General features: G+C 31.8%; 6 protein-coding genes and 1 pseudogene across 8 annotated transcripts; 6 read left to right on the forward strand and 1 right to left on the reverse strand.

Annotated features, from left to right (window-relative positions):
- The first annotated feature begins 10,702 nt into the window (after positions 1-10,702).
- Positions 10,703-30,375, forward strand: LOC120153091 (thioredoxin domain-containing protein PLP3B-like). 3 transcript variants are annotated; one of them, XM_039165095.1, is made up of 9 exons: positions 10,703-10,730; positions 28,099-28,195; positions 28,741-28,815; positions 28,915-28,962; positions 29,071-29,213; positions 29,348-29,420; positions 29,536-29,597; positions 29,731-29,828; positions 29,902-30,375. In XM_039165095.1, exons 2-9 carry the CDS (start codon positions 28,112-28,114, stop codon positions 30,003-30,005), a joined length of 687 nt encoding a protein of 228 aa, XP_039021026.1. In that variant the 5' UTR covers positions 10,703-10,730; positions 28,099-28,111; the 3' UTR covers positions 30,006-30,375. The 3 variants fall into 3 exon arrangements, with proteins under 3 accessions (XP_039021026.1, XP_039021027.1, XP_039021028.1); XM_039165096.1 differs by lacking the exon at positions 10,703-10,730 and adding an exon at positions 27,906-27,984 and having other exon boundaries at positions 28,102-28,195; XM_039165097.1 differs by lacking the exon at positions 10,703-10,730 and adding an exon at positions 27,966-27,989 and having other exon boundaries at positions 28,102-28,195.
- LOC120153036 (heavy metal-associated isoprenylated plant protein 43-like) lies at positions 20,159-27,295 on the forward strand. Its single transcript, XM_039165062.1, has 4 exons — positions 20,159-20,166; positions 20,287-20,390; positions 20,476-20,582; positions 27,065-27,295. The coding sequence occupies exons 1-4, from the start codon at positions 20,159-20,161 to the stop codon at positions 27,293-27,295; spliced, it is 450 nt and encodes a 149-aa protein (XP_039020993.1).
- Positions 30,376-30,740: 365 nt separating the features above from the next.
- LOC120153037 lies at positions 30,741-36,490 on the reverse strand (annotated as a pseudogene).
- Positions 36,491-40,253: 3,763 nt separating this feature from the next.
- On the forward strand, positions 40,254-42,504 carry LOC120153074 (mitogen-activated protein kinase 7-like). Its single transcript, XM_039165085.1, has 3 exons — positions 40,254-40,754; positions 40,837-41,261; positions 41,636-42,504. The coding sequence occupies exons 2-3, from the start codon at positions 40,839-40,841 to the stop codon at positions 42,335-42,337; spliced, it is 1,125 nt and encodes a 374-aa protein (XP_039021016.1). The 5' UTR covers positions 40,254-40,754; positions 40,837-40,838; the 3' UTR covers positions 42,338-42,504.
- Positions 42,505-43,534: 1,030 nt separating this feature from the next.
- On the forward strand, positions 43,535-44,632 carry LOC120153148 (bZIP transcription factor 11-like). Its single transcript, XM_039165147.1, has one exon. It carries the CDS (start codon positions 44,077-44,079, stop codon positions 44,569-44,571), a length of 495 nt encoding a protein of 164 aa, XP_039021078.1. The 5' UTR covers positions 43,535-44,076; the 3' UTR covers positions 44,572-44,632.
- A 4,046-nt stretch (positions 44,633-48,678) lies between these two features.
- Positions 48,679-50,441, forward strand: LOC120153146 (AAA-ATPase At1g43910-like). The gene is made up of 2 exons (XM_039165145.1): positions 48,679-49,824; positions 49,902-50,441. The coding sequence occupies exons 1-2, from the start codon at positions 48,823-48,825 to the stop codon at positions 50,385-50,387; spliced, it is 1,488 nt and encodes a 495-aa protein (XP_039021076.1). The 5' UTR covers positions 48,679-48,822; the 3' UTR covers positions 50,388-50,441.
- A 7,253-nt stretch (positions 50,442-57,694) lies between these two features.
- On the forward strand, positions 57,695-60,073 carry LOC120153147 (protein SHI RELATED SEQUENCE 1-like). Its single transcript, XM_039165146.1, has 2 exons — positions 57,695-58,786; positions 59,190-60,073. The coding sequence occupies exons 1-2, from the start codon at positions 58,234-58,236 to the stop codon at positions 59,576-59,578; spliced, it is 942 nt and encodes a 313-aa protein (XP_039021077.1). The 5' UTR covers positions 57,695-58,233; the 3' UTR covers positions 59,579-60,073.
- Positions 60,074-72,089: the final 12,016 nt, after the last annotated feature.

Here is a 72,089-nt window from a genome sequence, read left to right on the forward strand (position 1 = left end):
AATATTGACTTTATAAGTCGTGTAGTTTTTCAAATTGTATGATCGAGAGCACATTAGTATTACTAATAGGCAACAACAAAAGTTTACTCGCACAACTAAATCAAAGAGCTTTGTTTGTATAGCTCATTAAAAGGTATTCTTTTTAATTATTGACTATTCACATAGTGATTTTAGCTGGTAGCACATAGAAACGAACATTTTTATGTTATTAATGATTTTTTTATAAATATTAATTTATATTCTACATTATAGAAAATTACATCTGACGATAAAATTGGATGTGTACAGCTCTTCAAAATGACACATACCAAAAAGATGGCTTTATGATGACTACTGAAGCTGCATAAATTATGGTATATTTACTGGGCATAAAATTTGTATTATGTTATATGTATCTTTATAGTAGTTATATTTTCATTTTAAATACTGAATATTTTGAATTCGTTCTAGATTTTTTATTTATTATTAGGAAAAATGGAGTGATAAAAGGGTAGAGTATGAAGCTACGACTTCATCTCATGGTTCTGTTAATGTGGAGGAGATTAAAAACCAAGTTATTGTTGAAGTTTTAGGCCCTGGAAGATATGATTGATTTCGTGGTCAGGGATCATTCGGTACCCCTACAAAATATTTTAGATCAAGCTCGTCTCAGTACATGCCATCAAACAGTCAGTCTTCTCACTGAGAAGTTAATCGATTAAAACAATAGTTGACTGAAATGATTGCTCAAATGAGAGCCAAAGCTGAAGTGAGAGAAGCAGAACATCAAAAAACGTATGAAGAACTTCAAAATCAACTTGAAGCTATGAAGCAGATGATGCAACAGAATCAAGCGAATAACTCTTCATCCTAGGTGATTTCTTAGGTTAATGTTTTGTTTATTCTAGCGAACAATGTTAAACTTCTTTATCCTGGGTCGTTTCTTAATACTTGTTTATTCTAGCGAACAATATTGAACTACATTACATTTTAGTTGGATGTTTGCAAACTTTAACTTATTTATATTTTATGTATTTTTACTTAATTTGAAACATAATTACATTTCAAGTTTGTTATTTCATATTGTTACAAGTTAATTTTGGGTCTACAAAGTAAGACAAAAATAATTCAAAAAATAGTTGCGATTATCAACATTTTAGGATGAAAAAACCACTAATTGGGTAAAAAAAATAAGTAGCTTTATGAAAAACAAGGCCACTATATACATGATTATTAGCGGCATTTTCATAAAAATGCCACTAAAGAACATGACTTTTTACGATGTATGTACAAACAATGCCACTATATACATCATTATTAGCGTCATTTCCATAAAAATCGCCTCAATAGAACGTGCCTTTTTGCGGCGTTTGTGTAAAAACACCGCTAAATAATAAGACTTTTTGCAGAGTTTTTTTTAAATGTAATTAAAGAACATGACTTTTTACGACGTTTGTTAACGGAAAATGCCGCTAACCATTGTGGAATTTGTATAGGAGGTGTTTCTTGTAGCGTTTTTTGTTACGTCAGGAATGCTTTTAGCGGCACTTTAAAATGTCGCTGTAGACCTTTTTTGCTGTAGTGATATTTGTACTCATCTTTCTTTTCCTAAGATTTATTTTCCACAAACTCACTCAAAATTGATGAAAATTCAATTAAAAGTTTGATGTGCTAATACTTCAATCTCTTCCAATGACCATTCGATAAGGCTAATTTTGAGATATGTTATTCGTCTTCTTGAAATAATAATTCTCATCGCTCAGGTTTTTGAATAAACATCTCAAAGCTCTCAAATCTAAGAAAATCCTCAAACTCTTAAAAATGATACTCCCTCCATCCCATTATTTGTGTCTGATATTGACTACGCACATAGTTTTAGGGGATGTATTTGACCAAGAGAAATGACAAAACTATCCCTAAAAGGTGATTGATAGATTTGACAGATTTGTTTTGATAGGTATAAAATAGTGAGATATGAGGGTAAAAAAAATAAGTGTTGTTGTTTGTTGACTTTTCTAATAAGATACTTTGAATGAGACAATTTAAAAAACCAAAAGAGTCATATATAATGGGGGCAGAAGGAGTATAACTTTTTTTGTTTAATTTCGTTGATTTTGAGTGGGTTTTGTAGAAAACTAACCATATGGGAATGAATAAGAGCAAAATGTGAATTTTTTAGTACTGATATCACGAAATATGAATGGTGAATGACAGCAATTGGTTTTCAACGACAACTGAAAAAGTACAATTCCAAAAATAGAATTGTTTAAAAATTTAATGGTAAAATAGACACACTCTAAAGTTAAATGTTTAAAATGATATTGTCTTAGCAACCAATACCTACACCAAAATAATATCATTTTGTCTATGTCATCATACTGTTTAAATTTTAACTATCCAATAACATAATTGAAATTGAAATTAAAGTTCAGTATTATAGTTGAAAAGTAGAAATATAAGGCTTAAGGGTCACCTTTTGTACATCCCCACCCCGTACCTGACCTGGATACGAGTCTGAGATGTCACATTGACTTTTCAAACTTTGACTCTGGACAAAATTCAAAGAAAATTTAAAACTTCCATTAAAATAAAAGCGATTTATTTACATAAATTGACCAAAATAACCAAAATCGATCAGAGCATATTCAACTCAATCACTTAGTACATGCCAACTATATTCAAATTAACCAAACACATTTAAATCATCTATTTTCTGATCTGAAATTTAGTAAGGGAGATTCTGAACTGTTTTGCTCTTCTTCGCTTCTCTTCTCGCTTCTGTAACCTACGTGTGAAACAATCACACGCTGACTTAGTGAGGCAATTAAACATATAATGTAAACTATAACTTGTAATCATGCATGAACTATTACGGCTATCACTCATACCCTTATTTATGTAGCAAATCCCTATAACACATATGCAATATATCATTACATGTAAGAACATATATACACACATATACTCATCATTTCCATCATTAGCCTCATTTCATTGTCAATATCATTATTATTTATCTCACTTCATACATATCCTCTTATACCTAGTATTTTAACCCACATTTGACTCATTTAATCATACAATCCACATATCATCATATAAATCATATAATACAATTCATAACACAAAAGAATACAAGTCACATTTAATATGTTTGTTATTATTTGTTTATTAGCCCATGTACACATGTGAGAACTATAGATATGTGAGTCTATAGAGGTTGTGCACAAATGCTGTCACCACAGCTCGTATAAATGCACCTAAGTGCCACGTAGAATTGCACCAAAGTGTCACGTAGAATTGCACCGAAGTGCCATATTAAATGTCCCTAAAGACCACGTAGAAAATTCCTTAAGAATCATATACATATACAAAGGATCAAGTATGTGTCTCAAAAGACATCACACATGTTCCAAGGAATACATATATGTCTCGAAGGACCGCGTAGACCCTCGACTCTTGGCATGCCAACTATACCCCTAGCTCTCTTGACACATAACATGGGCATTATTATCTATGTCATTTCATATTCACACATTCATAACACTCATCTCTTATCACATGTCTGATCTCTTATAATCATATAATCACATAGCTCATGTCATTTCTTGTGAAATCATACATATCATATAAGACATATCAGACATGTACACACAAATCACTTCCATATAATTCACATGATTTATTATCTCGTATATCATATCACATTTTCATACAATTTCACAAATCATTGTCATATATGGATATCACATTTGTACTTAATCACATAGATAATGTTATATAGCACTAAAATCCCACAGTTCCTATTTCGTAGCTTATATATATTATTCTTATATCTTTTATAGACATATAAACACCTAGATCATAATTCCCTAATTTATTGAACATAATTATATCATCATTTATATTCATAACCCCTAGCTCATATTTTGTTCTCTTATGCTTACATAGATCCTATAACATATATTGTAGCATACTAACATATATCACTTATATAAATTCATTCATATACAATTTCTTATATTCTCTTAATTCAAGTTTACGCTACTCTTATAACATTTTCCTATGACTTCATAGATCTTTACCATGTAATTTCTAGATCATAGCTCATATAAGCACATCAATATTTCTCATACAACTTATCTCTCATATGATTATCATTATTTATGTACAGATCTCCTAATTGATATTCTATTTTCATATTGTCATACAAATCAATGCTAGTTAGTTTATCTCACTTTCATTTAATACTATAAGTAAATTATAATAGTTTTCCATAAACTTGACTCATGTAATTTATGTTTTGCTATTATATCTTCATCTAAACATATATTTACATGTTCATGATCACTTAACTTATTTTCTTTCTATGGTTATCACATTCTACATTTACTTTTATATATGATTCGTGCCCTTATAACTTATTTCACATATTCATACAGCTCATAAGGTTCACATATAGTTACATATTTTGTTCTCATATAACCAATATCATATAAATTCACACCTCATAACATATAATATGAACAAACATATACACATAATACAAACTTAATCATGCTTCTATTCATGCAAACATAAAATATTGGAAACATACTTATCACAAGTCTAATTTCTATATAATAATATGCACAACCTAATAATATGCACTCACCTTGGCCTCACTAAGTTTCAATCCACTTTTATGATTTCCTCTATTTCGATCGAATCTTAACTTGATAATCGTTCTGGAACTTGTTCATGTTCGATATCTACATAATCATACATTGATACATATCAGTATTTAATAGATATACTCTAATCTATCATTTCTTAGACAAAGAGAAATGTTTATTTCAATTTCCCCTTGAAGTGTATCGATGCATTCTACAGTGTATCGATGCATCCCTTAATATGTGCATCGATGCACTCTTTATACATCGATGCATTAATTGCATTACTTCCTGTGCATCGATACACACTGAACAATTTCTGAAAATTTACCCTTGATGCATCGGTACATGATGAATGTGTACCGATGCACACTAGCCCAGAAATCCAATTTATGCCTGAAAATCCACTCTTTTCAGCTTAATTACTTCATACATCCTCCCCTTTCTTATTCTTAACTTACATACTCATATTCAAACTCATTTTTATTCATTAATCACCTCTTTAACATCAAAATCCTATTCTCCATATGTAATTCAAGAATCATACTGAATTTCTAACATGTTCCAAATCAAATTTTATTACTTCATATCTCTTAATTAGATTGATGACAAGTTAAATTTAACTTCCAATTCTAGTTAAGAACTCTATTATAAGATTTCATCCAAGAACCTCAAATATTTAATCCCTCCTAACTCCATCATACTTTGATTTTAAGATAACGTAAACTTTCCTTAAGCTTAGTTATCATCTAATAATCAAAACTCAATCTTAAATTTAACCAAAAACTCAATAATCAGAAAACCCAATCATTTGATCTCTTAACATCCTTATGGTGACGCTTGTTCACCATATTCTATCTTATTCACTTATAACAAAACTTCTCCATATCACTTTTTCAATTCGAAACAGTGAAAACCTTTTATCACTATTCAGATATGATTTCAATTTTCTGAAATCAACCTTTAATCTTATAAGACACTTTCTGAGGTTTATGCTCTTCATCCTGCCTGGCCAGGGTAGGTGAATTGCTATCACCATCAGATTTGTCAGCTATCGATTCACTTTGTCATTTCTTATAATCACATTTCTATCGTATTCTATTAAACTTATTCTATCAGCAAGACAATATAGTCCTTACAATTTCAGATCAGAAATTTTTTTTGTTGGCATGTATACATTATACGACACTCTAGACTCCGATTTATGTCAAGAATCAACTAAATCGTAGCTCTGATATCATTAAATGTAACATCCCAACCCCGTACCCGACCCGGATACGAGTCTGAGGTGTCACATTGACTTTTCAAACTTTGACTCTGGATAAAATTCAAAGAAATTTAAAACTTCCATTAAAATAAAAGCGATTTATTTACATAAATTGACCAAAATAACCAAAATCGATCAGTGCATATTCAACTCAATCACTTAGTATATGCCAACTATATTCAAATTAACCAAACACATTTAAATCATCTATTTTCTGATCTGAAATTTTGTAAGGGAGATGCTGACCTATTTTGCTCTTCTTCGCTTCTCTTCTCGCTTCTGTAACTTACGTGTGAAACAATTACACGATAAGTCTATGACTTAGTGAGGCAATTAAACATATAATGTAAACAATAACTTGTAATCATGCATGAACTATTACGACTATCACTCATACCCTTATTCATGTAACAAATCTCTATAACACATATGAAATATATCATTACATGTAAGAACATATATACACACATATACTCATCATTTCCATCATTAGCCTCATTTCATTGTCAATATCATTATTATTTATCTCACTTCGTACATATCCTCTTATACCTAGTATTTTAACCCGCATTTGACTCATTTAATCATACAATCCACATATCATCATATAAATCATATAATACAATTCATAACACAAAAGCATACAAGTCACATTTAATATGTTTGTTATTATTTCTTTATTAGCCCATGTACATATGTGAGAACTATAGATATGTGAGTCTATAGAGGTTGTGCACAAATGCTGTCACCACAGCTCATATAAATGCACCTAAGTACCACAAAGAATTACACCGAAGTACCGCGTAGAATTGCACCAAAGTGCCATATAAAATGTCCCTAATGACCACATAGAAAATTCCTTAAGAATCATATACATATATAAAGGATCAAGTATGTGTCTCAAAAGACATCACACGTGTTCCAAGGAATACATATATGTCCCGAATGACCGCGTAGACCCTCGACTCTTGGCATGCCAACTATACCCCTAGATCTCATGACACATAACATGGGCATTATTATCTATGTCATTTCATATTCACACATTCATAACACTCATCTCTTATCGCATATCTGATCTCTTATAATCATTTAATCACATAGCTCATGTCATTTCTTGTGAAATCATACATATCATGTAAGACATATCAAACATGTACACACAAATATCTTCCATATAATTCACATGATTTATTATCTCGTAGATCATATCATATTTTCATACAATTTCACAAATCATTGTCATATATGGATATCACATTTGTACTTAATCACATAAATAATGTTATATAGCACTAAAATCTCACAGTTTCTATTTCGTAGCTTATATATATTGTTCTTATATCTTTTATAGACATATAAACACCTAGATCATAATTCCCTAATTTATTGTACATAATCATATCATCATTTATATTCATAACCCCTAGCTCATATTTTGTTCTCTTATGCTTACATAGATCCTATAACATATATTGTAGCATACTAACATATATCACTTATATAAATTCATTCATATACAAATTTCTTATATTCTCTTAATTCAAGTTTACGTTACTCTTATAACCTTTTCCTATGACTTCATAGATCTTTACCATGTAAATTCTATATCATAGCTCATATAAGCACATCAATCTTTCTCATACAACTTATCTCTCATATGATTATCATTATTTATGTATAGATCTCCTAATTGATATTCTATTTTCATATTGTCCTATAAATCAATGCTAGTTAGTTTATCTAACTTTTCATTTAATACTATAAGTAAATTATAATAGTTTCCATAAACTTGACTCATGTAATTTATGTTTTGCTATTATATCTTCATCTAAACATATATTTACATGTTCATGATCACTTAACTTATTTTCTTTCTATGGTTATCACATACAACATTTACTATTATACATGATTCGTGCCCTTATAACTTATTTCACATATTCACACAGCTCATAAGGTTCACATATAGTTACATATTTTGTTCCCATATAACCCATATCATATAAATTCACACCTGATAACATATAATATGAACAAAGCATATACACATAATACAAACTTAATCACGCTTCTATTCATGCAAACATAAAATATTGGAAACAGACTTATCACAAGTCTAATTTCCATATAATAATATGCACAACCTAATAATATGCACTCACATTGGCCTCACTAAGTTCCAATCCACTTTTATGATTTCCTCTCTTTCGATCGAATCTTAACTTGACAATCGTTCTGGAACTTGTTCATGTTCGATATCTACATAATCATACATTGATACATATCAGTATTTAATTGATATACTATAATCTATCATTTCTTAGACCAAAAGAAATGTTTATTTCAATTTCCCCTTAAAGTGCATCGATGCATTCTACAGTGTATCGATGCATCCCTTAACATGTGCATCGATGCATCCCTTAACATGTGCATCGATGAACTCCTTATGCATCGATGCATTAATTGCATTCGATGTTTCCATTTTTAAGGGGTGCATCGATGCACTTTCTGTGCATCGATGCACACTGAACAATTTCTGGAAATTTACCCTTGATGCATCGGTACATGATGAATGTGTACCGATGCACACTAGCCCAGAAATCCAATTTATGCCCGAAAATCCACTCTTTTCAGCTTAATTACTTCATACATCCTCCCCTTTCTTATTCTTAACTTACATACTCATATTCAAACTCATTTTTATTCTTTAATCACCTCTTTAACATCAAAATCTTATTCTCCATATGTAATTCAAGAATCATACTCAATTTCTAACATGTTCCAAATCAAATTTTACTACTTCATATCTCTTAATTAGATTGATGACAAGTTAAATTTAACTTCCAATTCTAGTTAAGAACTCTATTCTAAAATTTCATCCAAGAACCTCAAATCTTTAATCCCTCCTAACTCCATCATACTTTGATTTTATGATAACGTAACCTTTCCTTAAGCTTAGTTATCATCTAATAATCAAAACCCAATCTTAAATTTAACCAAAAACTCAATAATCACAAAACTTACCTTTGGCTTTTAGTTTTTACGCGTGAAGGAAGAAGAAAGATGAAGAGAATTCTGGAAACCACTTTATTTCCTCTTCCCTTCCACGTGTTAATTATATAATCATATTTAAATATTTTCCTTGTAAATGACCCTTTTGCCCTTCAATTCACCTTATAATTACTAACATCTTTTAGGCATTCTTCTACTTTAGTCACCAAATTCTGAAACTTTACAATTTAGTCACTAACTCGGTATTGAGGATGTTACACCTTTGCCCTTGTAGTAGACTCAATTTATTATTTTTTGCCCTTATCGTATTTTCACATCAATTTAACCCTCAATCTTGTTTAATTGTGCCATTTTATACTCTATTCCTAATTTAAACCCTAAATTATAAATCCTAAGTTAGGGTTAAGAGTTTATGATTTATAGTTTAGATGTTATGGGGTTTTATTTGGGTTTAGGTTTATAATTTAGGTGTAAAGGTATAAAATGATACAATTAAGCAATTTGTTAATATTTTGTTACTATTATATTCAATTTTGTTTCTTTAAAAAAATTATAAGGTTTTTTTAACAATGACAACTGGATTTTATTAATAATGGAAGGAATCAAAATTACAACGCATCAAAATAAAGAGATAAATTTGGAGACAATAGTCACCAAAATACTCAAACAAAAGTAAATAATAAACCTAAAAATACGAAGAAAATTAAAACCTTCCATTGAGAATGACGACCAATATCAAAACCCAATAACCTCCATACAAACTTTTTGTCTCTGTCTTGATGAAGTGATAAATGAGTGGAGAGTGTAACCCCCTCAGACCGATACAGATAACCTGATCCGATCTGGATTGTCATATTAGGGCCACCGGAGCGACCCACCATAAAAATAGCAGAAAATTTAAATTTTTTATCAAAACGTGTAAACTCATAAAATAATTTATCAATATTCAGAAATAAAACATATTTTTAGACTCATATATATATATATATATATATATATATATATATATATATATATATATATATATATAACAAAATACACCCTACATGCCCCTAATCACATGTGACATACTCTGCAAGCAACACCGGAAGACTCCCTTACTGATGTCGATAAGTGCACTGATTCGATTCTTGTAACCTGAAAAGGTGAGTAACAGAGTGAGCTTTGGGAAGCTCAGTAATACAATACTACTAGTTTATGCTACATGACAAGCAGATAAATGGGAAGCCATATAATTTCCTTATTGAATTAGACGTTTACCAGTTTTCGGAATAATCTAGGGTTCTACTGGTAGTCCATCGAGTAAAAGCCATGAAGATCTCAGTTCATAAGAAGTATTTATAGTATCACGTTTTCAAGAGGTCGAATAGAATACATAGTGTATTCCAATCAAAAACGGTGAAAATATATAAATCTTTTAAAATCATAGTGGAAACTCCCAACCAAACTCCATTATACAGTTTCAAAGAACTGCGTCCGTAGGGCTTACCCTAAGCACACAACAAAAAAGAGCCAACCTAAGGATATTCCTTAGGGCCTATGGCCTACCCAAGGGTATCCTTAGGTCTGTAGGGTTACCCTAAGGACATAACAAAGGGAACCAACCTAAGGATATGCCTTGGGGCCTATAGGCCTACCCAAGGGTATCCTTAGATCCGTAGGGTTACCTTAAGCACATAGCAAAGGAAACCAACCTAAGAATATGTCTTGGGGCCTATGGGCCTACCCAAGGATATCTTAGATCCGTATGGTTTTACCAGCTAGATCAGAGTTGTGCCTCCATACTTCAGAATCCTATCCATATAAAAATCTAGTAGAAATCAGTTTAGCTGTAAATTTTAATATCTGGATCGTGATCCAATAATATGTCATAACAGTGATAATGAAATAAATTGTATATAACAATTTTTTACTTGTACACCATAAGTAGTCAAATGATTAACCCAATGGAGTACCTTGGGGCCTGAGAGCCTACCCAAGTATTCCCTTAGGTCCGTAAGAAATTTACAGCTTGATCAGAGTTGTACCTCCAGTCTGCTCATATAATATCCCAATAAAACAGTTCGAGTATAACCAGTGAAACATAAAACCATGGTTCATAAATCAATAGTTTCCTTGATTCCATAAATCAGAAACAATTCATATTTTTTGATAAAAATCATAATCATAGATCACATACCATGTCACCATAGTTCATAAGCCAGTAAATCAATACTTGCGTTAAAACTCATTTTAAAACATATAAAGTCGTCATGTAGTACATATGGAACACACTAGAGGATCCAAGTATTTTTTAGATGCGGTTTATAGTTATCAGTATGGATAACATGAAACTTATGCAATTTGATCAGATTCCAGGAACGAGGTTTTATTGAATAGAATTGATTACTAATCAATCTAGTTAGACATTTAAGGTTGATACTTCAGAATCCCTCTATGATTCAGATGCATCAGGAAAGTGTTCAGGTATGACCAGAGTAATTTGAGTTGATAAAGGAGAAACGAAGATTCAGGGCACTTATCATCCATGTCAATCGATCAGACTATTGAACAACTCTCAAAACTGATGTATATCAACTGGTCAATTCATTGCCCTTCTAGGGTATTCACTTTTAATACCAACAATTCTTGTCTATAGATCATCTTTAGAATCATCGATGAATACATCTTAAAGAAGCGATAGAGGATCCAAATAATCTTTATTTCTATCCACATGGTAATAATATCACGAATTGTCAACGTATTAAATTCTTGGTTCATAACCCATAGGAATCATACATCATGCAAGATCATTAGAGTTCTCAGACTCATCCAATCACTTACTAAATTCTCAGTCATTAAAGTTACTTGGTTCATTTAGTAGTCAAATCTATCTCATTTACTTCAGAGTCTTCCCGAGTAATTCAAACATTTTTGAGTTTCGGATACATGTACTTCCGTTTAGTTCACTTTGGTCATATACTAAAATTATTTTTTGTATTCGAGGTTAATTTATCTCACGAATATCCACATCTTAATATCGAATGTGCTCTAGCGTTGAGCTGAGCTGAATACTTCTATAATTATCATCAATCCAAACTTGAGGAGACGAACAACCATTCAAGTGGTACATATGCCATTCAAGTACTGATATAGCACTAGCATTGGTTGACCGGCTTAAGTTGCGTTCCATAACTTTTAAGAGCAGTACAACCTCCATGTTTATTAGAATTTCTTAATTAATCCAAGATATTTACTTAGTTTAGGACATAAGGGTATTTTGGTTATTTTGGTGCTCAGTTTTATTCCAATCATTTCATAGCTTGATGGTATCCAATCATTTACTTAGTCTAGGACATAAGGGTATTTTGGTTATTTTGGTGCTCAGTTTTATTCCAATCATTTCATAGCTTGATGGTATCCAATCATTTATGTGCTTGGTGATATTCTTGGGTCATTTCCATTCCAGAGGTATTTTAGTCATTTTATAGATCTAGGGTATTTCAATCATTTCCTTCCGTCCGGTCTTATTATTTAATTCAAACATATCATTTACTTCAGTCCTTTCAAACAATTATGACAAAAGAACACCATCTATAAAATATTCTTCATGTACTAACTCAACTCAGAGATTTCCAGATTAAATGCCCTTTCAGATGTTACTAGCGAGTTATCAGGAATTTTGCATACAAAAATAGGATCTCATCAATTAAATCAGTAATTTATCAATTCAAGTACAAATTCTCAGGTTACTCTCTAATTCAGAGTCAACTCAGACTATTTTTACCTCTCAAGGGCATTTTTGTAATTTTGTAACCAGATAATTTCGGTGTTAAACTCTTAACAAAGATAGTAGAATTTGAAGATCCTAAGGTTAATTGTTTTCTCGAATAATCTCTGAACTTGAAATTATTTCTTATCAAACATCTAGAGTCAATTCTTTTCCTTTTTACAACATAAGGGTATTATTGTAATTTTACCTAATCAAAGTATTCTCATAATTTATTGCTTAAACCGTATTCGGTTCGAATCCATCCATAATCAAACAGGCATCAAAGTCCAATCATATACATCCATGCATTTTTACCATTAATAACATGTTCTATAAAGCATAAAAAGGCGGTAATATATTACCTTGATTTTCGTGCCATACTATTCGACCATTTAAATTCCATTCGAACGCCCTTAATCTTTAATTCAACTTCTAATAATTCCTCAAATACATAACAATATAAATTTCATAAAAAACAGAGATTAATTCCGAAAAACGGATAGAATTAGGTGATAAACCAGTGAAAAACAACTTATCAGGTTTGAATTTGGTGAAACAGACCCCAAAAACAGACTCAGAACATCGTAAAGTGTCAGATTGGTATACCTAGAAAAAGTAAACGGTCAATCAACTCCCGGTCAACGCCGGTCAAAGGTTCGGTCAATGGTCGGTCAACGGGTCGGGTCGAGCAGTTGGGTCGGGTCAGGTCAAACTGGTTCAAAATCTACCCCAACTGTTTTCAAACCTCCCCCACGCATAGGGGTGGCACGTGCGACGTCCCCGAAGCCCCTAAAAATCTCAAAAAAAAAATCTAAAAATATTTTAATGCATTTTGAGACACTTACCAAGATCGGTTCAAAATTTTGAAAGGTGGAGAGCTCAATTTCAAAACTTCAAAAACTTTGACTTCCTTACCCCTTCACGCGCCGGCGACGATGAAGATGCGAAGGTCACCGGTGGACTCGGAACGATGCAAAGAACATGATAGTGTGGGAGGTGTCAAAAACGGGTGGCTAGATCGACGTGAATCGACGAAAAACCAATAGAAATTGAGTTAAAACTGACGATACTTCCGATTGAAATTTACGACGAACGATGTCAATTCACGACGAGAGGTTTGAGGGGTTTTGTTCATCGGTCGACAACGAACACGATGGTAGTTTCGGTTCGTCGAACGGTGGTCGGACGGTGCATAGATCGGAGTTCAAGGAAAGGTTGAGGGATAGAGAAAATAGGGAAAAAATCTAAAAATAATCAGATTGCTACGGAGAAAGAGAGTTTATAATTCTCTCCTAAAGAAAACTGGTTAAATTATGAGTTTAGTCACTGAATTTCCCGCACTTTATAAAATGATCTGCCAATTTTGCAATTTTACAATTTAATCCTCATTTTCTTCCAAAATACCAATTAAATTCAACACTTTATAATTTCTAAGATTTAGCCCATAAATTGGGGTGTTATAGGGAGTGAACCAAATAATTTGGCAGGTTGCTTAGCTACATAATTCTTATTATATCGGTAAACAACGTTTTACCAAAAGAGGGGATCTGACTATACCTGATCACCGACTAACCAATCAGAAACTAAACATCGTGATAGTTTTTATGCGATAACCAAAACGACTGCAAAGGTATGCGAAAAAACATACTGAAAATATGAGGATCGTGCCACAAGAGAATAAGGAACACGTGCCACAAGAGCAGAGGAAAAATCATGTCACAAGGACAGAGATGCTTATTGAAAATTAAAAATTTGGATTATGAAATATATATATGTATGATGCTAATGTTATGGATTATGAAATATATATTTGGAATAAAATTTATATTTGATTTGAGTTGACTTTGATTTTTAATTATATGTTAATGTGTTAAATTCGAATTGTCTTTGATAATTTAGAAGTTATGAACTAAATGCATGTTTAATAAATTATTCATAAATCTTTTATATATCATATCTTTATTTTCTTTTATTTTTTATTTTCGATAAGTCTGTCTGTTTTGCACGTTTTCATCTGCCTTTATGGCACATTTTATTATGCTTTTTGGCATATTTTTCGGTTATTTGGTCGTTTTCATTTATCTCTTTTCTAAGGGTTGATTTGAGATCACCACGATTGATTAAGATGGCACTTATCTGATATATTGTTGATGTTCCCTGCTTTGGACCCTCGGATTGGATTTGGATACCCGATTTGCATTTGTGGATAGCTTTTCACGTCGATCGAGTCTGATTTGCGATTTGTCAGTGGTCTTTCAATAGCTTGATCCCCTAATGTTGTTCATTTACCGATGCGATCAAATCTATTTGTATTTATCTTTTTTCGAGTTTCTTAGTTAGACTTAATATTTCCTTGTATAGTCCTAATGTGATCTTAAGTTGCTAGTTTTGTTTCAAAGATTATAGGAAATTTGGGATATTTCATGTTCTGAATAAAATTAGTTGCTTTATCTTTTAAAAGAATTTTAGGAAAATATCATTTTAAAAAATAAACAAGTCTATGTGTAACCAGAAATTCATTTTTTGTATAAAATAAAAAAAGTTACGGGGTCGATTATGCGTGGGGAGGGATAAATAACCCCACAATGCCCAAAATTGGTATCCCATCGATTATAAATTGTGTCTAATAGTGGAAATCTAAGAATTCAAATATAAATTTAAGTTACGATCCTATTATTCCAAATTCAACCATACAATTTTTATTTAATGAAAAATTATGAGGAGAAATATAAAATATTCCAATATTTCCAATTGAAGAGAAAATAATCCCTAAAATACTTTAGGATGAATCTTTCTCTTTCCAACTGAAATAAAAAGAATATAATAATTTCTACCAAGAATTTGAGATTAAATAATTTGATTCGACCAAAAATAAAAAAGTAAATTAATCCAAATTACATATTTAATTATAAAAGATAAGGGGTGTTCAATTATTTAAAAAGATCGAGACCAAAAAATAAGTATCACACAAATATGAGTGCTTAAATAAAATAAAATCATAAATAAACATAAGGACCAAAATGCAATAAAAAAATAAGGCATTCAATGTGATAAAATTATGAAACATGCATATATATTCATGAGACTAAAATAAAATAAAAATTAAATATAATATAATAAATTCAAGTATATTAAATTGCAAGATCTTAATTATCCAATTTTATCTGTATTTTCGCAATGTTATTTATGAATATTTGATTTATGTTTTTTATTTTGATATTTATTAGAATTGTATATATTTTATTTTATATTTGTAAAATCAATATTATAATAATTAAATATTGTGAATAAAATAGAATTGATGATAATGTAGAGATAATACTTGAGATGAATTATTATATCATCTTTAAAGTATAGATTAGAATATTGTAAAGTAAAGACGAGAGTTAGAGATGGCCTATCTTGAATTTCATTACAAAAATCATATTCCACCGACTTAAAGAGTGGGGATTTTGCTCGTGCTATTAATGTTCTTGTTCAACCAACTGTGGTTTAAATGTATTGGCAGGTCAAATCAAGAATGGAATTGTTCATCATATTCCTATGAATCTGGAGGCAGTGCCGCGGGGAGGGGGATATCTCGGGCAAGTGCGTGCTAAAAAAATTAATTTAATTTGTTATGTGCTGTAAAAATATGATATATTTTTCTATCTATTTACTTACTTTTTAATAAATTATATTTGAAATGATTGATAAAAATTAAGGTAAATTATAAGTTTAATTTTTAACTATTTACTTTGATTGGTAGATGGTGACACTAATTTTAATGTTTGATCTTATAAATCATTTTTGCAGGAGATCCAGACTTAATTTTTTATCCTTCGATAAAAGATTTATTTTCTTTATAAATAATAGAAGGTAGAACCGATAAAAATCTTTTTCGGTTCATCCTTGGAGTTGAATACCTCATTCAAGAATTATTTTTGATTCAATCTATATGAATCAATAAAAAAAGGTAAATCACTTATGTTGGTTGTCGTTTGTCGATCTTCATTGTTTTTCTTTTATTTTTTCTTTTATTATTATTTTATGTTTAACAATTATGCATTTATATCATGTTTTTGTGTACCTTTATTGTATGTTTTTATTGACTTTTGGTGCATTTTATTTTTGTCGTTTGACTGTTATTTTTATTTGTTTTTCTCAAGGTTAGATTTAAACGTCGTTATAACTGATCAAGATGACGCTTATTATTTATCATAATGATCTTCTCTGGTCTATTCCCTCATATTGTTTGGATACGGGATTTGTAATCGTAGATAGCGTTCCCACTATGCTTGGTTCTGATTTACGTTTTTTAGTAGTCTAATTACTTGTTGTGGTTCATTTGTCGATGTAGTCAGACAAATTTGTATGTATAATTTGTTCAAGTTTTTTGGATGGGGCTTTTACATTTTTTTCCTTATATGGTCTTTGTTTAATCTTTAAATGTCTAGTTTCTTGTGTTAATGTTATAGAAAATATTATAATTAGTTTACAATCATGACTGTAAACATTCGCTGTAATTTTAATATTTCCACTTCTTAATAAAACTAGTTTTTATTTCAAAAAGAATATTTTAACTATCACTTTTGTTTTATTTGGTTACTTCAATTATTTTTGAAAATTATACATAATATTACGTTTTGGTTTATTTTGGTCACTCATTATTAAATAAAATAGAATTGTCAATGTAATTTTTTTAAAAGAATTTCAATAATGATATGACATTACCTTACAATGACACGTCGAGTAAGAAAAAAAATCAAAACTAAATGTTTAAAAGAAATAATTAACTAAAATAAAACAGAAGTCGTAATTGGGTACTAAACGTGTAGTTTACCAAAAAAAACTAAATAGAGGTGGGGCAAGGCGGTTGTGGAGGTGGACACTCCAAGACGTTTCGAAGAAGTTGTTTTCCTGAAAATACGAATGCTTTGCATGAATAAATCGTTTTTTTTCCTCATAAGGAAATGCGTTTTTTCATGATTAACGTCATCCAAAAATACGTACCCAGATTTTGAAAATCGTGCACCATTTGAACATCTCGGTTCATTTTTATCATTTTATAATATATTTCACATTTCAAGTATAATTTAATTTATGTATATAAATATTAAAATATATATATATATATATATATATAATTGTATTGTATTGTATAATTATAAATTATCTAATAAAAGTTTTATATTAAAAATTTGATAAATTTTAAAATATTATGAATATTTATTTATGCGGACTTTTATTTTTATAAGAATTTTATGTATTAAATAGGGCTTTAAAGTACTCTAATATCATAGTTTATGTTTATAAATATAGACTTCAGATAAATTTTTGCTTACAACTAATATTTTTTTTGTCTTCTATTTCTAAGTTTTACCCTGATTAATCTGGATCAATTCGGGTCACACGCCTAGCTTTGGTAGGTGAGTCTCCCAACGAAAATTTTCTGCAACTACAATGACTTGAACCTGGAAGTTTACTTAAGCGATATCAATGTGTTTACCACTTAAATCAATCTCGTTGATTGCATACAACTAATATTGAGAATACAATACAATTACTTTTCATGTTGTCACGTGTTTTATTCTTATTTCTCATCTTGTTTCGTTCATTTTATTTTATAACATAAAACAATCATTTATAAGGGTAAAGTACATAAATGGTCCGTTGACTATAAGATATTATTTTATTGAGTTCATTAATTATTAAAAGTTATAAAATAGTCCTCTAATTATAGGGAGTTTGCTTTGTTAAGTCCCTCAACTATTCAAAATTACAAAACGATCACTTGACTATTAAAAGTTACAAAATGATCACTCGACTATTCAGAATTACAAAATGATCACTAGACTATTAAAAGGTGCAAAATGATCACTCGACTATTCATTATGTTCCAAAATCTTTATTTTTCGTTAAAAAAATTAAAGATCGCCTGAGATAAACGTTAACATGTTGACTGATATATGATAGTCATTTGAAATTATGAGATCAGATTTTATCATATCTTAGTCAATAGGTTAATATATAACTCAGATTCTCATCAAACTTTTATTGGAAAATGACGAGTTTGGAACGTAATGAACAGTCATGTGACATTTTATAATATTTGATAGTTAAGGGACTTAGCAAAGTAACTTCCTATAGTTAGAGGATCATGTTGTAACTTTTAATAGTTGGAAAACTTAATAAACAATATCTTATAGTCGAAAGACAATGTGTATAACTTTACCATATTTACAAATACGATCTGATTTTAGTAAAATTTTAAACATAATTCAACCTGATTTGAAAATATGACTAGTCAATAAAAATATTATTATTTTTTATATAGAAAGTCACTAGTTTTATTAAAATAGAAAATATCTCAAATTACAATGAAGATTTACAAGCATAACCATGAACCTAAAATATAATTATGGCGTTTCCTATTACAATTGAGACAAAAACTAGCCACCTAGATCACATAAGGACCAAAGAAGGAAAGGTTAAAGAACTTAAAAAATAACTAGAATAAATAACGATACGGACAAATCTAACTGCATCGGTAAACAAACCATAAAAAGGGATGAAGCTAATGAAAGATCACCGACAAATCGTAAAACAGAGTCAATCGACATAAGAAAAATATCCATGAACGCGAAACACGTATTCAAATCAAATCGAGGGTCCAAAGCAGGGAAGATCATCATGATAACAAATAAGTGTCATCTTGATCAGTCGTGACGATGTCAAATCCAACCCTGAAGAAAAAGATAAATAAAAACAATGATAAAAAACCGTAAGGTACCAAAAGGCAGATAAAAACATGCCACAAAGACAGATATAAACATGTTATAAAAGCAAGAACATGTCACAAAGACATAATTATTCTTATTAAAAAAAGATAACCAGTGGGAGGAAACCAGCATTAAAACTGGTGCAGTCGCCGGTTAAACAAAATTAAAGAAAAATTAGATTGATCAATAAAATTGACACAAATTGTAAAGAAGAAAAAAATAAATAAAAAATTTATTTAACGGATAACAACCGAATCTTAATTAATACTTTAATATTTTACTTGATTGAGTAAAAAATTGAAAGGATGGAAGTAGGAAATAGAAAGTGGGAAAATCATATTTTAAATGTGATTGATGAGAGAAGAAAGTAAAAAGAAAAATAATGAATGATTGATCATTTTAGATTAGCTAACATTTCAATTTAAATGCAGTACTTCGAATTATTTTACACTTCCTTAATACAAAATCCAAGCATAATTGATTTTGGATTTGGTTAGAGATGATTCTTGCAATGAATTTTGATTCTAGGCCTGTCAAGTGCTAGTGCACCAGATGGTGCAATCTGGTGATTGCTGAAAGCCGAAGGCACCCTAAGCTAATAGGTCCAAATATAAACAATAAACACAGATAGATCAAATGCAAAAGACCCCATAACTCTGAAACATGTTGCGATTGTATATAATTTGATGGATTCAAGGAAAACAGGCAATAGGACAAGCCTCCCCTAGCTACAATGACCAGGTGAACAATCCAAAGATTCGGATTCTTTTATATTTCTCCATCTTCCTAGTTAAATAAGATCAATGCTGCAATTAATACACTTAACCTAAAACCTGTTTTTGATTTTGATTTTTGAAGTAGCCTTTCTTTTGTTGGTCCCATGGTGAAGAAGACTGTTTTGAAAGTTGATATCTCATGCCATAAAAGCAGGAAGAAGCTTCTTAAGGCAATCTCCGGACTACAAGGTAAAAACACACAAGGCTCCATATTCGAGTCTCTTTGTATTTAAGTACATAAGCATAACTGAATCTTAACGATGTACATGAGTAGACAAGATAGAGGTGGATGGTGGTAAGAGAACCACATCAGTAACCGGTGATGCCGACCCGTATGAGATTATTGTTCGAACAAGCAAAGTAGGCAAACATGTAGATCTGGTGAGTGTATTGTAATACCCAAAAATTTGTCTAGTGACTAAAGTGCAATTTTTAAAAGTTTAGTAGCCAAAGTAAAAACTTGAAAAATTTTAGGGACCAAAAATTTAATTTTCAAAATTTATATATTTTGACCCGTAAATAAATAGTCCATCCTTAAGAATGGATCCTATATGGAATTTAGATTATAATCCGAAATTTGTGTAAAGAGCTATTAAGCGATAAATTTCAGTAAAGTATTCGGATAACCAGATCGAATCGAAAATTTACAAAAATTAGAAGGATCAAGGAAAAAGGTTAGAACTATTATTTCTATATTTTATAATGGCGAAATTTGACATGGATCCTTGGAATTTAGATGAGTTTTCCATGATAAGTTGAAATTGTAAATTTTAGTGACTAAATTATAATTTTTGAAAATTATAGCGGGAAAAGGTGGAAAGTGAATTATGTTTGTTCATATTTGACTTTTTGATTATTAAAATGGAAGATATTATGGTGTTAAATGGTCATTATCATGATTTTTAAAGGGCAAAATGATAATTTATCATTAAATTAAATGATATTTTTATTCATGAAAATGAAGAAAAATCTAGAAAAAGTTGTAATCTTCCTTTAGTTTATATATATAGACGTGGGCCTTAAGAAGAGAAGGCAAAGGTAAGTTTTCTTTCATTATTTTTATTTTAAAACTATTGATTTTTTAAAGCTAAAATTATGGTTTCTTTAATATATTTTTATTATGTCATATTGGTAAGCTAAATCTAATGTTTCTTAAATATATATATATATATATTAGTTCTTTGGTTTTGATTTGGAAACTGAGAAGCTGGGCATATGCCATTCTTATTGCATCTTAAATAAAGAAATGGATCGTGTAAATTGAAAAATAATTCAATTTTCTTCCTTCTTCGAACTCTCTCTTCGTCTAGTTGTTGACGCTTGGCAGAAACGAAACCCACATCCTAAGCTTAGATGACTTTTGAGTTTTCTTTACGGTGAATTAAATTTGAATGGTATGAGTTCATTTGATAAGCTAATAAAAATAGTGAATAAGCTAAGAAATGCAAATTAGGAAAATTTGTTTAAATTAGTAATATGAATAGTAAGTTTATAAATTCACCATACATTCTACAAGAATGATTAGAATATGATTTTTATACCGTTGAATTCATATATCAGTCTAGTTTTATTTAAAATAAATATATACTAATTTCGATATGAAATTTTAACAGATGAAAGGTCAGAAATTTAAGCTGCAGATTCTGTTTAAAACAGATTTTGTAAGCTGGATTTAAAAAATTTCCATAAATTATACAAGTTGAACTAGAAAAAGTGCCTTTATATGTTTAGATTCCTATTTGAGTCTAGTTTTTAATGGTACAAACGAAATAATTTTTAAGTGTCTATATTAATACACAATAATATTTCTTTGAGGGTACTGCAAACTGACAGAATATGAAATCGAGGTAAAGTGTGCATACTTTTATGTTATATGCTATCTTATTTGTTTGAAATGAGCCAACTCTATTATCTTAGAATTATAATTATGACATTTATCATATGATGAAATTATGAGAATTTCATGGAAATGTTGTTTAGAGAATGAATTCATGCTTGAATCAAAATGTAATGCATGCTAGGAAAACTTTAAAGTACTCAGCAAAAAGAGAAAGCGATAAGGAAAATTTGTGGTAAAATTTTACAAGGGTTAGAAAAAATGTATGAGTGATTTTATATGCTTTGAATGTGATTTGGACCAATTTGAAAAATTATGAAAGTATAGGGACCTATTAGCATAAATTAAGAAATATAGGAAATAATGTGTAATTGTTCAATAAATTATTATTATGTTGGAATCTATTATTAAAATATTGAATTCGATATTAGAATGTGAAGTTGGACTAGTTTGGAAATTTGGTAAAGTTTTGGGATTAAATCATAAATTATGAAAATAGGTAGGGACTTAAGTGAAAATTTTTGTAATTATTAAGGTATTATGTTTTTAATTAAAAGGCTGGAAATTTGTGTTATATTAATTGAAGCTTGAATTAAAGTTTAATTTGTGAAATTGTTAAGATTGATGACTAAATTATAAATTATAAGTTGTGGGTTTTGAAATAGAAATTGGTATAAATTAATGAATATAAATGAACATGCGTTGGAATATTTGAATTTGTTTTAGGATGTTTGAATATAAGATTAGAAGGAAAAAAGAACTATATTAAATAAAAAAGAAAAGTTGATATGAAAATTTAAAAGAATTTAACTTATGGTTAAAATTATGATATTATGGATTTAGAATCGAATTGGGAAGAATGTATAAGTTAAAGAAATAAATTATAAATATAGAGAAATTAGGGATTAAAGTAGGAGTTGAGTATGAGAGGATGTGTAAAGTCTAAATAATTATTAGAGAGAATTGAATAGTTAAATTAGAATTTGTCTCGATGTGGAAAGTTGTATAAGATAGAGATCCAATTCGCAAGTTTTAGGAAAGTTGGTGGTGAAATGAAAATTAGGTAAAGTTAATGTATTAGATTTGATATAATGAGAAAATAAATGATATTGATTTAAATTGAATATTAAGGAATTAATTTGGATATATTCGAAATATTGGGTTTATAATTGAAAGAAAAGTTTATTAGTAGTTAAATGTGAAATGTTGAAAAGTGAAATGAATGGTTGTAATAATAATGATTATTTAAGGGACTTAGAAGGACAATTTAATAGAATCACAGTTAGTTTCTATTTGGTAAAAGAAATTAGTATTGCATATACGTTAATAATATTTTTAGAATATTTATTAGAACATGAATTATTAAGTTAATTAAAGTATTGATATATGTTAAAATAATATATGAAGTTTATCATTACTCTATAAATGTTTTATATTAAAATTAATATTAAATTTAAATAAAAGCCCAGTGTATAAGACATGAGAGTCAATAATGTACGATGTGGAGTAATTGTTGAATATAATACAGATCACTTATATGACTCATGTACCTTTATGGTGCATAAGGTGAAGTGATAATTGAATACTGTACAAATCACACATATGACTCATGTACCTTTGTGGTGCATGAAATGGAGTGATAATTGAATACCGTACATAACACTCATTGTGACTCATGTACTTTTATGGTGCATGAGGTGGAGTGATAATTGAATATCGTACATATCACTTATGTGACTCATGTGACTTATGTAAATTTATGGTACATGAGGTGGACTGATAATTGAATATTGTTTTGATCACTCAATGGGACTTATGTACCTTTGTGGTGCATAAGGTGGAGTGACTATATGATGCATGATTCTATGGTACCCATGGTGCAATTCTGCGAGACACTTTTAAGTGCATACAAGTCCACACTCAATGAAACTCGGATATTATACATTCTCATGATTTCGTACTAGGCTATAAAATGAAATTAAAGAAATAATACAGTAAATGATATAGTATATGAAACAATACAATATAAGATATAAAACAATAAGAGAAAATAATAAGACAAGAAAGTTAAATTAGAATTTGTCTCAATGTGGAAAGTTGTATAAAATAGAGATTCAATTCGCAAGTTTTAGGAAAGTTGGTGGTGAAATGACAATTAGGTAATTTAATTTATTATATTTGATATAATATGAAAATAATTTATATGGATTTAAATTGAATATTAAGGAATTAATTTGGATATAATCGAAATATTGGGTTTATAATTGAAAGAAAAGTTTATTAGTAGTTAAATGTGAAATGTTGAAAAGTCAAATGAATGGTTGTAAAAATAATAATAATGATTATTTAAGGGACTTAGAAGGACAATTTTATAGAATCAAAGTTAGTTTCGATCTGGTAAAAGAAATTAGTATCGCATATACGTTAATAATATTTTTAGAATATTTATTAGAACATGAATTATTAAGTTAATTAAAGTATTGATATATGTTAAAATAATAAATGAAGTTTATCATTACTCTATAAATGTTTTATATTAAAAATAATATTAAATTTAAATAAAAGCCCAGTGTATAAGACATGAGAGTCAATAATGTACGAGGTGGAGTAATTGCTGAATATAATACAGATCACTCATATGACTCATGTACTTTTGTGGTGCATGAGGTGGAGTTATAATTGAATATTGTACAAATCACTCATATGACTCATGTACCTTTGTGGCGCATGAAATAGAATGATAATTGAATACCGTACAAAACACTCATGTGACTCATGTACCTTTATGGTGCATGAGGTGGACTGATAATTGAATATTGTTTTGATCACTCAATGAGACTTGTGTACCTTTGTGGTGCATAAGGTGGAGTGACTATATGATGCATGATTCTATGGTACCCATGGTGCAATTCTGCGAGGCACTTTTAAGTGCATACAAGTGTACACTCAATGAAACTCGGATATTATACATTCTCATGATTTTATACTAGGCTATAAAATGAAATTAAAGAAATAATACAGTAAATGATATAGTATATGAAACAGTACAATATAAGATATAAAACAATATAAGAGAAAATAATAAGACAAGAAAGTTAAATTAGAATTTGTCTCAATGTGGAAAGTTGTATAAAATAGAGATTCAATTCGCAAGTTTTAGGAAAGTTGGTGGTGAAATGACAATTAGGTAATTTAATTTATTATATTTGATATAATATGAAAATAATTTATATGGATTTAAATTGAATATTAAGGAATTAATTTGGATATAATCGAAATATTGGGTTTATAATTGAAAGAAAAGTTTATTAGTAGTTAAATGTGAAATGTTGAAAAGTCAAATGAATGGTTGTAAAATATAATAATGATTATTTAAGGGACTTAGAAGGACAATTTTATAGAATCAAAGTTAGTTTCGATTTGGTAAAAGAAATTAGTATCGCATATACGTTAATAATATTATTAGAATATTTATTAGAACATGAATTATTAAGTTAATTAAAGTATTGATATATGTTAAAATAATAAATGAAGTTTATCATTACTCTATAAATGTTTTATATTAAAAATAATATTAAATTTAAATAAAAGCCCAGTGTATAAGACATGAGAGTCAATAATGTACGAGGTGGAGTAATTGCTGAATATAATACAGATCACTCATATGACTCATGTACCTTTGTGGTGCATGAGGTGGAGTTATAATTGAATATTGTACAAATCACTCATATGACTCATGTACTTTTGTGGCGCATGAAATGGAGTGATAATTGAATACCGTACAAAACACTCATGTGACTCATGTACCTTTATGGTGCATGAGGTGGACTGATAATTGAATATTGTTTTGATCACTCAATGAGATTTGTGTAACTTAGTGGTGCATAAGGTGGAGTGACTATATGATGCATGATTCTATGGTACCCATGGTGTAATTCTGCGAGGCACTTTTAAGTGTATACAAGTGTACACTCAATGAAACTCGGATATTATACATTCTCATGATTTTGTACTAGGCTATAAAATGAAATTAAAGAAATAATACAGTAAATGATATAGTATATGAAACAGTACAATATAAGATATAAAACAATATAAGAGAAAATAATAAGACAAGAAAGAGAAACAATATAAGAAAAGGAACAGTATAGGAAGAATAAACAATATTGGTTTGATGTTCGATTTAACATGGAACGATTATAGACAAAAAGTTATATTATAAATTAATTCGTATATGAAATGAGTTGGACAAATCTTAACTAAATCGATTTATATTATATGGTTATACGATGTTTTGTAATAATATATAAGTTGCATACTATCGTTATGTGATTTAATAGGTATGAGTTTAATATGTTGAATACGAAAGTAAATTTTACGATTAACAATAGTTTCTTTATATATATGTCAGTCTTGAACAAAAAAGAAAGTGACAACTCTCATAGTAGAATAAATTTTATATTAATTAGTATTTCTCATAATTATATAATAGATGCTTACTCTAAATTGTAGATAACTAAGGTTAAAAGATAATTATTTATCTTATGGGAGTTGATATGTAGGACGTGGAGTTATGATACCAGTTGTTGTTAATGGGTGGTCGTGTGGAGGTAGATAACAACTAAAGGAAATATTTTATTAAATAAATCGATTATAGACATTTTAGATGTTCATATACGAATACGAGAGTTATATTAAAATGCAAATAAAGTAATATGAGAAAAATATAATAAAAAGAGACGTAAATATAACAAGATGATAATAATACATTATGTTATAAAGGCTAATCGATTAAATATTTGAATTAGGCAGTTAATGGTAATATGAAATAATATTAAACTGCTTATTGACTGCACGGAATCGAATATAAATTGGAAATTTAAAACATATCGTTACAAATTTATGCGATTAAATAGTATGATAATAAATTTTAAATTAGGAGATTTAAAAAAAAAATGAAATTTTACTAGTTTTGAACCGGAAATTTTACTCATAATCTTTGTGACATTCTTAACTTGTATTTAAGCACGAAGGTGGATTAAGGGTATTACACGTAAGGCCTCCTCCACAACCTCCAAAGGAACCCCAAAAGAAGCCTGAAGAGAAGAAGGCTGAACCCAAGAAAGATGATAAGAAGACCGACCCTTTGATAATGCCTCACTTCCACAACCCATTAACTTGTCCCGTCTGTCACCGAATGCATGTCGTCTATACAGAACCAACACAGGATGCTCTATCATGTAATAATAAGCCTTAATTGAACAGAAAACCTTTAATCTATATGTCTTCTTTTTATTATGTTTTAATATCTATGAATTAGAACAATGAACATAAAAATGAACAATTCACTATGTTAGTTTTCAAAAAAGATACATAACATAATGTATCAGATACTCTCAAATATCAAATTTTCTCATAATCAATTCTAAACATACATTTCTATTCTGTCACACTATACAGTTATTATATTTTTTCCTTTTTTATCTGTCATGTTACTGGTAACATTTGATTCGATTTAAATTATATAAATTTTGACATATATGTTGTATCATATTCAAAATTATTGTATATAAATTATACACGGAACCTCTATATTCATGGACACTGTAAATATGAGAGATTGCTTACCTTTAAGGGCCTTGGGACGAACAGCCCAAAGTTCAGCTTCGGGTGGGAACAATCTGTATAATTTGCCTTCGGTCCTTTAGCCTGCAAAGACTATCAAGTCAGCCCATTATTTGTGCTTGAAATAGACACATCGAACTATAAAGTATCAAATTTAGGCCTTCAAGAGAGCAAGGTTAGCCTGCTGTCTGCCGGATACGACAGTGTGCCCGTCTTAGAAAACGGTGCGTTTCGCATGTGCCCTTTCTCTTCAAATTTTCAAGATCCAATTTTTCTTTTCATCTGTTTTTTGAACCCTTTTACCAAAATAATTGGAAGCAGGTAAGGTTAATACATGGATCTGCTACCTGCTTGCTTCTATGTAATTTCCATAAAAGCTTCGGTTTTTTCTCTCTCTAAATCTACTGTTCTTTATTTTTGTTTGTTTTGATCTTTCAGAGAAAGAGAAATGGATCCGGATTCAGTTAAATCAACGTTGTCTAATTTAGCATTCGGGAATGTTATGGCAGCAGCTGCTCGTGATTATCAAAAGGTTGTCTTTTTACCTTATTTTCTTTCTTTTTTATACGCCGACTTGACCCTTCCTATTTGTGTCCACAAAGTTTATATTGAAGAGTATGTAATGCTCTGAAATTTTGTTAAAAGTTAAAACAGAAGTAGATGGTTGCCATATTGTATGTTATGTTTTCCTCCCCAAAGGTGATAAATAGTTGCTCATCGATGTTAGATGGGCTATACTAATTGGGTTTTTAGATACTTGCATTTGAGGCATATTTTAATTTTACTGTTAAGCGACTGAAGTTACTGTAATTTGTTGGAGAACTGGAAGACAATAACTTGTAGATGATAGTCAGAGAATTTTAAGATTCTGTTTTGGTCTAATAGAATGGTTTCTCAATGATGGATTGGGAAGTGGGAACTGTAAATTTATGGTGATTTTTAATTGGCTAAGCCAGGTTGACTTGAGTTGCTGTAAAAATTTGATGTCTGGTTATCCAAGTTATCTGGTAAGAAAATGGGTATGCTCAGTGGTATGTGTTTAATGTGTGTGAATTTGTGAATTTGATGATCTTACAGGAGCTGCTTGCCCAAGAGAAGGCACAATCATCAGCTTCGGCCAACGATGAGGTTGACCTGGATGAGCTGATGGATGTAAGTCTTATGAAGCTTTTTCAATTTAATGATGGAGCATCTTTCGTCCATTCCACATTACTCTTCTTTTCTGTAGGCTCATGTGCTTCTTGTATCCAGGATCCTGAGCTGGAAAAATTGCATGCAGATAGGATTGCTGCTCTCAAGGTTAGAAATTTAATGACATTTCTGAATTCAAATTGATGCAAAGTGGTCTATAGATCTGGGCATTATTTGTTCTGAAGTCCCTAATGATACTAAGATTTATTTGAACAGAAAGAAGCTGAGAAGCGAGAAGCGATGAAGAGGCAAGGGCATGGAGAGTACAGGGAGATTACTGAAGGAGATTTCTTGGGTGAAGTCACCGGAAGTGAGAAAGTGATTTGCCACTTCTACCATAAGGAATTCTATCGATGCAAGTAAAGTTTTTTACTTTTCTCTGTCTACTATGTATGCACATACACATTAAGTGACATACAGTTTGGAGACACATACTGTGCATGCTCAATCATAAATGTGCGAGACTTATTGTGTATTATGCATGGACATCCAGGATAATAGATAAGCATTTAAAAGCCCTTGCACCAAAGCATCTGGATACAAAGTTCATCAAGCTGGATGCTGAGGTGAACATCGACAAGCTTACTATAATTCTAAAGCTTGTTCGAGACATATCATATTTCATTCCATTTGTGGTATTGGTTTCATTGTGACCTTAAGATTCTGATTTTTTTTTGGCAGAATGCTCCTTTCTTTGTTACCAAACTTGCAGTCAAAACTTTGCCTTGTGTTATAATTTTCAGGTCAGCCATCGCTTAGTTTCTTTTTCCTTGGCACAAATATTGATAAGTTTTGGCATCATGTGTTAAAGTTAGAAAACAATTCTCTCTTTTTTATCATAGCTGTCTAACCTGAATATTTGCAACGTTTGGTCAGAAAAGGGGTTGCTGTAGATAGGTTAGTTGGGTTTCAAGATCTTGGGGGGAAAGATGATTTTGCTACAAGGACACTTGAGGTTTTTCTGATAAAGAAAGGTAATGACTTACCTAGAACAAACATGCAATTTATAGCATTTAGCAGAGATGAAAACCATGTATCATTTTACAGGTATAATTAGTGAGAAGAAAAAAGATGATGAGGATGACGTTTATGACGAGAGTAGGCGCAGATCAGTGAGATCTTCTGTGAATCATAATTCTGATTCCGACTGAAAAAGAAAAGGAAAACGAAAGAAATTTACTGTCTTCTATCAGGTTCCTTATCTCAAGAAGTGCAGTTTGAATTCTCAAATCAATAGCAACATGTTCATAACGGATGCTAAGAACTATTATTTACGGGCGCCGGCCTTCATTGCGTGATTCTATGAGTTTGAAGTTTTAATTGTATCGAAAAGAGAGGAAGTTTGACTGGCAGACTATTCTCTATGTGACATTTTTTAGTTATGATTTATTGCCGTAAAGGTCATCGATGTATGGCTGTACTATTTGCCTGGTTATGTATCAAGTCATACATCTTTGTTGACGTTCAATTGCTGTAGTAATTTGCCGCAAGTTTTTAGCATTTCATACTTATGAATGATTTGCTTGGGAGGCAATTTGATTGAACTTGCATCTAGCTCATAAATTTGCTGTATTCTATTGCCAGATGAGGTGACAACCTTCTCTGTTTTTTTCTGTTTCTTTCCTTCTTCCTGCAGACCACCTCCCTTATCTGAAATATTGTTGATTATGCATTCAAATGGGGGAAGCTTTATGACAAGTTGATTATTGCCTAATAAGGATTTTATAAATGGATGTTTTCAAGTAATACATGAGCTAGCCAAAGCTCCATATCTATAAACCAGACCTTGAACCTAAGTCATAAACCTGTAGTTTATAAATCTTCATAATCCCAAAGACCAAAATTACTAATGTACAAGTACAACCTTAAGTCCAATTGGGAGACGTCTAAATACCACTCTTGCAACTGTTAAGAAAATATGATGCTAATGACTGGGGCACAAGGCTTGGTCCTCTACTTCTGAGGTCACACTTCTGCTCTTCTTTTCCTTCTTCCTCTCTTGAACCCTGCAGCCAATAAGAGAGAAGAAACTTATAATTTTCTCTCGCCAATAATGGATTCTCCTATTAATGATGGTTAATATGAAGTTTTAAAATCATTTAGTTTGCAACTATTTGGATTATTGAGATAGCTAAGGAATTTTGTACCCCTTGCTTTGACCTATAAAGCTTGCTTTGTGATGACTGCATAAATGGCACGCTCAGTGTCTGCAAAGGGAAATTGAAGAAGAAACTTGTTCAAGATCCCAAACCAACTACATGCATGCAATAGTGAAAGGAACGAGAATTACCTGAACTTGATCCTGTAGGAACTGGATGTACCCAATGACTTCTGTTAGCACAGTAGATGTATCTGTCTGGCCATCATTCAATATAGAAAATTTAGATATATGCTAGTATGGCCCTATTAATATATTAACTTCTTTAATTGCAAGACTCTCTCATCTCAGACTTAGTGGACGGCGATCCTGTCTCCTAGTTTCTCTTTCCTAACCTGCAGCCAAAAAAATAAAAGATCAAGCAATTGAAGAGTCTGACAAAGTAAAATAGAAACTACAACTTACGGAGTTTGTGAGTGGAATATCAGTTTCACCTTCAATGTGGGACATGAGGACCTATGCTTTTTAGCATACGTATGGGTCAATTCCTTTGTATCAGAAAAGCTACCAGGCCGCTTTGTGCTTGTATTAGATCCACTAACAGAGGCTGATACCTTTTGACGGTAGACAGAAAAGCTATTCAGTTTATGGATCTTGACATGTTAAAAGTGAGCAATGATAAAAGAACTCTTTCATTGTTGGTGAAATTGAATTGAAGATTCGTTTGTAAAACTGAAAAATGGAAAGTGCAGCCTTTTTCCTGTATCTTTCCAACTGAGCCTACCTTTTCCACTATTAAGTTGTTTTGTTTGGTGGTAAGGAGTTTCTAAATGCATGAAAATTCAAAGTGGCATGAATGAGAATGAGAATAAGAGAATAAGAGAAAAAGATACCCACTTTGGAACTGGTGGACGTACTACCACTTCGTTCTCTTGTTTGATCACTGGATTCATGGCTTATAAACACGCTTCTGCTTAATTTCTCGGGAATCATATCAAGTACAGATTGATTATAACTTCCACCATCATACGTTGAGGTCAAAAGATCCAGGGATTTCAAGTTCAAGTCGAAAGAGCTTGACAACAATGTGGAACAAAAATCCGAGGTGGAAATGTTTGTGCTTGGAAAGACATGATTGAAATCATATCTGCTAGTTGCTGATGTAGTTCCCGGACATGGGGAATGATGAACATTACTGTAGAACTCCCCTGAGGAAAGTTGGTCATGCTGTTAGCAAAGGAAAAATTGCTGCGCAATAGATTCCCTCCAAGATCATAATCACTAGGATACTGTGGACAGTAGTGCTTTTTAGAGGGTAGATATGAGTGCTATATAGAGTGACAGTAAATCATCTCACTCAATTTGGGGAAGGAAACTGACATATCATCTTTGATATTTGCAAGGAGAAATTAACTTGCAGACTGTTGGTTGAAGCTATCTTGGTTCGTGGAAGTCCTTATCAATGGTGACGCTTGCCATGAATCCTTTGCTGAGATGGTTTCATTCAGCCTGAAAACATTACCAACATACCATTATACTGAAAACCAAACAAACCCCAGAGAAATATACATGTTGCATGAACAAATCCTGATTGTACACGTAATATAATCAACAAATAAGTAAATTCACGTATCCAACCCCCCGAACACGAGTCAAAGATATCACAAAACATTAGGAGACAATCTACATTTGAAAACTGATAAAATTTTGTTTCTTTCAAAAGTTTACAATTCTTAACTTTTATTGTAAAATAAATTTTCATATAAAATCAAAATATAATAATATTTTAACCTCTATTTGAAATCGGGTTTTAGGCATCAACTAGACAATTCTATTCTTTTTCATATCATAAATAAAACTATCTAAAATCATCTAATTTAAAATCCAATTACTTAATATTTAATACTTATAATTTGCAGACATTTCTTACTCGTATACATGCTAGCTAGAAACTTTAGAAAACGATACGATATCATCACTGTTACCTGAAAATATTCCTCAGTGGTTGATGCCAAACACAACTCCTTACTCCTCTCGCATTCCTTTACCTACGCGTGAAAATATCACACACCGAGTATACACTTAGTAAGACAATTATAGAAATATTCAAAGCAATGCAACACATCAATGAAATAAGTAACAATATTCGATGCATTATGATCATTTTACCTGCATTCCAACCATGTTACCATATATCAACATGATATAAACTGGATATAAAAATTTCTTACCAATATACTTGTCATTTATTCTATAACCTCATAAGTTTATTCACATGTTTATCATTTATTAACCAATAAACCATAGCCCAAACGTAAACCTATGAAGACCCTGGGTACTCGAATCAAATACATACACTCAGTGTCCTTGTACAATAGAGTGTTGAATTAATTATGACACATAAGGTCGTGCCCACCACCTACACTAAGTATCATTGCACACTATAGTGTTGCACTAAGTGTCCTTCCACACTATAGTGTTGAAACCTGCAGCTGTTGGACTCTATGGTATGCCAACTATACATTGTTCTCCAATGACTCACTTGGGCATATAATCTAATTTTGTTTCATCCATGGCAATGTGTATCCATTTTATTTAACAATGTTGCAGTTCATACCCGAAATAACATTCATAATAAACATCGTGTATATATACATTCATGATAATTATCATAAACAATAAACAGTAATCAATGCATTCTATATCCAGCCTTTGACATATTTAGAATATGTCAATTATATGATAAATGACATAAATATCATGTCAATATAAATAAGGTAGACTTATCGCAAGTCATTCCCAATGATGTATAAAACATCCATGTATAGTGTTATGCATGCATTGCACTCACTTTGACATTATATACAAGTCAAATCATAAGACTCACTAAGCTTTAACTTGATCCTTTGCTTGGTTAAATCCAGAAATTTATCATAATTTCATATCATGATTGTTTGCACTACCTTCAAAGAAATATTATTTTGTATTAATATACATACTCAAAAATTATTTCATTTATATCACTGGAAACTAGTCTCGAATATAAATCTATCCATATAAGATAATCCTTCTAGTTCAATTTATACTATTTATAATGAATTTTCAAAGTTGACCGACAGAATCTGTTTTGAGCAGAACATGTTGTCTTGTTTACTGACCCATCCTCGACTAAAAATTCATATCTTTTTGTATACACCTCAATATCAGTTTCCGATTGTTTTTCATAAAACTAGACTAATATACAAATCCAACGGAATAAAATGCATTTCTAATTATTTCTTTAGAAATTATGGTGATTTTCTAAACTTATTGTTCGGAACATAACTCTAAGCAGATTTCACCATTTTGAAATTTCATATTATTCACTTATTCTCTTTAACTCACCAAATGAACAAATATGCATGGACCACAATGCACATAACAATTAAGAGTCACTTCTTACCACAGTAACTCCGTCACTGGCTCATTGCAAGTCAATGTTTGTTCAATAACATAAGTACAAATTAAATTTGCACTCACTTGGTGTCCTTAGCTTGTAAACCTTCCTTAGAGATTCACATTTCATCCTTAAGCTTCACCTCAGCTTTAATAATGTTTGATCTTGATTTCAAGCACACAATCTAAATGAGCATCATTACAAAACATATACAAATTCAAACCATATGTTAGAATCTTACTAACATAGGTACACATTAGAAAATAAATTCCTAAAAATCATCCGATGCTCATTCTATACAAATTCCATGTCACAACATAAATTTTGACCTTAACACTTCTAATTGACCAATCAAATTCTTTTTTATATTCAAATTTCACATAACATTTTCACTTAAAATATCAACCTTTCCATATTTTTGATTTGAACCTCAACTTTTACCAACTTCCCAAAATAATCGAATTTCACATCCTAACTTCAATTTCAACACTCAAACTTTAATTTACAGCATAGTACATCAACTAGGTGCACATTTACACAGTAACCCACAACTTTTCCATAATTACTGAATAGGTCACCTAACTTTCATAAAATTATAAAAGGGTCCCTATAACTTTCTAAGGCTTGAAGAATCCTTCCTACTTCATTTCCAACCCTTACATAATTTTTCTATAATTTTTCTCACTTCTTAAAGCTTAGGATGAATATCAAAAGTGTAGGTTTCATGATTTCACTTGATTCAATTCGATTCGAGCATGAAATCAACCTCTATTCAACATTTCAAAACCTCTACAATTAAACCCTCAAATCACATCTTTCTCCCCAAATTTAAGGTTAGGCCGAAACTTATGTACACATGTATATGTGATTTTAATCATCAATCAAACTTGAAAATGAATCTACAACCTCAATAACCTCAAAATTTATCATCAATTCTTAAAACCCTAACATGAACATAAACCCTAGAATTTGGGATCTTTGAACTCAAGCAAAATTAGCATGCAATAATGGTACCAAATGATAGCATTTTTCGAATAGAATAATTTTCTATTTCACATCTCGATCAAAAGGAAATTGCTTAAAAATGAAAAATAAAATTTTTCTTATCTAGTTCATGGGGAGCACGAAATGGAGGCTTGAAGATGAGCTTGTCTCATGAAATTTCTAAGTAATTTCATGTTAATTTGTCATTTATTAAGCTTAAATGAATTTAAAATTCATTTAATGTGAAATGACAATTTTAACATCAATGAATCCTTATATTTACATTCATACCAAGTCACATAACCCTTATCATCTTTCCAAATTCAAAGATGTACAAAATATTATACCCTTTACCATTTTATCCATGCAACTTTCCAAAAATTTTAATCTTGCCACTTTAATCCAACGGTCCAAATTGAACATGGAAATTAATTCTCAAATCCAATGATCCATATTATTTTTCATCATTTTAAAATGTGAAAATATATTTTTAATCTTAATTTAATATCCTTCAATTTTATAAAAATTTCTATTCGATCCGATTTATCGAATTTTATCGAACTTTAACATTTTCTAGCTTTTAACATAAATTTCAGATAAAAAATCTGATTCGCACGAAAACGTCATTTTTTTGGGGGTGAACTATTCATTTATGGGGTCAAAACACCTAACTTTTGGAAATTGCACTTTTGGTCCCCAAACTTTTGAAAATTACCCTTTTGGTACCTAAACTTTTCCAAACTTTATACTTAAGCTTTTAAACTTTTAAAATTTACATTTGATCAATAACCAAAATTCTGGGGTGTTACAATTAAGGAAAAAGGAAAGCAAGAATGATAAGGAAACTGATTTAGGTACTTACGGAAAGACGTTCGGACCCCATTCATCTATGGTTGAAACTTGATGGCTTGTTGGAGGTACCAGAGAGGAAGATTTGACATACTGCTCTTGAACCTTATGGTCATGAGGATGAAGATTTGCAGACTCCATGACGATTCCAGTAAGTATTATATATTATATATTAATCCTTGAAAATATAAACCAAATAAGCTATCATTTCCCTTCGGTTCAAGGAAGAAGCAATATATATTGTAAACCACTTCAGCCTTTAACTAGTTTTCTCCCTTGATTTCAACTGCATGCAAAAGCCTCAGCTTGAAGCAAGATTCTGAAGCAAAGAAAAAATAATATCCTATCTGTTGGAGTTACCAAGATCACATAGATGGATGAGACATGATTGACACCCTGATTCTGGAATTCAAAGGCTTATGTTTTAAGCAATTATATATATACACAAATATATGCATACTAGGGGCTAGGGTTTCATCCTAAAGTTAAAATTATCAAGTAATACCACTGTTTAACGAAACATAATTCATATAAATTTTTTAAAAGGTGATAAATCCAGATTCTAATCTTAACATTTTCAAATATATTTCTATTAGATAGTAATTGTCTAGGTGATTGAAAACCAGCTAGGGTTTGCTGGGGCTCCACTTTTGGAATTGTTGGATTAAACAACACTAAGGGTTTGTTTGTTTACTTCAGAATGATTAAGCGCTGAATGATTCAAATGCTGAATGATTCAGAGGCTCTGTATAAATTAGCTCTGAATATGACATGATGTTTGATAATGACTCTGAATCATTCAGAATGTACTTAGATGCTGAATCATTCAGCACTGTTTTACTGAATCAGTCAACACTGTTTTGCTGAATCAGTCAGCACTGAATCATTCAGATGTGAGAAATAAACACGCTGAATGCTGAATGGTTCAGCGTTCAGCGCTGAATGATTCCATTCTGAGCCAAACAAACAACCCCTAAATATCTTTTCAAAGAAAAAGAAGCTGCATATGGTAAGTAAATGATAAACCCAGAAAAGTTAGCTGAGAGAGAGGAAAAAGATGATAAAAATATGGAGATTAAGGGCCATATGCTCATATTGCAAACTTGTCGTTCGTCTATTCTCCTCTACTTTCTCCCATTACTTTTTCAGGCTTTAATTCTCAGTCCCCATGTTTCAACATTGGGTCGGTTCCTACAATACATTATTTGGAACACAACACCAAATATTTCTACCAAACTTATCTGCCAAGTGGTTTTAAAAGAATAATTAATTAGAATTTGATTTATATAATTATTTATAAAATTATATACGTAATATGTAATAAACTTCAAATTTTGAATTAAATTATAATCTTTATCTGTATTATTACTAGGGGTGAGCAAAACTAGATTCGACTTGAAAAATTATTTTTCGACTCGACTCGAGAAAACTCAACTAGAATTGACTTCGAGTTGTAATTTAATAAACTCGACTCGATTCTAAAAATTTTTAAGTTCAAATCGAGTTTTAAAATACAACTCAAATAACTCGAATGACTCAAAACTTTTAATAATTAGTGTATTTATTTTTAATTTTAAGTCAAATCTCTCGACCCTGAATGGTATGTGTATATCAAATATGAAGAAATATATATGTATTGTACATGATTATAAAAATCATTTAAACTGGAATTAAACAATATCATATTATTATAAATATTTACAATTAAATTTAAAAAAACTTAAAATTAAACTCGACTCGACTCGAAAAATTTCAAGTCAACTTCGAGTTGTAAAATATGAGAGAATTATTGGAATAGCATTAGGGTTCCAAGATGCAATTTTTTGTATGTTTATAATTAATTAGGAGAGAATTTCAAAGTGAGAGGTCACTTATCCATTGGTTTAAATAAGCATCCCAATTGGAATCCACGTTGGGATGCATTAAGTTTTGATATATATATATATATATACATACATAGATCTCATTATTCAAAATTAAATTTAAATAACCAATTATGCTCAATAAGATAATCTCTCCACGGTTATTGTACATAACCAATTATGCTCAATAATTTACTAGTGTTGATTTAACAAGATGTTAAGTTTTTAAAATAAGATTATAAATTTTAATTTTAATATCATGAATAAAAATTAAATTAAAAAATTATATTTATAATAAAATTTATCTAAATTATTTTATTAATGAATTTAAATTAAAAAGTTGTTAGGTCTTCTCTACTTTGTTAAATAATTAGTATTACCAATAAGAATATGTTTATTAAACTTATGAATGAAAACAAAAAATGGTGGTGAAATAGAAAAGTAATAGCATAGTCTATAAAAGTGGAAAATTAGAGCATAAAAACGAGGTGTAAGCTTGTCTGAATTGTTAAAATCGAAGAAAAAGATGAGGCATTAGAATCCTACAAGTAAATCTCTCTTTCGTTAATATATAATATATACGTAAACTGTAATTTTCATCATAGTTTGATTATTAAATTTAAAATAATAATTTGATCACTGAATTTTTTTAATTGTTTTATTTTGATCATTCTACTGTTAAATAATTAACGATGTTATCAATGAATACTTATTTTTTAATATTTGTGAAAAAAACCCAAAACTTTCTTTTTGTGTGTGTGAAATAACATTTAATTTTGAATTTCTTTTGATTTTTCGATGATAGAAGATTTTTTTTCAAATCCCAATAATAGAGAGGTGGAGAAAGAGGAGACGAGTTATATATATCCTAATTTTATGTTGATCGAACAATGGAAATGGTAGGTCTGAGTCATTTTTTTTCTAGATTTTTTTATTGAGATTTGTGAGTTCTAAAGAGATTTAGGAAAATCTAAATTGATAGAGTCGTAAAAAATGATAAGATAGTTCATCAATGTCTTGTGTGGTCATAAAAAATATTAAAGAACGACAGAGTCAACATCAGTTTAATATGAATAAAACTTTAAATTTTTTATCTTTATAAAGAAGAAAAAAGAAAGCAAAGAATGATGTGGAAAACATGTGGCTTTTGTTAGAACCAACCCATAATAAATTTGAAAATAAATTAGGATATAGTTTGATAGGTTGAAATTCTTGAATCTTTATTTGGTTGTGATCTTCTAAGAAGCTATAATTCTTTTGAAAAAAATACAAGATTATTTATTTCTTGGGAACCATACCCCTTTATATAACTAATTTAAGAATCAGTTATTGTCTGTACTTATAACTTTGGCCCTCATCAAATTATAAATACAACTTTAATAGTATATGCACTTTTATTTCTATTACACTTCTAATACCTTATGACTTTATGATATAATTGATCTATTAACTTATGTCATATTTTATTATAACAATATACATTAAAAATATGTCATCATGATTTTTAATTTTAATCCAACAGTTTTCACGTCAGCAAAATACAATCCAATTGTCATTAAACTGACCACATCACACAATGTTTCAGATTCAACGTAAAGTGATAAAAAATAGAATAATGTAAAAGTTTAATAATTAATTTAATTGTTTAAAAATTTAATAATTAAAACAGAAACACAATTAAAACTAAATGATAAAATTTATAATTTACCCATAATTAATAACAGATAAATACTGGTGTCGAGGACCACCCTACCCTTTTATTAATAAAATTATTTTAATACAAGAACAAGGAGAATTCGTACTTCGTTCTTTGAACAAGAGGTACATGAAATGTTGAAAACCCAGACCGAATTTAGTAGCCGATTTGTTACGACAAAACAATACTCGTTTCGCAATCTATCTTCAATCATTGCGTGTGCATGGTAAGTATCGTGAGGAATGTGATATCGGCAAACGAAAGCAAGCCAGGCGGCCAAAAGGGGTGAGCACACGTGGGCGGCACCTTTGCTTGGAACTAATTGAGATTGATTGATTGAAGGAAAAGCAATGGATAATGCTCGATGAGCTCAATGCAAGAGGCATCCCTTCCACGTGTTTTATTTGGTGATGCAAAGCAAGGTTTAGCCATTGGGGTGGCAAAGTTTTCGGCTTCGAGCTGACTATCATGTCCTACTAATAGAAATTATTGATTGGAAAAACAATGCTTGAATCAATTTTAGTTAATTCTTTTCCTTGGAGTCTTGTATTTGTTAACACCATTTAAAGGCTTTACCACATTCTTTTTAATTTTCCCTTCTTTATACATGTCTTCTCTGTCTCTATTGTCTCTCTGGTCTGATCGGGAATTTCGATTCGGATAAGACCGATGTCTTTGTTTTTGGATAAGAATTTGGCATAAAGATCCAACTTTTGTTTCTGGGAAAATTCAAATGAAGAGGCTTTCTGGTTTTATTTACAAGGGGATGGTTTCAGATTTGTGAATTTGGAGTTGGTTTAGAGGTAGAACAAAAAGGTGGGACATTTTTTTCCTTTTGAAAGAAACTGTGGTGAAAGTTTGAAATTTTACAAATTGGTGAATTTGGGGTTTGGTGATTGATTGAAGGAAAAGGTAGCAAAAAAGTGAGAAAAAAAGCTGATAACAAAGATCAAAGCAAAGAAGTAGAAGCGGCAAGTAAGAACTGATTCTAATCCTTATCCCCCCCCCCCTTCCATTTTTGGTTAAATCTAAGTTTCTCCCCCCGGGAATTTCAGAGGAATGGCGACGCCTGTGGAGCCACCGAATGGGGTGAAGCCAATAGGGAAGCATTACTATTCAATATGGCAAATCCTTTTCGAGATTGACACAAAGTATGTTCCGATTAAGCCTATAGGGAGAGGATCATACGGTGTTGTTTGCTCGTCGATCAACAGGGAAACCAACGAGAAAGTGGCCATAAAGAAGATCAGCAACGTGTTCGGGAACCGAGTTGATGGGTTGAGAACTCTGAGGGAGTTGAAACTTCTCAGACACATTCGACACGAGAACGTGATTGCCTTGAAAGACATTATGATACCTGCTTCCAGAACCAGTTTTAAGGATGTTTATTTGGTTTACGAGCTTATGGACACCGATTTGCTCCAGATTATCAAGTCTCCTCAGCCACTTTCTAATGATCATTGCAAGTATTTTGTTTTTCAGGTACTGGGAAATAACCCCTTTCTTTTTCTTTCCCGATTACTGTTTTGAATTGCTGCATTTTAATACGTGACATTCTGGTCCCGAATTGCATTTTAGTTCAGCTGCAAAAGTAGGTTGATGAGTTATTAGGCTTGGTGTGAGAAAAGCTTGTACCACTAGAAGCTTATTGGTTGTTCATTGTTGTTCATGCCGATGTCAATCGAACGGTTTAAGGAACATATGCATATGTATATTCATTAGAGGAGAGTTATTCGGTTAGCATCACTGTGTTCGTTTCGTTTGGCAAGGGTCTTTTCCGTGTCCGTTTCGTTCAGTTACGAATAAAATGCAGCTTGTACCATATGCTAACATAATGCTTTCTATTTGGTTATCAGCTTCTACGAGGGCTGAAGTACCTGCACTCAGCAAACATCCTTCATCGAGACTTAAAGCCAGGGAACCTTCTCATCAATGCTAATTGTGATCTGAAAATATGTGATTTCGGGCTGGCCCGAACCAGCATAGGCAATGAACAATTCATGACAGAGTATGTTGTCACCCGGTGGTACCGTTCACCTGAGCTCTTACTGTGTTGTGACAATTATGGGACCTCCATTGATGTTTGGTCTGTAGGATGCATCTTCGCTGAGATTCTTGGCCGGCAACCTATCTTTCCCGGGACAGAATGCCTCAACCAGCTTAAGTTAATTATCGATGTTCTTGGTAGTCCGCAAGAGGCTGATCTTGAGTTTATAGATAATCCCAAAGCCAGAAGATACATCAAGTCACTTCCTTACACTAGGGGCATCCATTTTTCGCGTTTATATCCTCAAGCCGATCCATCAGCCATAGATTTGTTGCAAAAGATGCTAATTTTTGACCCATCTAAGAGAATCACTGTCACAGAAGCTCTCCAACATCCTTACATGTCAGCGCTATACGATCCAAGCTGCAATCCGCCAGCCCAAGTCCCAATTAATCTCGACATTGATGAAAAAAACATGGGAGAACAGATGATTAGGGAAATGATGCTGAGTGAGATGCTTCACTACCACCCAGAGGCTGCATCTACCAAAGGTTACATGAAATTGTATTAGCTTTGCTTGGTTCAGATACTTTGCCATGATCTGCTTTCGACATAGACATTGTTATCGGGAATTCTCCTTTGGACCTCACCATTTTTGCCAAGATTTTGTCTTAACAGCTTGTTTATTAGTTCAGCTTCATCGTCGTGTAACTTGTAAATAATATGGTATTGTTTTTAATCTAGAGCTCTTCTCCATTTTCCATGCTTTTGCTTTGCATTAGTATTACATTTTCCATGCAATTAGGCTTTAATCAAGGTTAAACAAGGTTTGACCCTGGTTAATTAAGGTTTCCTTCAAGATATCAACTGCGCCCCCATTTTACTTTAAAAAGGTGAATGAACAATGTGTGCAATTTGCAGCAAGCAACTAGGAATCTTCCATGGCATATGCATGTGCTTGAAAAAGGCTTATAATTGTTTATTATTTTCCCTCTGGAAAATCAAAGATAAATTTGGTCAGTCCATAGACCAAAACCAACCAGCCAACAATTTTCAGACATTGTTAAAAGAAACCAACTAGTTCTACGTGCATGAATGTCTGGATACTGTCGGATTCTTAAAATAAATAAAGCTAATTGGGAGATGAAGAATCATAGAAACTTCACAACCCACCGTTTAGAATGGATGAATAATGAATTTACATTAATTTAATACTGTTAAATTTAACAGAAAGAGACCGATTCCTGGAGATTTACAAGAGCCACAGCCCACATGCATTAAACCAAACCAGGGACCCATCTACATAAAATCTGGCATGGAATACATGTGATTTGTACGGATTATATATATCACCGTAGATTCCGTGAAGAATACTGGCCTTTTTCCCATGAAAAAACATTATTGGTTTGCTTTACCATTTTTTTTTCTTGAATGAAACTTAGCTTGGTTCGAAAACAGAACATGCAATCATGAAATGGAGATTTACTGCAATCTCCCCGGCTAGCAAGAAAAGGACTGACTGAAGCCGACAAACGTACAAACTAACCCAACATTACATTGTTGCAGTTGCAGCAGATAGATATAAACGTGTGAATTTTTACCTGAATCAAATTCTAAATTGATCTAATTTGATTTGATCGTAAAAGCTTAACAATTCGAAATCAATGTCTAGTAACAGTTAACTAATTCTACAGTTGATAACTAACTATTACACCACTGCAAGCTTGCCAACATCAATTTTGCAACTGCGGCTTCTTTTTACAGAGACCGTGATTTCAACTTTCTAATTCCTTTTATTTGTTTCCAAATTCCAATGGGCATGTGGCCATTTCCTGTCTATAAAGTTCACAATGAAAATCTTTCATCCACCTCTTTACTTTCTCACCTTGATATTTCCCTTTAGTTTTTAACAAGATGGTTTCTCTACATCTCTCTTCCATTTCTGGTTCTTTCATCAATTGCTAAAGGCAAATTCATCTTTTTCTTTTCTAATGCTTGTAAACATAGTGTTCCTGATGTTTGAGACTAATGTCTCCTGTAATCAGTGAAATCCTCCTTTCTGGTTTTATGATCAACTCTACACTTAGGCGCAGGACCCATCTTGTTCAATCTTTCTCTGTTGTTTTCCTTTACTGGTTCTACGTGTTTTCATGAACTATCAATCCCTTTTGTGATTGAAACCCCATAACCAGCCCTTGTTTTCTTTAGCTTTTCTTTCCCATGTCTGAGTTTTTTTATCAATAGTAAAATTTCTGGGTCCTGAAGCCAGTTATTGTTTCTTCTGTTTTTGTTATATTTGTTGTTGTTGTTATGGCTAGTTCAAGCACTGAAGCATCCTCAGCTTCAAGCACTCTGGGAAGCTCGAGCTCATCGGAGGATTTTCAGAAGATTATGGATGAAAGGAAGCGCAAGAGAATGGTGTCCAACAGGGAATCTGCACGTCGGTCACGGATGCGTAAACAGAATCACCTGGATGAACTGATGGGCCAAGCTTCGGAGCTCACCAAGCACAACAACCAGATCCTGGCAAGCATCGATGTCACCTCCCAACTTTACTTGAAGGTTGAGGCTGAGAACTCCGTCCTTAGAGCTCAAATGAGTGAGCTCACTACCAGGTTGCAATCTCTCAATGAAATCACTGATTTCATAAACTCGAGCGATGGGGTTCTTGAAAGTGACAACTTTGACCAGTCTGCCCATTATCATCCTCATCGTCAGATCAATGATGATGCTTTCATGAATCCATGGAATTCATTCGCTGTTAATCAACTATTCATTGCTTCTGCTGATATGATTATGTATTGATTAATGAGTTGTTTGTTGTGTACCGTAGCTTTCTTGTTGCTATTAATGTTACCCTTGTATCTTTTACCGGTGTTTTCAGATGCCCAGAGTTCTATTTTAGACATAATAAAAGGCATAGTAAAAGCAATAAGATCAGGGGAAAGGCTAACTTCTTCAAGTTAAAAACCTAGCTAGCATTTCATATTAACAGCCAGTGAAAGAAATTTAGACAGAAATTAATTCAGTATATCTAAAAGCACATGCCACCTTGCATACAGTTGGGCCAGATGCCAAATGAACAGCTTCTATCCCTTTTGGTTTACTATTGATGATACTAGTTTTCTCAATAATGGCTGTTGAATGCCTCCATTTCCGGCTGCTTCAGCTCATGCAATGGTATAGGAAAAATAAGCACGTTAAGCAGTAACTGCGCATCACACTACTAGGAACCCTCCCAACATGAACTTCCTAATTTCCCCAGGTCAAAACGACAAAAGGATTTCTGTTGAAATCAAATATTGATTTACATCCAGCCTTAAAATATTCTTTCCCCTTTTCTTGTCAAATAAATAAATGAATACGAATCTCCTTACTTTTCTCTGTGCATTAGTCTTGGAATCCGATTCAGTCATTTGCTCCAAGTTCCTATTTACATAAGCCTTTCTTCAATGTTCAGACAACCGGATTGTCCTTCCTGTTGTATCCAAAAACTTTGAAAAGGAACAAATTGTTGCAACACTGGAATATGCTTCAATCTTTATTTCCCTCGAAACTATATTGTTTTTCAGTTATAAGTACGATATATAATTATATATAAATATATTTAAAAATATTTTATATATAATATGATTTAAATTAAGTTTATCTATAATTTAAATAAAATAAGAATTAAATTCTAAAACTCAAAAATCCAAAATTTTATACCTAATCTGATTAAAGTAAAACGAATTTCAATTTTCAACATTACTATAAATTTAAAGGTTTGATATATCAGTTAGTCCTTGATAATCTTTTAAAGTGACATTTAATTTCTTTTAATTATTTTTATACGTAAACTTGATGACTTTTATTAAAACGATTCTTAAACTCTATAATGTTTTTATAACTTTTTGTATATTAATTAGATTCTTTAAATAATATTAGATATTCGGATCTTGATAATTATAAGTGAGATAAATTGAATTGAAAATATCGTCTCTATAACAAACCTTTGCAAAACTCGATTTAAATTAATCAATGAATAGATTGGGTATAATAAATAATTAAAAAAATTATTTAGTTTAAGATTTTTCTTAAAAATAATTTAAAGGGAAAAAAATGAAGACCGGTATACTTGTGGACTAGGTCTCGAATTTAAACGTGACCAATCCTTCCCTTCACAAGTGAATTTTCTATAAATAAGAAGTTTCAAATTCTTCTGAGAAAACCGAGGTCTTAGACAAAGCAAACGGCGCCGTATGATCTGCCGTAAAAACAATTGACTAGGAGGACTTTTTGATTTTTATTCTAAACCCCCTTTTTTAGTATTCTTTTCTTTTGAATTCCTCTTAATGATTTTGCTGTTTTGGGTTATTGTTGGCAGGTGATATTTCTTCAACCAGCACCTATCCATCCACATATTTATAGCAATGGCCATATTTGTTTGGGTATAAATTTATATTAGTTTGCGATAAATATGATCTGTTTCTGGCGATATTTGTTTGCCCGTGTTTGCTCATAGATTTTTATCTTTTCATATAAATATATATGCATTGCAGTAGACATGTCATGATCTGATTCTCACTTTGCTTTCATTTTAATTTTTATCTATTCATCCTTTGAAAATGATGGGGTTTCTGGGATCCTGTTGTTACCTTTAAAAATGTTTTCCTTTACGTTGTTAAAAGATTCGTTGATGCTCATGTGAGATTATGTTAGCTAATATTTGAATATTATTGTATCATTTTTCTACCATCCTATCCTTTTCACCAAAAAGATATATAATGTATGGAAAATAAAAGGTAGAAGTCCAATTTCCAAGTACCCAAATGCTCCTTACAACTGGTAACCGACAACGGTAAATAGCTTCGTTTCTATTACTATACAGTCATGGAATAAAGGGGGAAATAATGTTAAAGATGGTTGCTTTGAGCGGTATAGGTATTCCTTCCTCTGAGAAGGAGCTTTGCAGGATTTAAACAAAAATTGTTTTTCTCTCTCTATATTGTGCTGTTTGAGAATAATGCTGTATCCTTTTCTTCTCCTTGGTCAAGGATGTAGGGTGATGATACTGTCTTTTACAGTAACGGGTGGTCTTAGGTTACCTGTGCTGCATTCTCTAGCACATAGCTGCATTCTCTAGCACATAGCTGCATTCACAAGGTCTTGGCTTGATTTTTAGTTCTTTTTGTGCTTCATTCAAATGGACAAGATGGGGATAAAATAGCTATTGGGAAATGAGCGAAGGCTAACCTTTTTTAACACTTGATGTGCCTTTTCAACACATGTTTGCCTAATTCAAAGCATAGTTGATTTTGTTAATGCAGCAAATATTTAAAATTCCGATGCTATCTCACTCTTGTACACGCACGTGTATCATTCTTGCTCAATTTCCACATGTATGTGCTATCTTTATTGCTTAGCTTTTGAAAAGACGGGTATAAACATTTTTGTTCTGTTTTATTATATGATTCATGGTCCCCAGCCATGACTGTTCTATCTGTATCAGCATTCTCTCCATGCTATCGAGCGCAACTGCGAAGGTTTGGTTACACATACAATTTTGATTTTCTGAGTGCCTTCTTGTTCCACACAATCCGTATGCCATTCTTGTTGAGCATCCCTTAGCCATGCATAAAGCGAACTGCCAATTTTTATTTTGGGCTAAACTTTTCAAACTGGGATGGGTACACTATTGTTCTTGTAAATCATCAGCATGTCCTTAACGACACCTGATTATATCATGAGGCATCCCACAAACCTTTTAATACTATCATTAATCATGTCTCGCAGCAATGTCCTAAAGATAACGACCGCTATGTAAAGAACTGTAGAAACGGTCTATCTCCGAAGCAGACCAGGTGGTGGTTGGCATCGGCATCTTCCTGCATCGACTAGTTTTAATAATTATAGATTAGACAAACAGATTCCACTTCTAAGGAAAATCAAAACAAAAGGAGAACGCATTTTTCGAATCAAAATTTAAATGCTTGTTAACTCCGAAAAAGTTGAGAGTTTCATTGGGGACTTGTAAGGAGCAAAGCTCTCTGAACGAATGGTGTTTAACCCATACGAGAGATACTTGGTGCATTGGAAGCACTAAGCAAATGAATGGGAAACCCTATCTTTCTGAAAAACTCATCTGAATTTCAAGTTTACGAGCCTTTGTTTCGTACATACATTCACTCAAAAAAAAAGTGAAACTTTATAACGAATGTTCAATCTTTAACCAGTGTCATCAAGTGTTTATTAGCAATTAAAAAAAGATTTTGGCTTGACATGGAAAGAGTATAGGGAAACTTTCAATGTTCCAGTATAGAGAAAAAGCAAAAGAAATTGAAAGCTAAGATTTTAATTAACAGGGTATATCCGAATTTGTTTTGTATTCCTTCAGTAGTTCTTAGTAAGGAAAATTATCAGAGATGCATGTACTCGACAATGAAAGGTCAACTCTCTTCTGCATAACTACTGCGAAATTATCTCAGTATTTCAGACCAAAATCTTCAGATCACGAGGCTTGTAAGAGACACGAGAACCTAGTGTTCATACTTTCCTCTTTGAGCATGTGGCTTGTCAGAGTCTCAGACAGACGTGAAAATATAATGCTTTTTCTCCATTACACTCATTTCACGATGCTCTGTTTTTAAGAACAAAGGAATTCATTGAATTTTAATGAACACCATTTTGGAACTGTAAGTAGAATTATTTCATGCGATTATAATGAAAGGATGATATGTTGACAACAAATTAGGTAACTTTGTCATTAGTCTTGGCATTATTTGCTTTGCTGACTGTATGCCACGAAATAAAGAAGCAGCTAGGCAATTTATGGTCAATAATAATAAACGCACAGCAGTTGAAAAGAGCGTGGAGGCCAAGCTCCAGTATCTTCCGTGCAATTTCCCCGTGACCCCATTTCAGTTAAACAATTTCTAGCTGTTTTCTTCTTCTTCTTTTTCCAACGAGTCAGCCCAGTAGTTTACACCCTGTTTCTTAATATAATAACCTAGCTGCTTAAAACCCACTTCAGTTTCTCCTTTCTCTAGCGACGGAATCTCTCTTTCGTATTGAAATATGGCTTCTTTGTTCAGAGAGCTTCCTTCCATGTCTACCATCCTTGCTGCCTATGCTTCCCTCTCAGCAATGGCAATGTTAATCCGTACCATTCTGAACGAAATGATCCCGAAACCGATACAAAAGTTCATCAACTCGAAATTCTCCGATCTTCTATCAAACTACTTCTCTTCTAATTTCACCTTCATCATTGAAGAACGATGGCAAGCTGTTTACAACGAAACGTTTCGAGCTGTTGAGGTCTACCTTCCGACCCGAATCAGCCCTGTGACCGATAAACTTCTCATCGGATCCAATGACATCAATAACCCGACATCCCCGCCGAAACGAAAGATCCCTTCAGATTGTAAAATCATCGATGAGTTCGAAGGCATGAGCTTGCAGTGGACGTTGTACGTTAAAGAATCGGAGAAGTACTACATCCCCGATAAAAAGACCTATCACTTGACGTGCAAGAAAAGAGTTAGGGAACTTGTTGAACAAAGGTATTTCCCCCACATAGCTAAGACGGCTCAGACAATATTGAGCAAGCGAGAGAAGCTCAACATCTACACTTATAACCAAGACCGTTCGAGGTGGGAATCCGCTGTTTTCCGGCACCCTGCTAGGTTCGAGACTCTGGCTATGGAGCCAGAGCTGATGCAGTTCATAAAGGATGACCTCGACTCGTTTGCGGCACGTAAGGATTTCTTTGAAAACGTTGGCAGAGCTTGGAAACGTGGGTACCTTTTGTTTGGTCCTCCAGGGACTGGTAAATCTTCTTTGGTTGCTGCCATTGCGAATTACTTGAGCTACAACGTCTATGATCTCCAGTTCCAAAGTGTTCGAAACGATGCCGATCTCAGGCGTCTACTTACATCCACCACAAACCGGTCAATTCTTCTCATTGAAGACATAGATTGCAGCACAAAGATTGCTAAAGATCGAGACAAGGTTAAAGAGGAAAAAGACAAGAAAGAAAAAGACGAAAGAACCGATCGTCCTTCATCTATTGATCCGGGAGTAAGTACCCTATTAACATCATAAAAGTTTTAGTAATTAGTTTAGTTAACGCTGAATAATTTGTTACTCTTCTGTAGGTGACACTGTCGGGACTGCTGAATTTCATCGATGGACTGTGGTCCAGCTGCGGGAACGAAAGGATCATCATCTTCACGACGAATCACAAAGAGAAGTTAGACCCTGCGTTGTTGCGTCCGGGGCGGATGGATGTGCATATTCATATGGGATATTGTACGCCAACGGGGTTCAGAAAACTTGCGACGACGTATCTCGGAATCAAAGACGATAAACTGTTCGACGCCATCGATGATTTGATTAAGGTCGTTGAGGTTACTCCAGCCGAAGTGGCACAACAATTGATGGTCAAAAGTGATGACCCTAAAGCTGCGCTTCATGGTCTCATTGAGTACCTTAACAAGAAAAAGGATAAAGCTGGGGAAGATGAAGTGATCCAAGAAGAAGAAGAAGAAGAAGAAAAAGCCAAGGATGAAAACGACAAGAATGATGGAAAACAAAGCATCAAACTTGATGAAAGTGAAACTGGCTGCATATATTTTTCTTAGGTAATATTATGTATTTTTCAAGCGGGTGGGTCTAAGCTAAGTGTCTTTATCTGCAAGTAAAATATATCCATGTCGATTTGAATGGTGTGGTCATATGTAATCCTATCTTTTTATGATGTTTTTCCTACGTATTCTTCGAGTCTATCAAAATATAGGTTATTCATAGAGCATAATTAATAATTTCGTATCAAGATATTGAGAAAAGTTAAAGGTAAAATTTAAAAATTATTAATATTTTCTAAGACAATTTATTTAGACACTGAATTTTTTAAAAAATTAAATGAGAATTAAACTTTTAATTTTATCATAAAATTGATATTTAGCCGTTACTTACTTCTTGAAGTGCTCTCAAAATAACTTATTTTTAAAATTATAAAAATAATTTTATTAAAGTTGTTCGTATTTTTCATTACTTACACTCTTACCATTCCTCTAACTTAAAACAAAGACGAGAGGATCAACCCAAGTTTCCAAAATAAGTATAGAGGAATAAGATAATCAAATAATTATTAATATCAAAATTAACGATAGATTTAATTTTAAAAAACTTAAAAAAAATTAAGTTAAAGCTTATTAAACTAACAAATAAAAACATCAACTATTTTTATAAACCAAAAATTAAATTCTTATTAAACAAAAAGATTAAATCTGTAAAATGAATATATAAAAATATCAAAGAGTGAAAAAGGAGAAAGAACAAAGCGCGGAGGAAGACATGAGAAGAAACAGAAGGGACTTGTAATTGATCTTTAGGCTGTTGATATCAATTGATGACTAGTTTTGACTAACAGAAAATTCTAGACAATAGAAAAAGAGGTGTTAATCGTCAATATTATCTATTAAATTCTTTATTATAACATAATAAATATTATTATTATTTTATTATATATATAATCTTTAAATAGAATATTTTTGTTAAATAAAAAATCCAAACATAAAACTAATAAACTTCATATTCATTTTTTTTAATCATTTTAACTATTATTATATATTAATTTATTTTATTTAAATATATATTTATATAAGATAATTTTATTCTATAACTAATAACCTTGAGACTCCTATTCACTGACCTAACTTTTTCTTTGTTTTTTTCTTTTGATTTTTATTTAACCGACTGTGACACCAATTTTAATATTGATTGACGATTGTTAATGATTATTTTTATTATTTTTTGTCCCTTTTCATATTATGTCATTTGTTTTTCTTTTTTCTTTTTTTTTCTTTTTTTATTTTGTTTAAATTTAAATAAGAATATATGTTGTTGTGACACGTTTTTCTTTACTCTTGTGGCACAATTTTTCTCTGTTCTTGTGTCACGTTCCTTATGACTTTTGGTAAGTTTTTCATGTATCTATGCGATCACGTTGGTGATTGCACAAAGATTCTCACGATATTTGTTTTCTGACCGATTTTGTCGATGGTCATGTATGTCAAATCCCTTCTTTGATAAAAGGTTTGTTTGTCAATATAATCAGAACGGTGCAGCAAAGTAGTCTGTCAAATTATCTGGTTTGTTCACCACTCCTTTATCAGTTTATAAAGCGTCTCGTTCGACAGAGACAATGAATTTTATGAAGTTTAGTGGTTTTTTTATATTGGATGTCATTTTTAATAGAACTTTACATTTTTTTTTTGTATATTTGGATTTAATATTTTTATTTTATGTATAAATTTTTGATGACTTTTATTTCTAATACTCTCTTCAAACGTATTATATAATCTTGATTCGTTCTATTATTTTTATTAATAAAATTCAATTATCATCGGCACATTGTTAGAAAAATGATTTTATTCGGTCACGTCAACAACAACAACAACAATAACAACAACAACAACAAAACTCAATTCCCATATGCAATGCGGTAAGGGGGAGGTAGGGTAGTAGACTGCCCCCAACGCCAGGTTGAGAGTAGCTTCCGTGGAAGACCTCCGGCAGTCAAAAAATTAAAAATATATATAAAATACAATACATGTATAAATAAATACATAAAAACGTATTTTATTCAGTCACGTCCTAATTTTTAAAGGATCTAATAATAATATACAAATCAATTTATAGGAGGAACAGGAGACGGGCAATGTGGGCTACAATCGGCCCCAGCCTCGAAGTGGCATTGTCTTCGATTGTGGGTCGGCCCAAATATAGCTTTGTTTGTAATCTACTTAAGAAGCGTACTCATTCGTTCCACATACCAACTTGCACATTTTGATTCGGGTAGGATAAAAGAAAATTTATCATTTCATTTTTTTCAATTTCAACAATTAATTTTATTAATAAATAAAACTATTATTTTAAAAAATATAAAAATTAAAGTAGATCTATCACGTTTATAAATGATTTCTCCTAACATCATTCAAAAAACATTAATTAATCACTATATAATTATACAAATAAAGTGCTAAAAAATCACAACAAAACAACTCAAATTTTGAAAATATGAATAAACACTATTTATCTAGTGGGATTAGGCACTAGATCCCTTAAGCAATGTTAGTGGTTTGAATCCCAACGATTGTCCGAATGGAGTAAACTAGGTTGTTATGATTGCACTTGCTTCTGCAGTATCTGATTCGAATTAGTCAATTAATATATCGGATACTGATAGTTATACCAAAAAAAAAAGATAAACATTATTAACACTAATACATGGAGGAGAATAAATATAAGAACAAGGTTTAATCTGAGTTGTGTACAATACTTTCTCTTAACTCCATATTTATAAACCTAAGGAGTAGATATTATACAGAACTCTAAATCTAATAGATATTAAAGTCCTAATAATAAATCACAGAGGTACTTAACTATGTACTGAAGCAAGGTGGTGTCTAAGGGTATATATCATATATAACTCTAAATCTAATAGTTAAGCACCTCCATACTTTATCCCACAATATCCTTTTCTCACGAAGCATAAATCAATAGTGAGCACCACCGTGCTTACATAAAAAGATCACGCACCTCTGTTTATTAAGATAAAAATTTTGTGGGAAAAAATCTTAATTAAGGAAAAAGAGTACACATATCATTAATATGGTTAACATGTTGCCATATTAAAAATATTACCATAAAATCTTAGTGGAATGAACTTTGGTTAAGGGAAAAATAGTACAAGGCATATTTATTCCCCCTCATGATTATATCATATAAAGTCTTTGAATATTACAACTCAATCTTGAATACAATCTTCAAATGTTCAAGTAAATAATTTATCAATGATTTGATTTTTTTTTCAAATTAGAACTTGAACGGATTCGTCAAATATTTACATCACTCTTCTTTAGAATATCATGAGGGAGGAAACTTTAGAAAAATATGTTTTCTTCGATGTATCATCTTTTCAGTTAATCTAATTTAAGTACTCAGTCTACATGTCGAGACAAATTTTGATTTCAAGATTCTTTATCTCAAATATTCTTTTTAAGCGATCAAGATACTTTTAAAACTCTTCAGGAATTCTATTTTAAAGTTTTTCAGGAGTTCAAATTCGAAGTATATAATAATTATCATAATTTGATCTTGATGTCTTTATAAAGACCTATGAACAAGCAGGCTTTCATCAATTCATATATACCATACACACTTAGATTAATTCATACCATCTAAATATTTAACAAATATACTTGTACAAAATTTTTACAAATTTTAAATGCTTCTAGCATTTTAATCCTTCGGAGATACTATCATTATATATATATATATATATATATATATATATGAATCCACAAATCACATTATAAAGTTTAGGTGTTTGGACTACTTTTTCATGTTTTGGTAGTTGATTTAAATTTACTTGAATATCGTCTTTTCATGTATATCAATTATTTTCACATCTATACTCCTAGATAGATTTTAATTCAAGATCATCATTTTATTTCGTTACTTCTATCGAAATATTGTTTGTAAAATCGTTGTCAATAACTTCTCTATTTTGGTTTCATTCTTTTCTCATAATGACATAACTTATCGAGATCTTTTCATTATCTCCATTTTCATTTTTTGAGGTACTTGAAAATCTTCTAAAATTGTATTATTAATTATGTATTAGGTCTCTTCAGGAGTACCCACCTCCGTTATATGACCTTATACTACTTTTCATTTACAAGAATTTTAACTCTCGGAACCAATTCAAATGTCATGCTTCGGGCATAGTTTACATTCATTTGCTCTAACATGTTATCCTTATGGGACTTCAATTCAAATTTGGAGCATTTTTAGTTGATATATGAGACGTGATTACTCTCATTAGGCCATTAAATGTTTTTAGCAATTAACTTTTAATGAATTATCTTATGAACTTCTGGTTCACATCACTATGTACGATGATCAAAATGATAATTTATATATATTTTTTTATCCAAATGTATATTTTCTCCCCCTAATAAAAAAATAATATGCAATCCATGCCATAATTAAATCTCGAAACTTTATACAAAGTGAGATTCACACTCAACATATATGTGTATATATATTCTCAATCTACTTCAAATACCAATTTTTGTGCATTCGTGGTGAATTAATATGAGCATATAATTCACAGCCAAAAAATTTTTATATCGATAAATATATGACTTCTGACCATAAGCTAATCCTAAGGAGGAGTATAACTTATCGGCTTAATGTGTATAAATTCTATATGTAAATTATCATATAGATACTAAAAGTAGTGTTCTCATATTTTAGTTATTAAAAGGATACAATCAATCAAAATTTTGCTAAATTATTTGTTTGTAAAGAATAGGCTTTGTGACAGTTATTTCAACCGATATACAATATAATCTTTAAAAGCCTATAATATAAACTCACTAAGTTTATAAAGATGAATAGTCAAAATTCCTTTTCTAATCGAGTAAACAATCTCACAAACTACAAGGTATGAGTTGATAACATATATGTGATATGTAGATGCATATACTGAAATCATATTAGATATTTCACTTTGTGGGTAAATGGGCTCATACTTCATTCAGATATGCAAGCCATTCAGTCTCAATTTTTAGGTGTCTACCGTTATACTTTTTTTAATAATAAAAATATTATTTAAATAATAAAAAAATCAATCTCTCATTGTGTTGTCTCACTCCCTCTCATCTCCCCACCTTCGACGATGATAAAGGGTCACCACCGAGTGGGTTTTGTTCGGAACAGAGCAAGGAACTCAATGGTGGTGGTCGTGTGACGTACAACCAATTGTAGCCATCAGAATCATCGAAAAACAATGAAGGAAAACTTAGAAAATCAACCATCTTTTGTGATGCTTTTCACAACGATCGACATAGTTTCATAGTGGGTGGTGACTAGGTTTGGTTACAACAACAAGACAATTCTAATTATGTTAACAATGACAGATATGGTTACAGACCGATGGTGGTCGATCAACGGTTGAATTTTAAGGGTATTTTATAATTATAATATTAAATCTATTTTTAAATAATTTTTAAAAAATTTATATGCATGACACGTGTCAGGTAATGACCAAATTTAACATCCATTACGGTCTAGATACCTAAAAGTATAACGTTGGAAACGTTAGACACTTATTTTTAACGAAAAATCTTTAGGCACCAAAAGTCAGTTTGAGATATAGTTTAGACACCTAAAATTGTATTAACCCTTAAAAATAAAAAACTATAATGATAGATACTTAAAAGTGTAACGAAGAAAATATTAAACATCTATTTTTAACGAAACATTATTAAAGCACCAAAAATCAATTTGAGATTTAATTTAAACACTTAAAAGTGTATTAAGCCTAAAATGAATATATAAATTAAGTAAAGATTAAATTAATTAGATAAATATTTATGAAAAAATTAATTATAACATTAATTATACAATTTTATTACAATATAAAATATAAAATATGAGTAGGGGTGTAAACGATTGGAGTCAAACTCTAGTATTGCTGAGCTCAAATCAACTCGAAAACTTTAAAATAGAGATCGGCTCGACTCAAAAACTCATGAGCGTAAAATTTTCAAGCTCGACTCGAACTAGAAATCTTGAACTAAAGCTCGTGAGCAGCTCAAAAATGATTGAAATGAAAAAAATTCTAAAAATTAACTCGATTAAAACCTCAAACTCTAACTTGAATCTGAATCTTAAATACATGAAAACCTTATTGTATTTTTTAAAAAAAAAATCAACACATAAATATTAGTATTATTAATAATTTATTTTTAAAAAATAAAATCTTAATATATTATATTTTCGAGCTGCACACGAGCTTTTTGAGTCGAGTATCAAGTAGCTCGTTTCGGCTCGTTAAGAACTCGAGTCGAGCTCAAGCTTGGGTCCAATCTATTCAATTCGAATATTTATCGAATTTTAACCGAATCGATCTCGAATAACTCACTTCCTTTCTCTTCTCATTTAGAGCCTTAAATATGAGGGATAAATAATTGAGAATAAAATAATTGTACTGTAAAAGAATCATTTTAAGACAAAATAATTGTAAAAAAAAATAGAGTTGTAATTAATAAGAGACAAATCTGGTACCAAGTGAAAAAAAAAAGATTATCCACGTCTGACCCGGCTGAAAAATACCAGTAGTGTAAAGTATAAAGCTATCGTAGTCAACCATTGAAACAACACATGGCTCGAGAATGAGGGAATGACACACTCTGACTCGGTCTCAGACTCGGACTCAGACCCAGAGCTATACGTTTGGATAATTAATTCTATACAATTATTGGGACTCGGACAATCATTCAATTCTCTCTTTACCCAAAATATCCTTTTGAAATAATTTATGGAATATTGTAACGTCTAGTTCTTTTCTCAATCCCTGCATTCTTCAAAAGTTTAAAAATTTAATGCCTCTACCTTCAATGTGATCATTTCAGTCCATCTGTTTGTCTTATTTTATGATTAAATCCTAATAACCCTCCTAACAGTGTTATGTTAAATTTGACTAAGCTATATTTTATTGTTAAAATAATACCATCACGCATTAAAATGTCATTTAAATTTAACGAAATTTGCATAATAAAAATGAAACATACACATTATAAATAAATAATTAAAAATTAATATGAGATATATAGATAAAATATAAATATTTTAAAATAGATAATTAAAGCAATTGTTTTAAAAATAAATATTACTCATACCATATAGGTATGTCTAAAATTTGGATACATAGAACAGTTCCTGTGGAAAAAGTAAATGTTTAAAGCATTTGATTTATTGAAGCAAAAATACACCAGCAAACCAGAAAAGAAAAACAGGGCAAGCAGCGGATTTCACGGGAACAAAGCTGGTTAGACGACACGTGGCGATAAAATGGCCGTTAGATAAAAATGGAAAAGGTGGCCGGCAACAGTTGATCATACGAGATGACATCTCTTAGCCGAGCGACATCCCTTAGCCAAACGAGGAGAGTATCCGGGATTTTAGTGAAATAAAAGAGAGAGAAAAAAACCAGCAACTGCGACTGTTTAGGTTAAATTTACTGTCTTTTTCTTCACTTTCTGGGTTTTGATTTGTTCAGCAGAGACAGGAGAAAAGAGTTAAGAAAAAACCCTGCAAAAAAAAAAACAGGGAAACGAGTGAAAGAACGAAAAGAGATTTATACAAGCACTGGAAATTTTGAAGCAACACCAACAGAAGCAGCTTTACCGACAAGAAAAGATACAAAAAATACTGTTTTTAAACACTTTGAGATGGTTTAAGATTATTTGGTTAGGTAATAACCTAAAGCGTAAACACGTTCAAGAGAGAAAATTGGCGGTAGCTCGGGGGAAACAAGAACTGGAAAGTGCAACCATTTAGAAATATTGGGTTGTAAAACATCAAAACGGAGAGGTAAGTTTCTGATATGGATGATCAATTCGAGGAGGTACAATGGCTAGGTTTTTCTCACTAGGTGGAAGAGGAAGTAACAGCCAACAAAGCAACCCACAAACTGAAATTCAACCCGAGTGCTGGTTTTGGAATAAAAATGATGACATTTCTTACAAGGGTTTCGAGCCATGGCAACAGCAAGATCTTTGTTCATCAGCGACGGGGTTAGGTTTTGGCCCTAGCAGGAGCTCCATCAATGTTTCGGATGATTCTTCGAGCTCGAGATCGGGTTTGGTGATGGGGAGAAGTAGTAGTGGAGGGGGGAAAGGAAGCATGAATTGCCAAGATTGTGGGAATCAAGCCAAAAAAGATTGTCTTCACATGAGGTGTAGAACTTGTTGTAAGAGCCGAGGATTTGATTGCCAGACCCATGTTAGAAGTACTTGGCTTCCTACTTCTAAGCGCCGTGAAAGGCAACAAAATCTTCCTGCTGCTATGCAGCAGCAGCAACAACAGCCGCAGGAGCAGCTTCGTGGAGTGAATCCCAAAAGACAGCGAGAGAATCCAACACCTTCTTCCCTTGCCTGCACTCGTTTACCAACACACATGTCAGGTGCAGTCTATTATTGGTGGTGTGTATATATATATATATATATATATATATATATATATATATATATATACTCTCTCAGTGAATCACTTACAGTCTCAAAGATCGATTCTTTTTTATGCATTAGAAGCAAAATTTTCTATAAAGAGATAAGAAACATGTGTCCAGGAAAAAGAAGAAAAAATAAACTCCAAAGAGATTCAATTGCGTGTTGATAGACCTTCACAGTAAACCCTGCAGCAGCTTTTCTTTTCATCTTTTTCTCTGTCTTCCCCCGAGATGATCTTATAACCCAACCTTGTTCTCGCATTTTCTCCCTTTGCTTACCAATTATAATCAAGGTACCGTTTTTTGTTTTCTACTTCTTTGAATTTCTTGTTGTGGATGTTTTGTTTTTGTATTTTAGGGTTAGAGCAACTGAGGAATTTTCCGGCAGAAGTGAGCTCCCCCGCGGTGTTTCGATGCGTGACAGTGAGTAGCATCGACGGTGCAGACGATCAGTATGCTTATCAGACGGCAATGAGCATCGGAGGACATGTTTTCAAGGGAATTCTTTACGATCAAGGCCCTGATACTGACAGTGACTACAACAATATGGCTGCAGCAACAACAGCAGCTGGTGAGAGTTCTACCACAACCAATGCGGCTACCTTTGCAGCTAATGTCAGTTCCGGTAGCGTAACAGCTGCTGCTGCTTCATCAGCCACCGCAGTTTTAGACCCTTCATCTCTTTATGCAACTCCACTCAAAATTTTCATGGCCGGTACGCAGTTTTTTCCAAACCCAAGATCTTAAAAAAAAAAAACTCTACAGTTGTCTTCTTTTTCTCTGGTTTTGTCAACATTCTAAGCATTTGATGATACAACCTAACATTGAAGTAGGGAGTTTAAAAGGAAAACAGAAGAGAGAGAGAGATGCTGGAGATTTCTGTTCATTTTTTGTGCAAAATTGAAGGCTTTTGGATCAAATTATCAATACAAATTCTTCTTCCCCTTTAAACGAAATCTAAAGCTGTTTTTGTAGGAAAATAAGCGTTAGCAACTTAGCATATAGGGTTGCAAGTGAGTTTAATATTATTTTAGTGAGTGTGGGTGGTGGAGGGGTTTTTATATATTTTTTTTGGTTGAATAATTTCGGATTTTCCACTACACTTTTTCGGTTGATTTTCGACGGAGCTGCTTTTTCCCTGTTTCTCCGTATGTTTGCCGGTTACAAAACGAAGACAGTATTGGTTTAACCTGTGACGCTATGGGCGGTCCCGCCATGCATAACTGAGAGTGAAACATTAAACCCTCCCCCCTCTTTGTGCGTGTGTGTGTATTATTTGTATATTCATGTGATCTTTACGTATTGCATTGATGTGACTAAAATTATGTGATCAAATGGGGAATATTTATGATCATTTTCTCCTTGTTTAATGCCTTTTCCTGGAGCAAACCTGTTCTTATTAGTGTTATATATTAATTCTCTGCATTGTAGTGTTGATAGAAGATGAGAAATGTGTGAATTATTAGAAATTAAACATTGTGAAGAATTTCCTTTAATCTAACAACCTTCCTCTTCGGAAATTTGCATCCCCTAATTACATGCTTAATTATATCGCATGTTTCAGTTAATGCTATCACCTAATGCCAGAAGCCTTTTCTTATTGTTAAGTTCAAGGTCCGTCAGATGTGGAACCTTGTTTTATTGTTAATCCTTGCTTAGTTTGGTCTTTGCAATGCTTACTGTTTCCTTACAGTGCAAATATAGTGGCACTGGTGGAATGTACATATTCTTCTTACAAATTGGAGCAAGGTTTCACAAAGAACCCTCACTGTTGATATCTATTTTGCTGTTGGAAAGTCGCATGAAGAATGATGAGAAGTTAAAAATAAAAAAGGGTTAGAAATCATAAATTGGAGCATGATTTTCCACAAAACGAAACTCAAAATACAAAAATATAAAACAATGATAAGATTGGTCTTAACATATGGTTTTTCCTATTTCTCAGTTATCCACTCTCCTATTTGTTTGGCCTTAATTTTGTTATTATAATGCTCTTATCTTTGAGTTCCAATTGTTAGCTGCATGCTAAAAATTTTAATCCATTGCCTATATTTGGTGGGTTTGTTGATATCTATCTGAATGCAGCAGTCTTTTCTGGAAATACTTCAAATAATTGTTTAAGGTAGGCTAGTATGTCTCCAGAAGACTCCATAAACTCCTTTGGATCTAAGCATTAACAAACATATAAGGAGCTCTCTTTTACTTTAATTATTATTACTTTTCCTGCGGTTGTTTTCAGCCAACATTCATCTAGGAAAAACCTAGAATGTTTGTGAAAAAATATAAAGAAAATGGGTTCCTGATGTTGATTGCATTCAATAGACTGATGGATAATACATATCAGTAGAAGAAAGGAGAGCGATTTTGTTAATTCCATATTCTTTCAGAAACATGCTGACAGTTGATGAAAGTCAGCAACAAAAAGAATGTGTTGATGGAGAATTCACATATATGTAGATAAAACACTTTTTTTTACCTAAGTTTTAAAATTTAGTCTTGATTAATCTGGATCGACCCAAGTCGCTCATTTAACTTTGATAGGTGAGTCTTTTAACGGAGATTTTTTATATATACAATAGCTCAAACTTGAGACCTTACTTAAGTGATATCAAATTATTTATCATTTGAACCATCCGTTGATAAACACTATTCCTCTTTGGTGTATCTCAACACATGAGAATCCAGAAAACTCAACTTTTTTTTTTCATTGGGAAAGGGTAAACGATTTTCACTTCATCTCTTTGTTAAGTCTTTTCAGGGAAAGATGTGATGGAACATCCATGTTTCTTGGTTTTACAGCTGGAAAATTCCCTTTGATTTAATCCAAACATGAGATCACATGGAAACTCTAAACCATTATCATGTGTTTTAATTACCATCCAATCCTAGCTAAAAAAGAACATGCATGTGATGTGTCCTTTACACCCGATTCCTGCCATGCATGTGAAGCAAATGAAAGAAAATACAGTATGTTAGTAACTATATACGAAGAAACAAGCAGAGAAAGAACAACAATGATTAAGCACTTCTTTGCTCGAATGGAAAAGCCAAAAAAGGTCACTAAGGGCAGTGGGATTCTGTTATCGCATTAAGACAGTGTAAGCATGTGTCGATATGTGTGGGTACAACAGTGTAATAGATTTTGGCTTTGTAGGCATCAATGGCTGTGGTCCCAAAACTGGCGTTTCTGTTATTGAATATCTCAGCTCTACTGACCCGAAAGCTTTGCTTTACTCAACTTGCTGCTGGGAAAAAAATAAATCCTATTGTGCTTGTGAGGGGGCAGAAGGAGGCAGTCTTCTCTACAAAGGGAAAAATGAAAGAGAGAGGTTATGCTGTTAATACTGCAAATTGGTTAAAGCTGAGCTCGTATTAAACCATCCATAAAAGCTGACAATAACTTTGTTTCCGGCAGTGAATGCTTCCAAATTTTTTTCTCTGTATGGGGTCTGGTGGATGTTTCTTGCAAGTTGAATAGCAGGTCAGTAAATAGTTGGGTTTATTAAGTATTCAAGCCATGGCACGTAATTTTTTCTCTAATGTAGACCACCCTTGTTTGATGGAGTTGACCTGCAATTGAACTTGTCTTACCTTTTCTATAATGAATGTACGATAATAATTAATGGAATATAATCGTACAATAAAGAAACATCAAAATTTAACGTAAAAAATCTTTTGAAGAAAATCACGGATAGAAGACTAAAAGTATTAACTATGTCAAGAGAGAGTAAACAAAGACAAGCGTCTATTTATGGTATAAGTTTATGGGAATTTATATAGAAAAAATCTACTCAAACCGAGTGTCTTATTTTTAATCGTCTTGTAAGGAGAATAAAATAAAATTCTACATTTATTGAACTTTTTTGTATGTCCACAAACATAATAAAAAATTTGATCACATAAATGGAACACCTTTTAATCAAAAGCTTGTCCCCCATTAGAAAGAGCGGGTCTATAATTCGACCGGCAAATTCAGTTGTTTTTTTGGTCTCTGTGAAACTTAATGGCGACCCAAAGTGGAAGTATACCATCATCTTCGCTTTAGGGACCCCATATTTTTTTCATGATAATGGAACAGGTCTGGGGGATGTTTGCTAAAGCCTTTTATATGTGTAAATCACTTATGCCCCAAATCTGCTTCAGGGTATTGGAAACGACAGACATTGTTAAATAGCATTGTGTTGCATCTTCTCTGGACCAGAAATCTGGAACTCCTTTTGCTCCCAGTCTTTGCTCCTTCAATCTTCCAACTTGTCTGAATATAAAAAGAGATGGGTCCAAAATTGTCCCGCATTCTGGGTCCATGGTGGGAACCAATAATGCTCAATGGACATGCCTTCACAATGTCCAAAACCCATATTGAATCACACAATTTGATATTAAATTCCCATCATCATACACCGTCAAATCCAAAGCTTTCGCAGAGATATATTGTTTAAAATATACTGTTTAAAAGCCAGACAGAAAGTGGCCTGGCAATTGCTGTTTCTTTGTAGGAGAGAGCTTGGGCTACCACTTCACTTAACCCACTAAAATAAACTTAACAATGAAGTGGGGCTCTGAATCTTTGCCATTGAACATGATGAAGAAATCCTCATTCTTCCCTACAATGCTCAGTGGGGCCTGATTAGTATTTAGTACCTAGAAATTGGGTCAATTTAATGGAATGAAAACATGGGCTGTGTTTTAAATTTCGTTGGACCGGCTCAGTTGGACACTGATCTTTCTCGACCCAGAAGAAAAGCTATTTTGAAGCTGGAACATGCATGACGAGATCTGTGTAAGAACCTAGCAATTGTAGCTAGTCATGGCGGAACCTAAAGTCCTAGCTAGGGTGTCTAATACCCTAAAACAGCATTAATATCGTCGAACTCTCAAAATCATTCTCTATGTACCCTATTATGTAGTTGTAGACTGTAGTTAGGGGTGTGTAAAATTATCCGATCCGGTTGATTCGATTTGTCGACCCGGATCTAAAAAAATCGGGTAATTCTCTAAAAAAATTACCCGGCCGGGTCGGGTACCCGGCCCGACATTTCCCGGGTCGGGCCCGGGTCACAAAATCTAGTTTTTCCTGGTACCCGGTTAGTTTATATATATTTTTTAATTTTTTATATATAATTATATAAAATATAATGAATTATTTATATTATGGATTATTATATTTTGTATTTTGAACTTTTAAATTTTATGTTCGGATATTAGAGTATGTAATTCGAAGTTTCGAACATTTAAATTTGTGTATATATTTTTTTAAATTAAAAATTTAAAAATAAAAAATTAAAAACCGGGTATCGGGTACTCGATTACCGGGTACCCGCAAAATCCAGGTACCCGATTACCGGGTACCCGTAACATCCGGGTCGGGACACAGGCCGAAAAATCGTCGACCTGGAAGTTTCGGGTACCCGGAAATTGGGTATCTGTAAATCCGGGTACCCGGATTTGCACACTCTAACTGTAGTTATGCTCCTTTGCTGTTTGGTCGATACAGAACTTGAAATAACCCACAAGTAATTTGGCTGCCATGCCAGGACATCAGTTATTGCTTTCGGTCATTAACCTAAAAGTATGGTCAAAACACCTAGTTGTCCAAATTATAACATAAACAGCGGATTATTAAGTGGTAATTAGAACTTGAAGTCCATTGACATACATTCACGAAAGGAAACTATCTGTGTTGAAATTACATTTAAACTAGATATATTACTAGTTACTACTAAACTGAATCCCAACACGTAAACTAAATCTTCCAACAAGGAGGTTTAAGGAAAAGGAGCATCGTCAACTACATTTATGTCCTGTCATAATCACTTATCACCCCCACTGCGTTTTTACAAAAAAAAAAAAAAATACCCCTAAAGAATCAATAATTATCTATCAGACATCTCTAGACTAAAGTTTACTAATATAACACTCATTTACAGACATGGACGGAAGACGTGGATCAACAAATGCATCTTCTTTGAGTTTTCGTCTGAGCTGACACTACGCGGGCAAAGCACGGATCACCATCCACAAGGTAAAACTGACACGCGACGGAAGATGCGGATAAATACCCCCAACCGTCTGTCGCTCCCCTTAATTACCACATACTCATGCCCTATAAATATCACCTACTCATGCCCTATAAATATGGGGGGTTCTGCGGTGCGGCGCCTAAAAAATGGCTAATATACGGCGTGACCGGTTAAATAAGTGACCGGTTAAAATTTAGACCGGTTATGTTATATTATTTAATCGGAAATATTATAAAGTACAATAACATACTAGGTAGCGCTTATATAATGTAATAGGTAGCAATTATATTTACCTATTTTATAAGTAAACCGGTAAATTTATACCGATAGCATTGCAAATTTACCTATTACATTATAATATGTTGAAAGTGTCCATACTTTTAATAAAAATGATCGATACTTTTTTTAAAGTTATGTAATTTATGTTTCAATTTTTTTTAATAGTGTTTCATGTTTTTCACCTACAATATTAATTTAATAATTTCATTTGCACAAAAAATTATTTGATTGTTTTGATATTTTATAAAATAATATTTAGAATTTAAATTTAACAATATTAACCAAAGATAATAATAAATATATAATATATATGTTTATTGTTTTTAATTTAATAATAATATATATCGTAACGTAAAAAATAAATCATTAGACGCCAATAATTACTAAATTAATATCTTAAAACTCACTCAAAAGATAACCTTAAATTAATGTTTTCCACAGTGAAAAAAATATGGACACTTTTATAAAAAGGATAGATACTTTACAATATAAGACTACCTATTACATTATATAAACGATACCTATTACATTATATAAGCGCTACCTATTACATCATATTTTTACATATTATATTGAAAGTGCCCATACTTTTTATAAAAATGATCGATACTTTTTTTAAAGTTATGTAATTTATGTTTCAATTTTTTTTAATAGTGTTTTATGTTTTCCACCTACAATATTAATTTAAGAATTTCATTTACACAAAAAATTATTTGATTGTTTTGATATTTTATAAAATAATATTTAGAGTTTAAATTTAACAATATTAACCAAAGATAATAATAAATATGTAATATATATGTTTATTGTTTTTAATTTAATAATAATATATATTGTAACGTAAAAAATAAATCATTAGACGCCTATAATTACTAAATTAATATCTTAAAACTCACTCAAAAGATAACCTTAAATTAATATTTTCCACAGTGAAAAAAGTATGGACACTTTTATAAAAAGGATAGATACTTTACAATATAAGCACTACCTATTACATTATATAAACGATACCTATTACATTATATAAGCGCTACCTATTACATCATATTTTTATCTATTATATTGAAAGTGTCCATACTTTTTATAAAAAGGATCGATACTTTTTTTTAAAGTTGTGTAATTTATGTTTCAATTTTTTTTAATAGTGTTTCATGTTTTCCACCTACAATATTAATTTAAGAATTTCATTTACACAAAAAATTATTTGATTGTTTTGATATTTTATAAAATAATATTTAGAATTTAAATTTAACAATATTAACCAAAGATAATAATAAATATGTAATATATATGTTTATTGTTTTTAATTTAATAATAATATATATCGTAACGTAAAAAATAAATCATTAGACGCCTATAATTACTAAATTAATATCTTAAAACTCACTCAAAAGATAACCTTAAATTAATGTTTTTCACAGTGAAAAAAGTATGGACACTTTTATAAAAAGGATAGATACTTTACAATATAAGCACTACCTATTACATTATATAAACGATACCTATTACATTATATAAGCGCTACATATAACATCATATTTTTACCTATTATATTGAAAGTGTCCATACTTTTTATAAAAAAAGATAGATACTTTTTTTAAAGTTATGTAATTTATGTTTCAATTTTTTTTAATAGTGTTTCATGTTTTTCACCTACAATATTAATTTAAGAATTTCATTTACACAAAAAATTATTTGATTGTTTTGATATTTTATAAAATATCACAAAACTGGTCGACCTTGAAAGCCATGCCGCTGCGATTTTTACCCGCGAATCTTTTCGTGTGTTCCAAGATGAACTTATACGGGAGACATTGTACCGGATTGAGGCAGAGATTAAGTCCTTATCAGATGAATGTCAAAATTATATTTTGTCAAAGTACGCAGAAAAAAATAGGAAATTTGAAATTAGTTTTGATTCTCGTACGAAAACTCTAATTTGCTCCTGCAAAAAATTTGAGACCGTTGGACTTCCGTGTCGCCATCAACTTCACATTTTAAAGCAATTGGACTACACATATTTGCCCGGGAATTTGATTCAAAGTAGGTGGACTAATGATGCGAAGGCTTCTGCACCCAGCTATGTTGATTTGAATGTGTCTCCAGAAGTGATGCAAATGGCAAGGTTCGCTGCTCTACGTTCAACATCAAGTATGTTATGCTACATTGCATCAAAGACAGACGAGTCTTTCAAAATCGCAAGAGATGAGATGAAAAAACTAATAGAAGAATTAGAAAACTCGTTTGGTTTGAATGATTCAGTCAACCAGAGCATTGTAGTAAACAATGTTCGTGACCCTCAACGAAAACAACGCAAGCGAAAAGAAGTGCCGAAGAACAAGGTCGAGAAGAAAATTAGGCGATGTGGGTACTGCAACGATGAGGGACATAACAAACTAACATGTCCTCAAGTCAAGCTCAGTTTGAGTACAAGCACACAGCCTACATCAACTGATTTTTTCGAAGACGGAATGGAATAACAACGATCTCCATATATCGTAAGTATCAACATGACTCCTATTGTATGTACATATAAATATTTTGAATGAGGGAAGAAAAACCACGTTACTTAAAAGTACCGACACAATATTAGAAAGTGTCGATATAGGTTGTAGACCTATTCGCTCATAAAACCGGTATATTTATACCAGTTATATTACAAAATTATCTATTACGTTATAAATCTGGGTTCCGATGTGTAAATGTTGACACTTTTTTAAATGGTATCGACACATTTTTCTTCCAATCTGGACATAAAGTACCGACACAATATTAGAAAGTGTCGATATAAGTTGTAGACCTATTCGCTCATAAAACCGGTATATTTATACCGGTTATATTACAAAATTATCTATTACATTATAAATCTGGGTTCCGATGTGTAAATGTCGACACTTTTTTAAATGATATCGACACATTTTTCTTCCAATCTGGACATAAAGTACCGACACAATATAAGAAAGTGTCGATATAGGTTGTAGACCTATTCGCTCATAAAACCGGTATATTTATACCGGTTATATTACAAAATTATCTATTACATTATAAATCTGGGTTCCGATGTGTAAATGTCGACACTTTTTTAAATGGTATCGACACATTTTTCTTCTAATCTGGACATAAAGTACCGACACAATATTAGAAAGTGTCGATATAGGTTGTAGACCTATTCGCTCATAAAAACGGTATATTTATACCGGTTATATTACAAAATTATCTATTACATTATAAATCTGGGTTCCGATGTGTAAATGTCGACACTTTTTTAAATGGTGTCGACACATTTTTCTTCCAATCTGGACATAAAGTACCGACACAATATTAGAAAGTGTCGATATAGGTTGTAGACCTATTCGCTCATAAAACCGGTATATTTATACCGGTTATATTACAAAATTATCTATTACATTATAAATCTGGGTTCTGATGTGTAAATGTCGACACTTTTTTAAATGGTATCGACACATTTTTCTTCCAATCTGGACATAAAGTACCGACACAATATTAGAAAGTGTCGATATAGTTTGAAAACTTTGTTGTGGATATCATCGAAAACAATGCTATAGTCATGTGTTTCGATACATTTGTAAAATACATTAGTATTGATATTTCAACAATCCTCAAATGTATATATACACATAGAAGCGAATATGGAATAATTAATGAAAATATACACACAATATAATCACACCAAAATATAAATACACAAGAATGTTCAAATAATGTACCGACGAACAAAATTAATCCGATGAAAAAGGGTTATTTCTAACGAAGTCCGGAACATTAGAGGCCTTTAACAAATTTTCCAAATACTCTCGTATGTTTTCGCCTTTTTCTGAGGACATACATAAATAATTTCAATTATCAAACTAATGAGGTGCAATTTTACTAACAATAAACTAAATTCGCATAAGCATGAATAAATTTGTGTCATACCTAGAGCATTGTCGTTCGAATGGGAAGCAGCGTCAAAGGTATGTGGACATATGTAATTGTATTTCTATATAAACACATAAGTTGTTAAAATAATCAATGTCTGAACACCTGTTCAACTGGAAAAACATATTGCATAAATGCAACTTACCGGATTATAAATCATTTTTTCCGCTGAATCATCGACCAAAAGTGTATTTAGCTCGTTAAAATCTGGACACGCGTTCCAAACATCATTGAGATCTTTACAGTATGTAACAGAATCGTATGTTTTGCATTTTTTTGATCCTGTTCACAAACAGTCGAACATAAATATGTAGGAATCATAGACAACGAAAAGTCAGCAAACTGTAATGCCATTTATCTTACCTACACGAATATAAAATGCTCAGAAAATACAGGTAGTTTCTCAAGTACACGGTCGACGTTATGCCTGAGATTGTAATCAAGTTTGAATGTTAACATTCAAATATATATTAACGATTTTGACTACAGTAATTCAATTGTTCCAAAAATGTTCTAACCTCATCTTTGAAGACCAAAGGGCAACAAAAAAATTGTCGACACAAAATTGCATAAATTCAAATAATCCTCTTCTAAGGACAACATCTACAACATGAAGAAAATGAGATTAAAGTTCTACGCTTATATGTTAAAATAATGGATACAAAAGAATAGAATTAAAACCTGCAGGCAGTCTTGGGATGTAGGCAAGGACACCATTGAGATAAAAAATTAAAAGTTTTCTTGAAGGCGGCGTTGCAGACACGATATACTTGTTTGGATCATCATTATCATCATCATCATCATCGTCATCATCTTCATCGTCAGCTTCATCGTCATCATCATCGTCATCTTCATCGTCAGCTTCATCTTTATTGACCGCTTGGTTGTCCACATCTGTTAAAAGAAAATAAAATACAGTTCAGAACGTGTAAATGTTTAGAAACATAAATAATGAATTACCTAACTCGTTTGATGTCGTTGACGTAATTCGTTACGCAACATGGAGACTTCATGTTGCAATGATGAAATATCGGATCGCATTCCACTCACAAGGGAATCAATATGCTCCCGAAAATTGACCATGTATTCCATCACGGTCTTAATTGTGACATCCTCTGCAACTGGAGCTTCTTCCATCATTGCGTCTCCACTTGGTTGCTCTTCTTCATGGCCAACGGGGTCCATTTCCTCCCTCTCTTGATCTAATCCGACCTCCTTGACACGCTTCCAACCGAGTTTTTCAACAAAATCATATCCCGCTTTTTTAATAAATACCATGTCAATCTTGCGGGTTAATCGAACAGGGGCGTCATGCGAAAAATCAACTTCTTTCTTCTTCAACAGATGGGTGATGACACATCCATATGGTAGTGTAGTTGAAATTGTTGCTCCCTTTGTGACCATATATACAATTGTATTAAATATGAGTTTTGCAATGTTTGGAGCCGTTTTGGATTTATACTTTGCTATCCACCAATAATCGTTCTCTCGAAGCGTTGAATGTTTTCCCTCACTAGGCCGGATATACCATGTGAGCATTTTGTGAAACACTCTCGACTCTACATCGAGGTGAATTGGGCTATTTCTAGCAACCCGTTTAATTGTAGACCAATCTACACCATTTTCATCTGAATCCCCTTTATTCGCTACACCTAAACCCTCCGCAATAGTTTCTGGAGATATATATATATCTTTCCCCATGACATGTGTATTAATTCCTATTATATTAGTCTTATTAGGCTCGTGCTGTAAGGAAGCATTGTTGTAGAAGACTCTAACTAGGTTGGGATAATATCTTGGTTCTACACCAAGGAATTCAAGCCAACCCCAAGATGTAAATGTGGATTTAAAACTAAATGCATATTTATCATCAAACAAGAAACCAAGGTCAATGATACGTTCGGGACGAATCTTCCTTACTTTAAAACTCGTCTGCCATCTTTGTTTCTCCATATCGGATCTAAAGTTCAGAGTTTCGAAGGACCTGATTTCCTTAGAAGAATCGTTTATTACAGAAGGAGGTTGTGGTTGAGAAGAATTGGGTTGAGAAGAGCTTTGAGAAAGACCGCGCTTCTGACGCTGACGTTTTGGAGCCATTTTGGTTGGATGCTATTACAATGGAACACAAACACATTCAGGAAAAAAACTCCAATATAGAAATCAATCAAACCCATAAAATATCGATAAATTTACCTGAATATCTGATTGTCACTTATGATAACGCTAGAAGAAAGAGGAAGAGTTATCTTCTGCCTGCTTGCCTTTATGTTTAGGGTTTTTCGATTTAGAGTACTATATATAGTGAATGGTGGAAAAAACACTTGATATTTAAATTAGTATCGACAAAATATTAAACAGTGTCGATACATATTATATACCAATTCTCTCATAAAACCGGTATACTTGTACCGGTTAGATTGAAAAATTACATATTACATTGTACTTTTGGTTTTCGATGTTTTTGGGATCGACACTTTCTATATATGGATCGACACTTTATGGTTGCACCCTGTTTTCCATTCATTCTGGACCAAAAATATCGACACAAACTAAAAAAGTGTCGACACATTATTTAGACATATTCTCTCATAAAACCGGTATACTTGTACCAGTTAGATTGAAAAATTACATATTACATTATACTTTTGGTTTTCGATGTTTTTGGGATCGACACTTTTTATATATGGATCTACACTTTATGGTTGCACCCTGTTTTCCATTCATTCTGGACCAAAAATATCGACACAAACTAAAAAAGTGTCGACACATTATTTAGACATATTCTCTCATAAAACCGTATACTTGTACCGGTTAGATTGAAAAATTACATATTACATTATACTTTTGGTTTTCGATATTTTTGGGATCGACACTTTTTATATATGGATCGACACTTTATGGTTGTACCCTGTTTTCCATTCATTATGGACCAAAAATATCGACACAAACTAAAAAAGTGTCGACACATTATTTAGACATATTCTCTCATAAAACCAGTATACTTGTACCGGTTAGATTGA

Source organism: Hibiscus syriacus, unplaced genomic scaffold (assembly GCF_006381635.1).
Source record: "Hibiscus syriacus cultivar Baekdansim isolate YM2019G1 unplaced genomic scaffold, ASM638163v2 tig00111098_pilon, whole genome shotgun sequence".
Taxonomy (NCBI): Eukaryota; Viridiplantae; Streptophyta; class Magnoliopsida; order Malvales; family Malvaceae; genus Hibiscus; species Hibiscus syriacus.

Coding starts and splice junctions, on each gene's coding strand:
- LOC120153147 (XM_039165146.1), top strand. CDS start 58,234: ATGGCTAGGTTTTTCTCACTAGGTGGAAGAGGAAGTAACAGCCAACAA. Junction 58,787..59,189: donor TTTACCAACACACATGTCAG/GTGCAGTCTATT, acceptor TTTGTATTTTAG/GGTTAGAGCAACTGAGGAAT.
- LOC120153146 (XM_039165145.1), top strand. CDS start 48,823: ATGGCTTCTTTGTTCAGAGAGCTTCCTTCCATGTCTACCATCCTTGCT. Junction 49,825..49,901: donor CTTCATCTATTGATCCGGGA/GTAAGTACCCTA, acceptor ACTCTTCTGTAG/GTGACACTGTCGGGACTGCT.
- LOC120153036 (XM_039165062.1), top strand. Junction 20,391..20,475: donor GGCAATCTCCGGACTACAAG/GTAAAAACACAC, acceptor GTACATGAGTAG/ACAAGATAGAGGTGGATGGT. Junction 20,583..27,064: donor TAGGCAAACATGTAGATCTG/GTGAGTGTATTG, acceptor CTTGTATTTAAG/CACGAAGGTGGATTAAGGGT.
- LOC120153074 (XM_039165085.1), top strand. CDS start 40,839: ATGGCGACGCCTGTGGAGCCACCGAATGGGGTGAAGCCAATAGGGAAG. Junction 41,262..41,635: donor GCAAGTATTTTGTTTTTCAG/GTACTGGGAAAT, acceptor TTTGGTTATCAG/CTTCTACGAGGGCTGAAGTA.
- LOC120153148 (XM_039165147.1), top strand. CDS start 44,077: ATGGCTAGTTCAAGCACTGAAGCATCCTCAGCTTCAAGCACTCTGGGA.
- LOC120153091 (XM_039165095.1), top strand. CDS start 28,112: ATGGATCCGGATTCAGTTAAATCAACGTTGTCTAATTTAGCATTCGGG. Junction 28,816..28,914: donor ACCTGGATGAGCTGATGGAT/GTAAGTCTTATG, acceptor TCTTGTATCCAG/GATCCTGAGCTGGAAAAATT. Junction 28,963..29,070: donor ATAGGATTGCTGCTCTCAAG/GTTAGAAATTTA, acceptor TTATTTGAACAG/AAAGAAGCTGAGAAGCGAGA.